Raw genomic sequence first — 70,819 nt, 5'->3', positions numbered from 1 at the left:
GAAGTACCCCAAGATCCATGTCAGCACTGGAGAGGAATCCTCAGGTCCGGCCCCGACTTCACACAAGGTCTTAGGCCCCGGCATCGACGGGAGAGGAATCCCGAGAGGCCCCCGAGGAACTCGCATGGGGACTGGCCTTTCCTGAGGCCACCAGATCGGGTCCTTGAGGTCCCCGTCGTAAGTCGAGAGCACCTGCCGCAACTCGAGAAAATCCAGGAGGTTTTGCCCTCCAGGCGAGATGAGTCCCATTTCCAGTGAGGCTTCTCGAGGCTAATCACGTCTAACAACTGGAACTTCCAAAGGGTCTTTCACACCCTTGCTGCAACTCAAGAAGTTCCCCAACATACCCGTCTCCACTCGAGAGGAAGCACGAGGGTCCCGCACACATCCAGAGGAGCCCCGTTTCCGCCTCCTAGCTCGAGATGAGGGATCCTTTCCCTGTATCGTAGGCAAAGAATTCCCGGCGTTCCCATCGCATCTCAAGAAGAGGCGCTCTCCACAGGAAAGGGGAGAGGAACTCCAGGGTCGTGCCAGCATTCCAAGAGACCCCCAGTTGTGTCAGTCCATTACAGAGGAACCTTTTTTCCCTGCACTGCCTTGACGCTCAAGCCGAGGATCGACTCCCACCACGTGTGCACGTGGGACAGCCCTGTGGGAAAGCCTCGTGGGAAAGCCTCGTGGGAAAGCCTCGTGGGAAAGACTCGAGGGAAATCCATATATCCTTTGATCCACGCGGCGGACTGCGTGACACTGCTGCTACCACTCTGGAGGAAAGCGCAAGTGCATGCCCGCATTCGAGACGAGGACTGACTCCCCTGGGGAGACTCCAGAAGTACCCCAAGATCCATGTCAGCACTGGAGAGGAATCCTCAGGTTCCGGCCCCGACTCCACACAAGGTCTTAGGCCCCGGCATCCACGGGAGAGGAATCCCGAGAGGCCCCCGAGGAACTCGCATGGGGACTGGCCTTTCCTGAGGCCACCAGAGCGGGTCCCTGAGGTCCCCGTCGTAAGTCGAGAGCACCTGCCGCAACTCGAGAAAATCCAGGAGGTTTTGCCCTCCAGGCGAGATGAGGCCCATTTCCGCTGAGGCTTCTCGAGGCTAATCACATTTAACCACTGGAACTTCCATAGGGTCCTTCACACTCTTGCTGCAACTCAAGATTTTCCCCAACATACCCGTCTCCACTCGAGAGGAAGCACGAGGGTCCAGCACACATCCAGGGGAGCCCCGTTTCTGCCTCCTAGCTCGAGATGAGGGATCCTTTCCCTTTTTCGTAGGGAAAGAATTCCCGGCGTTCCCGTCGCATCTCAAGAGGAGGCGCTCTCCACAGGAAAGGCGAGAGGAACTCCAGGGTCGTGGCACCATTCCAAGAGTCCCCCAGATGGGTCAGTCCATTCGAGAGGAAACTGTTTTCCCTGCACTGCCTTGACGTTCAAGTCGAGGATCGACTCCCACCACGTGTGCACGTGGGATAGCCCTGTGGGAAAGCCTCGTGGGAAAGCCTCGTGGGAAAGACTCGAGGGAAAACCATAGATCCTTTGATCCACGCGGCGGACTGCGTAACTCTGCTGCTACCGCTCTAGAGCAAAGCACAAGTGCATGCCCGCATTCGAGACGAAGACTGACTCCCCTGGGGAGACTCCAGAAGTACCCCAAGATCCATGTCAGCACTGGAGAGGAATCCTCAGGTTCCGGCCCCGACTCCACACAAGGTCTTAAGCCACGGCATCGAAGGAAGAGGAATCCCGAGAGGCCCCCGAGGAACTCGCATGGGGACTGGCCTTTCCTGAGGCCACTAGAGCGGGTCCCTGAGGTCCCCGCCGTAAGTCGAGAGCACCTGCCGCAACTCGAGAAAATCCAGGAGGTTTTGCCCTCGAGGCGAGATGAGACCCATTTCCGCTGAGGCTTCTCGAGGCTAATCACATCTAACCACTGGAACTTCCAAAGGGTCCTTCACACCCTTGCTGCAAGTCCAGAAGTTCCCCGACATATCCGTCTCCACTCGAGAGGAATCACGAGGGTCCCGCACACATCCAGGGGAGCCCCGTTTCCGCCTCCTAGCTCGAGATGAGGGATCCTTTCCCTGTTTCCTAGGGAAAGAATTCCCGGCGTTCCCGTCGCATCTCAAGAGGAGGCGCTCTCCACAGGAAAGGCGAGAGGAACTCGAGGGTCGTGCCACCATTCCAAGAGTCCCCCAGATGTGTCAGTCCATTCCAGAGGAACCTGTTTTCCCTGCACTGCCTTGACGTTCAACCCGAGGATCGACTCACACCACGTGTGCACTTGGGACAGCCCTGTGGGAAAGCCTCGTGGGAAAGCCTCGTGGGAAAGACTCGAGGGAAAACCATAGATCCTTTGATCCACGCGGCGGACTTCGTGACACTGCTGCTACCGCTCTGGAGGAAAGCGCAAGTGCATGCCCGCATTCGAGACGAGGACTGACTCCCCTAGGGAGACTCCAGAAGTACCCCCAGATCCATTTCAACACTGGAGAGGAATCCTCATGTTCCGGCGCCGACTCCACACAAGGTCTTAGGCCCCGGCATCGGCGGGAGAGGAATCCCAAGAGGCCCCCGAGGAACTCGCATGGGGACTGGCCTTTCCTGAGGCCACCAGAGCGGTTCCCTGTGGTCCCCTTCGTAACTCGAGAGCACCTGCCGCAACTCGAGAAAATCCATGAAGTTTTGCCCTCCAGGAGAGATGAGGCCCATTTCCGCTGAGGCTTCTCGAGGCTAATCACATCTAACCACTGGAACTTCCAAAGGGTCCTTCACACCCTTGCTGCAACTCAAGCAGTTCCGCGACATACCCGTCTCCACTCGAGAGGAAGCACGTGGGGTCCCTCACACATCCAGGGGAGCCCCGTTTCCTCCTCCTAGTTCGAGATGAGGGATCCTATCCCTGTTTCGTAGGGAAAGATTTCCCGGCGTTCCCGTCGCATCTTAAGAGGAGGCGCTCTCCACAGGAAAGGCGAGAGGAACTCCAGGGTCGTGCCACCATTCCAAGAGACCCCAGATGTGTCAGTCCATTCCAGAGGAAACTGTTTTCCCTGTACTGCCTTGACGTTCAAGCCGAGGATCGACTCTCACCACGTGTGCACGTGGGAAAGCCCTGTGGGAAAGCCTCGTGGGAAAGCCTCGTGGGAAAGACTCGAGGGAAAACCATAGATCCTTTGATCCACGCGGCGGACTGCGTGACACTGCTGCTACCGCTCTGGAGGAAAGCGCAAGTGCATGCCCGCATTCGAGACGAGGACTGACTCCCCTGGGGAGACTCCAGATGTACCCCAAGATCCATGTCAGCACTGGAGAGGAATCCTCAGGTTCCGGCCCCGACTCCACACAAGGTCTTAGGCCCCGGCATCGACGGGAGAGGAATCCCGAGAGGCCCCCGAGGAACTCGCATGGGGACTGGCCTTTCCTGAGGCCACCAGAGCGGGTCCCTGAGGTCCCCGTCGTAAGTCGAGAGCACCTGCCGCAACTCGAGAAAATCCAGGAGGTTTTGCCCTCCAGGCGAGATGAGGCCCATTTCCGCTGAGGCTTCTCGAGGCTAATCACATCTAACCTCTGGAACTTCCAAAGGGTCAATCACACCCTTCCTGCAACTCAAGAAGTTCCCCGACATACCCGTCTCCACTCGAGAGGAAGCACGTGGGGTCCCGCACACATCCAGGGGAGCCCCGTTTCCGCCTCCTAGCTCGAGATGAGGGATCCTTTCCCTGTTTCGTAGGGAAAGAATTCCCGGCGTTCCCGTCTCATCTCAAGAGGAGGCGCTCTCCACAGGAAAGGCGAGAGGAACTCCAGGGTCGTGCTACCATTCCAAGAGTCCCCCAGATGTGTCAGTCCATTCCAGAGGAACCTGTTTTCCCTGCACTGCCTTGACGTTCAAGCCGAGGATCGACTCCCACCACGTGTGCACGAGTGACAGCCCTGTGGGAAAGCCTCGTGGGAAAGACTCGAGGGAAAACCATAGATCCTTTGATCCACGCGGCGGATTGCGTGACACTGCTGCTACCGCTCTGGAGGAAAGCGCAAGTGCATGCCCGCATTCGATACGAGGACTGACTCCCCTGGGGAGACTCCAGAAGTACCCCAAGATCCATGTCAGCACTGGAGAGGAATCCTCAGGTTCCGGCCCCGACTCCACACAAGGACTTAGGCCCCGGCATCGACGGGAGAGGAATCCCGAGAGGCCCCCGAGGAACTCGCATGGGGACTGGCCTTTCCTGAGGCCACCAGAGCGGGTCCCTGAGGTCCCTGTCGTAAGTCGAGAGCACCTGCCGCAACTCGAGAAAATCCAGGAGGTTTTGCCCTCCAGACGAGATGAGGCACATTTCCGCTGAGGCTTCTCGAGGCTAATCACATCTAACCACTGGAACATCCAAAGGGTCCTTCTCACCCATGCTGCAACTCAAGAAGTTCCCCGACATACCCGTCTCCACTCGAGAGGAAGCACGAGGGTCCCGCACACATCCAGGGGAGCCCCGTTTCCGCCTCCTAGCTCGAGATGAGGGATCCTTTCCCTGTTTCGTAGGGAAAGAATTCCCGGCGTTCCCGTCGCAACTCAAGAGGAGGCGCTCTCCACAGGAAAGGCGAGAGGAACTCCAGGGTCGTGCCAAAATTCCAAGAGTCCCCCAGATGTGTCAGTCCATTCCAGATGAACCTGTTTTCCCTGCACTGCCTTGACGTTCAAGCTGAGGATCGACTCCCACCACGTGTGCACGTGGGACAGCCCTGTGGGAAAGCCTCGTGGGAAAGCCTCGTGGGAAAGACTCGAGGGAAAAACATAGATCCTTTGATCCACGCGGCGGATTGCGTGACACTGCTGCTACCGCTCTGGAGGAAAGCGCAAGTGCATGCCCGCATTCGAGAGGAGGACTGACTCCCCTGGGGAGACTCCAGAAGTACCCCAAGATCCATGTCAGCACTGGAGAGGAATCCTCAGGTTCCGGCCCCGACTCCACACAAGGTCTTAGGCCCCGGCATCGACGGGAGAGGAAACCCGAGAGGCCCCCGAGGAACTCGCATGGGGACTGGCCTTTCCTGAGGCCACCAGAGCGGGTCCCTGAGGTCCCCGTGGTAAGTCGAGAGCACCTGCCGCAACTCGAGAAAATCCAGGAGGTTTTGCCCTCCAGGCGAGATGAGGCCCATTTCCGCTGAGGCTTCTCGAGGCTAATCACATCTAACCACTGGAACATCCAAAGGATCCTTCACACCCTTGCTGCAACTCAAGAAGTTCCCCGACATACCCGTCTCCACTCGAGAGGAAGCACGTGGGGTCCCGCACACATCCAGGGGAGCCCCGTTTCCGCCTCCTAGCTCGAGATGAGGGATCGTTTCCCTGTTTCGTAGGGAAAGAATTCCCGGCGTTCCCGTCGCATCTCAAGAGGAGGCGCTCTCCACAGGAAAGTTGAGAGGAACTCCAGGGTCGTGCCACCATTCCAAGAGTCCCCCAGATGTGTCAGTCCATTCCAGAGGAACTTGTTTTCCCTGCACTGCCTTGACGTTCAAGCCGAGGATCGACTCCCACCACGTGTGCACGTGGGACAGCCCTGGGGGAACCCTCGTGGGAAAGACTCGAGGGAAAACCATAGATCCTTTGATCCACGCGGCGGACTGCGTGACACTGCTCCTACCGCCCTGGAGGAAAGCGCAAGTGCATGCCCGCATTCGAGAGGAGGACTGACTCCCCTGGGGAGACTCCAGAAGTACCCCAAGATCCATGTCAGCACTGGAGAGGAATCCTCAGGTTCCGGCCCCGACTCCACACAAGGTCTTAGGCCCCGGCATCCACGGGAGAGGAATCCCGAGAGGCCCCCGAGGAACTCGCATGGGGACTGGCCTTTCCTGAGGCCACCAGAGCGGGTCCCTGAGGTCCCCGTCGTAAGTCGAGAGCACCTGCCGCAACTCGAGAAAATCCAGGAGGTTTTGCCCTCCAGGCGAGATGAGGCCCATTTCCGCTGAGGCTTCTCGAGGCTAATCACGTCTAACCACTGGAACTTCCAAAGGGTCCTTCACACCCTTGCTGCAACTCAAGAAGTTCCCCGACATACCCGTCTCCACTCGAGAGGAAGCACGTGGGGTCCCGCACACATCCAGGGGAGCCCCGTTTCCGCCTCCTAGCTCGAGATGAGGGATCCTTTCACTGTTTCGTAGGGAAAGAATTCCCGGAGTTCCCGTCGCATCTCAAGAGGAGGCGCTCTCCACAGGAAAGGCGAGAGGAACTCCAGGGTCGAGACACCATTCCAAGAATCCCCCAGATGTGTCAGTCCATTCCAGAGGAACCTGTTTTCCCTGCACTGCCTTGACGTTCAAGCCGAGGATCGACTCCCACCACGTGTGCACGTGGGACAGCCCTGTGGGAAAGCCTCGTGGGAAAGCCTCGTGGGAAAGACTCGAGGGAAAACCATAGATCCTTTGATCCACGCGGCGGACTGCGTGACACTGCTGCTACCGCTCTGGAGGAAAGCGCAAGTGCATGCCCGCATTCGAGACGAGGACTGACTCCCCTGGGGAGACTCCAGAAGTACCCCAAGATCCATGTCAGCACTGGAGAGGAATCCTCAGGTTCCGGCCCCGACTCCACACAAGGTCTTAGGCCCCGGCATCGACGGGAGAGGAATCCCGAGAGGCCCCCGAGGAACTCGCATGGGGACTGGCCTTTCCTGAGGCCACCAGAGCGGGTCCCTGAGGTCCCCGTCGTAAGTCGAGAGCACCTGCCGCAACTCGAGAAAATCCAGGAGGTTTTGCCCTCCAGGCGAGATGAGGCCCATTTCCGCTGAGGCTTCTCGAGGCTAATCACGTCTAACCACTGGAACTTCCAAAGGGTCCTTCACACCCTTGCTGCAACTCAAGAAGTTCCCCGACATACCCGTCTGCACTCGAGAGGAAGCACGTGGGGTCCCGCACACATCCAGGGGAGCCCCGTTTCCGCCTCCTAGCTCGAGATGAGGGATCCTTTCCCTGTTTCGTAGGGAAAGAATTCCCGGCGTTCCCGTCGCATCTCAAGAGGAGGCGCTCTCCACAGGAAAGGCGAGAGGAAGTCAAGGGTCGTGCCACCATTCCAAGAGACCCCCAGATGTGTCAGTCCATTACAGAGGAAGCTGTTTTCCCTGCACTGCCTTGACGTTCAAGCCGAGGATCGACTCCCACCACGTGTGCACGTGGGACAGCCCTGTGGGAAAGCCTCGTGGGAAAGCCTCGTGGGACAGACTCGAGGGAAAACCATAGATCCTTTGATCCACGCGGCGGACTGCGTGACACTGCTGCTACCGCTCTGGAGGAAAGCGCAAGTGCATGCCCGCATTCGAGACGAGGACTGACTCCCCTGGGGAGAGTCCAGAAATACCCCAAGATCCATGTCAGCACTGGAGAGGAATCCTCAGATTCCAGCCCCGACTCCACACAAGGTCTTAGGCCCCGGCATCCACGGGAGAGGAATCCCGAGAGGCCCCCGAGGAACTTGCATGGGGACTGGCCTTTCCTGAGGCCACCAGAGCGGGTCCCTGAGGTCCCTGTCGTAAGTCGAGAGCACCTGCCGCAACTCGAGAAAATCCAGGAGGTTTTGCCCTCCAGGCGAGATGAGGCCCATTTCCGCTGAGGCTTCTCGAGGCTAAACACATCTAACCACTGGAACATCCAAAGGGTCCTTCTCACCCATGCTGCAACTCAAGAAGTTCCCCGACATACCCGTCTCCACTCGAGAGGAAGCACGAGGGTCCCGCACACATCCAGGGGAGCCCCGTTTCCGCCTCCTAGCTCGAGATGAGGGATCCTTTCCCTGTTTCGTAGGAAAGAATTCCCGGCGTTCCCGTCGCAACTCAAGAGGAGGCGCTCTCCACAGGAAAGGCGAGAGGAACTCCAGGGTCGTGCCAAAATTCCAAGAGTCCCCCAGATGTGTCAGTCCATTCCAGATGAACCTGTTTTCCCTGCACTGCCTTGACGTTCAAGCTGAGGATCGACTCCCACCACGTGTGCACGTGGGACAGCCCTGTGGGAAAGCCTCGTGGGAAAGCCTCGTGGGAAAGACTCGAGGGAAAAAGATAGATCCTTTGATCCACGCGGCGGATTGCGTGACACTGCTGCTACCGCTCTGGAGGAAAGCGCAAGTGCATGCCCGCATTCGAGAGGAGGACTGACTCCCCTGGGGAGACTCCAGAAGTACCCCAAGATCCATGTCGGCACTGGAGAGGAATCCTCAGGTTCCGGCCCCGACTCCACACAAGGTCTTAGGCCCCGGCATCGACGGGAGAGGAAACCCGAGAGGCCCCCGAGGAACTCGCATGGGGACTGGCCTTTCCTGAGGCCACCAGAGCGGGTCCCTGAGGTCCCCGTGGTAAGTCGAGAGCACCTGCCGCAACTCGAGAAAATCCAGGAGGTTTTGCCCTCCAGGCGAGATGAGGCCCATTTCCGCTGAGGCTTCTCGAGGCTAATCACATCTAACCACTGGAACATCCAAAGGATCCTTCACACCCTTGCTGCAACTCAAGAAGTTCCCCGACATACCCGTCTCCACTCGAGAGGAAGCACGTGGGGTCCTGCACACATCCAGGGGAGCCCCGTTTCCGCCTCCTAGCTCGAGATGAGGGATCGTTTCCCTGTTTCGTAGGGAAAGAATTCCCGGCGTTCCCGTCGCATCTCAAGAGGAGGCGCTCTCCACAGGAAAGTCGAGAGGAACTCCAGGGTCGTGCCACCATTCCAAGAGTCCCCCAGATGTGTCAGTCCATTCCAGAGGAACTTGTTTTCCCTGCACTGCCTTGACGTTCAAGCCGAGGATCGACTCCCACCACGTGTGCACGTGGGACAGCCCTGGGGGAACCCTCGTGGGAAAGACTCGAGGGAAAACCATAGATCCTTTGATCCACGCGGCGGACTGCGTGACACTGCTCCTACCGCCCTGGAGGAAAGCGCAAGTGCATGCCCGCATTCGAGACGAGGACTGACTCCCCTGGGGAGACTCCAGAAGTACCCCAAGATCCATGTCAGCACTGGAGAGGAATCCTTAGGTTCCGGCCCCGACTCCACACAAGGTCTTAGGCCCCGGCATCGACGGGAGAGGAATCCCGAGAGGCCCCCGAGGAACTCGCATGGGGACTGGCCTTTCCTGAGGCCACCAGAGCGGGTCCCTGAGGTCCCCGTCGTAAGTCGAGAGCACCTGCCGCAACTCGAGAAAATCCAGGAGGTTTTGCCCTCCAGGCGAGATGAGGCCCATTTCCGCTGAGGCTTCTCGAGGCTAATCACATCTAACCACTGGAACTTCCAAAGGGTCCTTCACACCCTTGCTGCAACTCAAGAAGTTCCCCGACATACCCGTCTGCACTCGAGAGGAAGCACGTGGGGTCCCGCACACATCCAGGGGAGCCCCGTTTCCGCCTCCTAGCTCGAGATGAGGGATCCTTTCCCTGTTTCGTAGGGAAAGAATTCCCGGCGTTCCCGTCGCATCTCAAGAGGAGGCGCTCTCCACAGGAAAGGCGAGAGGAAGTCAAGGGTCGTGCCACCATTCCAAGAGACCCCCAGATGTGTCAGTCCATTACAGAGGAAGCTGTTTTCCCTGCACTGCCTTGACGTTCAAGCCGAGGATCGACTCCCACCACGTGTGCACGTGGGACAGCCCTGTGGGAAAGCCTCGTGGGAAAGCCTCGTGGGACAGACTCGAGGGAAAACCATAGATCCTTTGATCCACGCGGCGGACTGCGTGACACTGCTGCTACCGCTCTGGAGGAAAGCGCAAGTGCATGCCCGCATTCGAGACGAGGACTGACTCCCCTGGGGAGAGTCCAGAAATACCCCAAGATCCATGTCAGCACTGGAGAGGAATCCTCAGATTCCGGCCCCGACTCCACACAAGGTCTTAGGCCCCGGCATCCACGGGAGAGGAATCCCGAGAGGCCCCCGAGGAACTTGCATGGGGACTGGCCTTTCCTGAGGCCACCAGAGCGGGTCCCTGAGGTCCCTGTCGTAAGTCGAGAGCACCTGCCGCAACTCGAGAAAATCCAGGAGGTTTTGCCCTCCAGGCGAGATGAGGCCCATTTCCGCTGAGGCTTCTCGAGGCTAAACACATCTAACCACTGGAACATCCAAAGGGTCCTTCTCACCCTTGCTGCAACTCAAGAAGTTCCCCGACATACCCGTCTCCACTCGAGAGGAAGCACGAGGGTCCCGCACACATCCAGGGGAGCCCCGTTTCCGCCTCCTAGATCGAGATGAGGGATCCTTTCCCTGTTTCGTAGGGAAAGAATTCCCGGCGTTCCCGTCGCATCTGAAGAGGAGGCGCTCTCCACAGGAAAGACGAGAGGAACTCCAGGGTCGTGCCACCATTCCAAGAGTCCCCCAGATGTGTCAGTCCATTCCAGAGGAACCTGTTTTCCCTGCACTGCCTTGACGTTCAAGCCGAGGATCGACTCCCACCACGTGTGCACGTGGGACAGCCCTGTGGGAAAGCCTCGTGGGAAAGCCTCGTGGGAAAGAATCGAGGGAAAACCATAGATCCTTTGATCCTCCCGGCGGACTGCGTGACACTGCTGCTACCGCCCTGGAGGAAAGCGCAAGTGCATGCCCGCATTCGAGACGAGGACTGACTCCCCTGGGGAGACTCCAGAAGTACCCCAAGATCCATGTCAGCACTGGAGAGGAATCCTCAGGTTCCGGCCCCGACTCCACACAAGGTCTTAGGTCCCGGCATCCACGGGAGAGGAATCCCAAGAGGCCCCCGAGGAACTCGCATGGGGACTGGCCTTTCCTGAGGCCACCAGAGCGGGTCCCTGAGGTCCCCGTCGTAAGTCGAGAGCACCTGCCGCAACTCGAGAAAATCCAGGAGGTTTTGCCCTCCAGGCGAGATGAGGCCCATTTCCGCTGAGGCTTCTCGAGGATATTCACATCTAACCACTGGAACTTCCAAAGGGTCCTTCACACCCTTGCTGCAACTCAAGCAGTTCCGCGACATACCCGTCTCCACTCGAGAGGAAGCACGAGGGTCCCGCACACATCCAGGGGAGCCCCGTTTCCGCCTCCTAGCTCGAGATGAGGGATCCTTTCCCTGTTTCGTAGGGAAAGAATTCCCGGCGTTCCCGTCGCATCTCAAGAGGAGGCGCTCTCCACAGGAAAGGCGAGAGGAACTCCAGGGTCGTGCCACCATTCCAAGAGTCCCCCAGATGTGTCAGTCCATTCCAGAGGAACCTGTTTTCCCTGCACTGACTTGAGTTCAAGCCGAGGATCGACTCCCACCACGTGTGCACGTGGGACAGCCCTGTGGGAAAGCCTCGTGGGAAAGCCTCGTGGGAAAGACTCGAGGGAAAACCATAGATCCTTTGATCCACGCGGCGGACTGCGTGACACTGCTGCTACCGCTCTGGAGGAAAGCGCAAGTGCATGCCCGCATTCGAGACGAGGACTGACTCCCCTGGGGAGACTCCAGAAGTACCCCAAGATCCATGTCAGCACTGGAGAGGAATCCTCAGGTTCCGGCCCCGACTCCACACAAGGTCTTAGGCCCCGGCATCGACGGGAGAGGAATCCCGAGAGGCCCCCGAGGAACTCGCATGGGGACTGGCCTTTCCTGAGGCCACCAGAGCGGGTCCCTGAGGTCCCCGTCGTAAGTCGAGAGCACCTGCCGCAACTCGAGAAATTCCACGAGGTTTTGCCCTCCAGGCGAGCTGAGGCCCATTTCCGCTGAGGCTTCTCGCGGCTAATCACGTCTAACCACTGGAACTTCCAAAGGGTCCTTCACACCCTTGCTGCAACTCAAGAAGTTCCCCGACATACCCGTCTCCACTCGAGAGGAAGCACGTGGGGTCCCGCACACATCCAGGGGAGCCCCGTTTCTGCCTCCTAGCTCGAGATGAGGGATCCATTCCCTGTTTCATAGGGAAAGAATTCCCGGCGTTCCCGTCGCATCTCAAGAGGAGGCGCTCTCCACAGGAAAGGCGAGAGGAACTCCAGGGTCGTGCCACCATTCCAAGAGTCCCCCAGATGTGTCAGTCCATTCCAGAGGAACCTGTTTTCCCTGCACTGCCTTGACGTTCAAGCCGAGGATCGACTCCCACCACGTGTGCACGTGGGACAGCCCTGTGGGAAAGCCTCGTGGGAAAGCCTCTTGGGAAAGACTCGAGGGAAAACCATAGATCCTTTGATCCACGCGGCGGACTGCGTGACACTGCTGCTACCGCTCTGGAGGAAAGCGCAAGTGCATGCCCGCATTCGAGACGAGGACTGACTCCCCTGGGGAGACTCCAGAAGTACCCCAAGATCCATGTCAGCACTGGAGAGGAATCCTCAGGTTCCGGCCCCGACTCCACACAAGGTCTTAGGCCCCGGCATCGACGAGAGAGGAATCCCGAGAGGCCCCCGAGGAACTCGCATGAGGACTGGCCTTTCCTGAGGCCACCAGAGCGGGTCCATGAGGTCCCCGTCGTAAGTCGAGAGCACCTGCCGCAACTCGAGAAAATCCAGGAGGTTTTGCCCTCCAGTCGAGATGAGGCCCATTTCCGCTGAGGCTTCTCGACGCTATTCACGTCTAACCACTGGAACTTCCAAAGTGTCCTTCACACCCTTGCTGCAACTCAAGAAGTTCCCCGACATACCCGTCTCCACTCGAGAGGAAGCACGTGGGGTCCTGCACACATTAAGGGGAGCCCCGTTTCCACCTCCTAGCTCGAGATGAGGGATCCTTTCCCTGTTTCGTAGGGAAAGAATTCCCGGCGTTCCCGTCGCATCTCAAGAGGAGGCGCTCTCCACAGGAAAGGCGAGAGGAACTCCAGGGTCGTGGCACCATTCCAAGAGACCCCCAGATGTGTCAGTCCATTCCAGAGGAACCTGTATTCCCTGCACTGCCTTGACGTTCAAGCCGAGGATCGACTCCCACCACGTGTGCACGTGGGACAGCCCTGTGGGAAAGCCTCGTGGGAAAGCCTCGTGGGAAAGACTCGAGGGAAAACCATAGATCCTTTGATCCTCGCGGCGGACTGCGTGACACTGCTGCTACCGCCCTGGAGGAAAGCGCAAGTGCATGCCCGCATTCGAGACGAGGACTGACTCCCATGGGGAACTCCAGAAGTACCCCAAGATCCATGTCAGCACTGGAGAGGAATCCTCAGGTTCCGGCCCCGACTCCACACAAGGTCTTAGGCCCCGGCATCCACGGGAGAGGAATCCCGAGAGGCCCCCGAGGAACTCGCATGGGGACTGGCCTTTCCTGAGGCCACCAGAGCGGGTCCCTGAGGTCCCCGTCGTAAGTCGAGAGCACCTGCCGCACCTCGAGAAAATCCAGGAGGTTTTGCCCTCCAGGCGAGATGAGGCCCATTTCCGCTGAGGCTTCTCGAGGCTAATCACATCTAACCACTGGAACATCCAAAGGGTCCTTCTCACCCTTGCTGCAACTCAAGAAGTTCCCCGACATACCCGTCTCCACTCGAGAGGAAGCACGAGGGTCCCGCACACATCCAGGGGAGCCCCGTTTCCGCCTCCTAGCTCGAGATGAGGGATCCTTTCCTGTTTCCTAGGGAAAGAATTCCCGGCGTTCCCGTCGCATCTCAAGAGGAGGCGCTCTCCACAGGAAAGGCGAGAGGAACTCCACGGTCGTTCCACAATTCCAAGAGTCCCCCAGATGAGTCAGTCCATTCCAGAGGAACCTGTTTTCCCTGCACTGCCTTGACGTTCAAGCTGAGGATCGACTCCCACCACGTGTGCACGTGGGACAGCCCTGTGGGAAAGCCTCGTGGGAAAGCCTCGTGGGAAAGACTCGAGGGAAAACCATAGATCCATTGATCCACGCGGCGGACTGCGTGCCACTGCTGCTACCGCTCTGGAGGAAAGCGCAAGTGCATGCCCGCATTCGAGACGAGGACTGACTCCCCTGGGGAGACTCCAGAAGTACCCCAAGATCCATGTCAGCACTGGAGAGGAATCCTCAGGTTCCGGCCCCGACTCCACACAAGGTCTTAGGCCCCGGCATCCACGGGAGAGGAATCCCGAGAGGCCCCCGAGGAACTCGCATGGGGACTGGCCTTTCCTGAGGCCACCAGAGCGGGTCCCTGAGGTCCCCGTCGTAAGTCGAGAGCACCTGCCGCAACTCGAGAAAATCCAGGAGGTTTTGCCCTCCAGGCGAGATGAGGCCCATTTCCGCTGAGGCTTCTCGAGGCTAATCACGTCTAACCACTGGAACTTCCAAAGGGTCCTTCACACCCTTGCTGCAACTCAAGAAGTTCCCCGACATACCCGTCTCCACTCGAGAGGAAGCACGTGGGGTCCCGCACACATCCAGGGGAGCCCCGTTTCCGCCTCCTAGCTCGAGATGAGGGATCCTTTCACTGTTTCGTAGGGAAAGAATTCCCGGAGTTCCCGTCGCATCTCAAGAGGAGGCGCTCTCCACAGGAAAGGCGAGAGGAACTCCAGGGTCGAGACACCATTCCAAGAATCCCCCAGATGTGTCAGTCCATTCCAGAGGAACCTGTTTTCCCTGCACTGCCTTGACGTTCAAGCCGAGGATCGACTCCCACCACGTGTGCACGTGGGACAGCCCTGTGGGAAAGCCTCGTGGGAAAGCCTCGTGGGAAAGACTCGAGGGAAAACCATAGATCCTTTGATCCACGCGGCGGACTGCGTGACACTGCTGCTACATCTCTGGAGGAAAGCGCAAGTGCATGCCCGCATTCGAGACGGGGACTGACTCCCCTGGGGAGACTCCAGAAGTACCCCAAGATCCATGTCAACACTGGAGAGGAATCCTCAGGATCCGGCCCCAACTCCACACAAGGTCTTAGGCCCCGGCATCGACGAGAGAGGAATCCCGAGAGGCCCCCGAGGAACTCGCATGAGGACTGGCCTTTCCTGAGGCCACCAGAGCGGGTCCATGAGGTCCCCGTCGTAAGTCGAGAGCACCTGCCGCAACTCGAGAAAATCCAGGAGGTTTTGCCCTCCAGGCGAGATGAGGCCCATTTCCGCTGAGGCTTCTCGACGCTATTCACGTCTAACCACTGGAACTTCCAAAGTGTCCTTCACACCCTTGCTGCAACTCAAGAAGTTCCCCGACATACCCGTCTCCACTCGAGAGGAAGCACGAGGGTCCCGCACACATCCAGGTGAGCCCCGTTTCCGCCTCCTAGCTCGAGATGAGGGATCCTTTCCTGTTTCCTAGGGAAAGAATTCCCGGCGTTCCCGTCGCATCTCAAGAGGAGGCGCTCTCCACAGGAAAGGCGAGAGGAACTCCACGGTCGTTCCACAATTCCAAGAGTCCCCCAGATGAGTCAGTCCATTCCAGAGGAACCTGTTTTCCCTGCACTGCCTTGACGTTCAAGCTGAGGATCGACTCCCACCACGTGTGCACGTGGGACAGCCCTGTGGGAAAGCCTCGTGGGAAAGCCTCGTGGGAAAGACTCGAGGGAAAACCATAGATCCATTGATCCACGCGGCGGACTGCGTGCCACTGCTGCTACCGCTCTGGAGGAAAGCGCAAGTGCATGCCCGCATTCGAGACGAGGACTGACTCCCCTGGGGAGACTCCAGAAGTACCCCAAGATCCATGTCAGCACTGGAGAGGAATCCTCAGGTTCCGGCCCCGACTCCACACAAGGTCTTAGGCCCCGGCATCCACGGGAGAGGAATCCCGAGAAGCCCCCGAGGAACTCGCATGGGGACTGGCCTTTCCTGAGGCCACCAGAGCGGGTCCCTGAGGTCCCCGTCGTAAGTCGAGAGCACCTGCCGCAACTCGAGAAAATCCAGGAGGTTTTGCCCTCCAGGCGAGATGAGGCCCATTTCCGCTGAGGCTTCTCGAGGCTAATCACGTCTAACAACTGGAACTTCCAAAGGGTCCTTCACACCCTTGCTGCAACTCAAGAAGTTCCCCGACATACCCGTCTCCACTCGAGAGGAAGCACGTGGGGTCCCGCACACATCCAGGGGAGCCCCGTTTCCGCCTCCTAGCTCGAGATGAGGGATCCTTTCCCTGTTTCGTAGGGAAAGAATTTCCGGCGTTCCCGTCGCATCTCAAGAGGAGGCGCTCTCCACAGGAAAGGCGAGAGGAACTCCAGGGTCGTGCCACCATTCCAAGAGTCCCCCAGATGTGTCAGTCCATTCCAGAGGAACCTGTTTTCCCTGCACTGCCTTGACTTTCAAGCTGAGGATCGACTCCCACCACGTGTGCACGTGGGACAGCCCTGTGGGAAAGCCTCGTGGGAAAGCCTCGTGGGAAAGACTCGAGGGAAAACCATAGATCCTTTGATCCACGCGGCGGACTGCGTGACACTGCTGCTACCACTCTGGAGGAAAGCGCAAGTGCATGCCCGCATTCGAGACGAGGACTGACTCCCCTGGGGAGACTCCAGAACTACCCCAAGATCCATGTCAGCACTGGAGAGGAATCCTCAGGTTCCGGCCCCGACTCCACACAAGGTCTTAGGCCCCGGCATCGACGGGAGAGGAATCCCGAGAGGCCCCCGAGGAACTCGCATGGGGACTGGCCTTTCCTGAGGCCACCAGAGCGGATCCCTGAGGTCCCCGTCGTAAGTCGAGAGCACCTGCCGCAACTCGAGAAAATCCAGGAGGTTTTGCCCTCCAGGCGAGATGAGGCCCATTTCAGCTGAGGCTTCTCGAGGCTAATCACATCTAACCACTGGAACATCTAAAGGGTCCTTCTCACCCTTGCTGCAACTCAAGAAGTTCCCCGACATACCCGTCTCCACTCGAGAGGAAGCACGAGGGTCCCGCACACATCCAGGGGAGCCCCGTTTCCGCCTCCTAGCTCGAGATGAGGGATCCTTTCCCTGTTTCGTAGGGAAAGAATTCCCGGCATTCCCGTCGCATCTCAAGAGGAGGCGCTCTCCACAGGAAAGGCGAGAGGAACTCCAGGGTCGTGCCACCATTCCAAGACTCCCCCGGATGTGTCAGTCCATTCCAGAGGAACCTGTTTTCCCTGCACTGCCTTGACGTTCAAGCCGAGGATCGACTCCCACCACGTGTGCACGTGGGACAGCCCTGTGGGAAAGCCTCGTGGGAAAGCCTCGTGGGAAAGACTCGAGGGAAAACCATAGATCCTTTGATCCACGCGGCGGACTGCGTGACACTGCTGCTACCGCTCTGGAGGAAACGCAAGTGCATGCCCGCATTCGAGACGAGGACTGACTCCCCTGGGGAGACTCCAGAAGTACCCCAAGATCCATGTCAGCACTGGAGAGGAATCCTCAGGTTCCGGCCCCGACTCCACACAAGGTCTTAGGCCCCGGCATCGACGGGAGAGGAATCCCGAGAGGCCTCCGAGGAACTCGCATGGGGACTGGCCTTTCCTGAGGCCACCAGAGCGGGTCCCTGAGGTCCCGGTCGTAAGTCGAGAGCACCTGCCGCAACTCGAGAAAATCCAGGAGGTTTTGACCTCCAGGCGAGATGAGGCCCATTTCCGCTGAGGCTTCTCGAGGCTAATCACATCTAACCACTGGAACATCCAAAGGGTCCTTCTCACCCTTGCTGCAACTCAAGAAGTTCCCCGACATACCCGTCTCCACTCGAGAGGAAGCACGAGGGTCCCGCACACATCCAGGGGAGCCCCGTTTCCGCCTCCTAGCTCGAGATGAGGGATCCTTTCCCTGTTTCGTAGGGAAAGAATTCCCGGCGTTCCCGTCGCATCTCAAGAGGAGGCGCTCTCCACAGGAAAGGCGAGAGGAACTCCAGGGTCATGCCACCATTCCAAGAGTCCCCCAGATGTGTCAGTCCATTCCAGAGGAAACTCTTTTCCCTGCACTGCCTTGACGTTCAAGCCGAGGATCGACTCCCACCACGTGTGCACGTGGGACAGCCCTGTGGGAAAGCCTAGTGGGAAAGCATCGTGGGAAAGACTCGAGGGAAAACCATAGATCCTTTGATCCACGCGGCGGACTGTGTGACACTGCTGCTACCGCTCTGGAGGAAAGCGCAAGTGCATGCCCGCATTCGAGACGAGGACTGACTCCCCTGGGGAGACTCCAGAAGTACCCCAAGATCCATGTCAGCACTGGAGAGGAATCCTCAGGTTCCGGCCCCGACTCCACACAAGGTTTTAGGCCCTGGCATCGACGGGAGAGGAATCCCGAGAGGCCCCCGAGGAACTCGCATGTGGACTGGCCTTTCCTGAGGCCACCAGAGCGGGTCCCTGAGGTCCCCGTCGTAAGTCGAGAGCACCTGCCGCAACTCGAGAAAATCCAGGAGGTTTTGCCCTCCAGGCGAGATGAGGCCCATTTCCGCTGAGGCTTCTCGAGGCTAATCACGTCTAACAACTGGAACTTCCAAAGGGTCCTTCACACCCTTGCTGCAACTCAAGAAGTTCCCCGACATACCCGTCTCCACTCGAGAGGAAGCACGTGGGTCCCGAACACATCCAGGGGAGCCCCGTTTCCGCCTCCTAGCTCGAGATGAGGGATCCTTTCCCTGTTTCGTAGGGAAAGAATTCCCGGCGTTCCCGTCGCATCTCAAGAGGAGGCGCTGTCCACAGGAAAGGCGAGAGGAACTCCAGGGTCGTGCCACCATTCCAAGAGTCCCCCAGATGTGTCAGTCCATTCCAGAGGAAACTGTTTTCCCTGCACTGCCTTGACGTTCAAGCCGAGGATCGACTCCCACCACGTGTGCACGTGGGACAGCCCTGTGGGAAAGCCTCGTGGGAAAGCCTCGTGGGAAAGACTCGAGGGAAAACCATAGATCCTTTGATCCACGCGGCGGACTGCGTGACACTGCTGCTACCGCTCTGGAGGAAAGCGCAAGTGCATGCCCGCATTCGAGACAAGGACTGACTCCCCTGGGGAGACTCCAGAAGTACCCCAAGATCCATGTCAGCACTGGAGAGGAATCCTCAGGTTCCGGTCCCGACTCCACACAAGGTCTTAGGCCCCGGCATCGACGGGAGAGGAATCCCAAGACGCCCCCGAGGAACTCGCATGGGGACTGGCCTTTCCTGAGGCCACCACAGCGGTTCCCTGAGGTCCCCGTCGTAAGTCGAGAGCACCTGCCGCAACTCGAGAAAATCCAGGAGATTTTGCCCTCCAGGCGCGATGAGGCCCATTTCCGCTGAGGCTTCTCGAGGCCAATCACATCTAACCACTGGAACTTCCAAAGATCCTTCACACCCTTGCTGCAACTCAAGAAGTTCCCCGACATACTCGTCTGCACTCGAGAGGAAGCACGTGGGGTCCCGCACACATCCAGGGGAGCCCCGTTTCCGCCTCCTAGCTCGAGATGAGGGATCCTTTCCCTGTTTCGTAGGGAATGAATTCCCGGCGTTCCCGTCGCATCTCAAGAGGAGGCGCTCTCCACAGGAAAGGCGAGAGGAACTCCAGGGTCGTGCCACCATTCCAAGAGTCCCCCATATGTGTCACTCCATTCCAGAGGAACCTGTTTTCCCTGCACTGCCTTGACGTTCAAGCCGAGGATCGACTCCCACCACGTGTGCACGTGGGACAGCCCTGTGGAAAGCCTCGTGGGAAAGCCTCGTGGGAAAGACTCGAGGGAAAACCATAGATCGTTTGATCCATGCGGCGGACTGCGTGACACTGCTGCTACCGCTCTGGAGGAAAGCGCAAGTGCATGCCCGCATTCGAGACGAGGACTGACTCCCCTGGGGAGACTCCAGAAGTACCCCAAATCCATGTCAGCACTGGAGAGGAATCCTCAGGTTCCGGCCCCGACTCCACACAAGGTCTTAGGCCCCGGCATCGACAGGAGAGGAATCCCGAGGGGCCCCCGAGGAACTTGCATGGGGACTGGCCTTTCCTGAGGCCACCAGAGCGGTTCCCTGAGGTCCCCGTCGTAAGTCGAGAGCACCTGCCGCAACTCGAGAAAATCCAGGAGGTTTTGCCCTCCAGGCGAGATGAGGCCCATTTCCACTGAGGCTTCTCGAGGCCAATCACATCTAACCACTGGAACCTCCATAGGGTCCTTCAAACCGTTGCTGCAACTCAAGAAGTTCCCCGACATACCCGTCTCCACTCGAGGGGAAGCACGTGGGGTCCCGCACACATCCAGGGGAGCCCCATTTCCGCCTCTTAGCTCGAGATGAGGGATCCTTTCCCTGTTTCGTAGGGAAAGAATTCCCGGCGTTCCCGTCACATCTCAAGAGGAGGCGCTCTCCACAGGAAAGGCGAGAGGAACTCCAGGGTCATGCCACCATTCCAAGAGTCCCCCAGGTGTGTCAGTCCATTCCAGAGGAACCTGTTTTCCCTGCACTGCCTTGACGTTCAAGCCGAGGATCGACTCCCACCACGTGTGCACGTGGGACAGCCCTGTGGGAAAGCCTCGTGGGAAAGCCTCGTGGGAAAGACTCGAGGGAAAAACATAGATCCTTTGATCCACGCGGCGGACTGCGTGACACTGCTGCTACCGCCCTGGAGGAAAGCGCAAGTACATGCCCGCAGTCGAGACGAGGACTGACTCCCCTGGGGAGACTCCAGAAGTACCCCAAGATCCATGTCAGTACTGGAGAGCAATCCTCAGGTTCCGGCCCCGACTCCACACAAGGTCTTAGGCCCCGGCATCGACGGGAGAGGAATCCCGAGAGGCCCCCGAGGAACTCGCATGAGGACTGGCCTTTCCTGAGGCCACCAGAGCGGGTCCCTGAGGTCCCCGTCGTAAGTCGAGAGCACCTGCAGCAACTCTAAAAAATCCAGGAGGTTTTGCCCTCCAGGCGAGATGAGGCCCATTTCCGCTGAGGCTTCTCGAGGCTAATCACATCTAACCACTGGAACATACAAAGGGTCCTTCTCACCCTTGCTGCAACTCAAGAAGTTCCCCGACATACCTGTCTCCACTCGAGAGGAAGCACGAGGGTCCCGCACACATCCAGGGGAGCCCCGTTTCCGCCTCCTAGCTCGAGATGAGGGATCCTTTCCCTGTTTCGTAGTGAAAGAATTCCCGGCGTTCCCATCGCATCTCAAGAGGAGGCGCTCTCCACAGGAAAGGCGAGAGGAACTCCAGGGTCGTGCCACCATTCCAAGAGTCCCCCAGATGTGTCAGTCCATTCCAGAGGAACCTGTTTTCCCTGCACTGCCTTGACGTTCAAGCCGAGGATCGACTCCCACCACGTGTGCACGTGGGACAGCCCTGTGGGAAAGCCTCGTGGGAAAGCCTCGTGTGAAAGACTCGAGGGAAAACCATAGATCCTTTGATCCACGCGGCGGACTGCGTGACACTGCTGCTACCGCCCTGGAGGAAAGCGCAAGTGCATGCCCGCATTCGAGACGAGGACTGACTCCCCTGGGGAGACTCCAGAAGTACCCCAAGATCCATGTCAGCACTGGAGAGGAATCCTCAGGTTCCGGCCCCGACTCCACACAAGGTCTTAGGCCCCGGCATCGACGGGAGAGGAATCCCGAGAGGCCCCCGAGGAACTCGCATGGGGACTGGCCTTTCCTGAGGCCACCAGAGCGGGTCCTTGAGGTCCCCGTCGTAAGTCGAGAGCACCTGCCGCAACTCGAGAAAATCCAGGAGGTTTTGCCCTCCAGGCGAGATGAGGCCCATTTCCGCTGAGGCTTCTCGAGGCTAATCACATCTAACCACTGGAACATCCAAAGGGTCCTTCTCACCCTTGCTGCAACTCAAGAAGTTCCCCGACATATCCGTCTCCACTCGAGAGGAAGCACGAGGGTCCCGCACACATCCAGGGGAGCCCCGTTTCCGCCTCCTAGCTCGAGATGAGGGATCCTTTCCCTGTTTCGTAGGGAAAGAATTCCCGGCGTTCCCGCCGCATCTCAAGAGGAGGCGCTCTCCACAGGAAAGGCGAGAGGAACTCCAGGGTCGTGCCACCATTTCAAGAGACCACCAGATGTGTCAGTCCATTCCAGAGGAACCTGTTTTCCCTGCACTGCCTTGACGTTCAAGCCGAGGATCGACTCCCACCACGTATGCACCTGGGACAGCCCTGTGGGAAAGCCTCGTGGGAAAGCCTCGTGGGAAAGACTCGAGGGAAAACCATAGATCCTTTGATCCACGCGGCGGTCTGCCTGACACTGCTGCTACCGCTCTGGAGGAAAGCGCAAGTGCATGCCCGCATTCGAGACGAGGACTGACTCCCCTGGGGAGAGTCCAGAAATACCCCAAGATCCATGTCAGCACTGGAGAGGAATCCTCAGATTCCGGCCCCGACTCCACACAAGGTCTTAGGCCCCGGCATCGACGTGAGAGGAATCCCGAGAGGCCCCCAGGAACTCGCATGGGGACTGGCCTTTCCTGAGGCCACCAGAGCGGGTCCCTGAGGTCCCCGTCGTAAGTCGAGAGCACCTGCCGCAACTCGAGAAAATCCAGGAGGTTTTGCCCTCCAGGCGAGATGAGGCCCATTTCCGCTGAGGCTTCTCGAGGCTAATCACGTCTAACCACTGGAACTTCCAAAGGGTCCTTCACACCATTGCTGCAACTCAAGAAGTTCCCCGACATACCCGTCTCCACTCGAGAGGAAGCACGTGGGGTCCCGCACACATCCAGGGGAGCCCCGTTTCCGCCTGCTAGCTCGAGATGAGGGATCCTTTCCCTGTTTCGTAGGGAAAGAATTCCCGGCGTTCCCGTCGCATCTCAAGAACAGGCGCTCTCCACAGGAAAGGCGAGAGGAACTCCAGGGTCGTGCCACCATTCCAAGAGTCCCCCAGATGTGTCAGTCCATTCCAGAGGAAACTGTTTTCCCTGCACTGCCTTGACGTTCAAGCCGAGGATCGACTCCCACCACGTGTGCACGTGGGACAGCCCTGCGGGAAAGCCTCGTGGGAAAGACTCGAGGGAAAACCATAGATCCTTTGATCCACGCGGCGGACTGCGTGACACTGCTGCTACCGCTCTGGAGGAAAGCGCAAGTGCATGCCCGCATTCGAGACGAGGACTGACTCCCCTGGGGAGACTCCAGAAGTACCCCAAGATCCATGTCAGCACTGGAGAGGAATCCTCAGGTTCCGGCCCCGACTCCACACAAGGTCTTAGGCCGCGGCATCGACGGGAGAGGAATCCCGAGAGGCCCCCGAGGAACTCGCATGGGGACTGGCCTTTCCTGAGGCCACCAGAGCGGGTCCCTGAGGTGTCCGTCGTAAGTCGAGAGCACCTGCCGCAACTCGAGAAAATCCAGGAGGTTTTGCCATACAGGCGAGATGAGGCCCATTTCCGCTGAGGCTTCTGGAGGCTAATCACATTTAACCACTGGAACTTCCAAAGGGTCCTTCACACCCTTGCTGCAACTCAAGAAGTTCCCCGACATACCCGTCTCCACTCGAGAGGAAGCACGTGGGGTCCCGCACACATCCAGGGGAGCCCCGTTTCCGCCTGCTAGCTCGAGATGAGGGATCCTTTCCCTGTTTCGTAGGGAAAGAATTCCCGGCGTTCCCGTCGCATCTCAAGAAGAGGCGCTCTCCACAGGAAAGGCGAGAGGAACTCCAGGGTCGTGCCACCATTCCAAGAGTCCCCCAGATGTGTCAGTCCATTCCAGAGGAACCTGTTTTCCCTGCACTGCCTTGACGTTCAAGCTGAGGATCGACTCCCACCACGTGTGCACGTGGGACAGCCCTGTGGGAAAGCCTCGTGGGAAAGCCTCGTGGGAAAGACTCGAGGGAAAACCATAGATCCTTTGATCCACGCGGCGGATTGCGTGACACTGCTGCTACCGCTCTGGAGGAAAGCGCAAGTGGATGCCCGCATTCGAGACGAGGACTGACTCCCCTGGGGAGACTCCAGAAGTACCCCAAGATCCATGTCAGCACTGGAGAGGAATCCTCAGGTTCCGGCCCCGACTCCACACAAGGTCTTAGGCCCCGGCATCGACGGGAGAGGAATCCCGAGAGGCCCCCGAGGAACTCGCATGGGGACTGGCCTTTCCTGAGGCCAACAGAGCGGGTCCCTGAGGTCCCCGTCGTAAGTCGAGAGCACCTGCCGCAACTCGAGAAAATCCACGAGGTTTTGCCCTCCAGGCGAGATGAGGCCCATTTCCGCTGAGGCTTCTCGAGGCTAATCACGTCTAACCACTGGAACTTCCAAAGGGTCCTTCACACCCTTGCTGCAACTCAAGAAGTTCCTCGACAAAGAAGTCTCCACTCGAGAGGAAGCACGAGGGTCCCGCACACATCCAGGGGAGCCCCGTTTCCGCCTCCTAGCTCGAGATGAGGGATCCTTTCCCTGTTTCCTAGGGAAAGAATTCCGGGCGTTCCCGTCGCATCTCAAGAGGAGGCGCTCTCCACAGGAAAGGCGAGAGGAACTCCAGGGTCGTGCCACCATTCCAAGACTCCCCCGGATGTGTCAGTCCATTCCAGAGGAACCTGTTTTCCCTGCACTTCCTTGACGTTCAAGCCGAGGATCGACTCCCACCACGTGTGCACGTGGGACAGCCCTGTGGGAAAGCCTCGTGGGAAAGCCTCGTGGGAAAGACTCGAGGGAAAACCATAGATCCTTTGATCCACGCGGCGGACTGCGTGACACTGCTGCTACCGCTCTGGAGGAAACGCAAGTGCATGCCCGCATTCGAGATGAGGACTGACTCCCCTGGGGAGACTCCAGAAGTACCCCAAGATCCATGTCAGCACTGGAGAGGAATCCTCAGGTTCCGGCCCCGACTCCACACAAGGTCTTAGGCCCCGGCATCGACGGGAGAGGAATCCCGAGAGGCCCCCGGGGAACTCGCATGGGGACTGGCCTTTCCTGAGGCCACCAGAGCGGGTCCCTGAGGTCCCGGTCGTAAGTCGAGAGCACCTGCCGCAACTCGAGAAAATCCAGGAGGTTTTGACCTCCAGGCGAGATGAGGCCCATTTCCGCTGAGGCTTCTCGAGGCTAATCACATCTAACCACTGGAACATCCAAAGGGTCCTTCTCACCCTTGCTGCAACTCAAGAAGTTCCCCGACATACCCGTCTCCACTCGAGAGGAAGCACGAGGGTCCCGCACACATCCAGGGGAGCCCCGTTTCCGCCTCCTAGCTCGAGATGAGGGATCCTTTCCCTGTTTCGTAGGGAAAGAATTCCCGGCGTTCCCGCCGCATCTCAAGAGGAGGCGCTCTCCACAGGAAAGGCGAGAGGAACTCCAGGGTCGTGCCACCATTCCAAGAGTCCCCCAGATGTGTCAGTCCATTCCAGAGGAACCTGTTTTCCCTGCACTGCCTTGACGTTCAAGCTGAGGATCGACTCCCACCACGTGTGCACGTGGGACAGCCCTGTGGGAAAGCCTCGTGGGAAAGCCTCGTGGGAAAGACTCGAGGGAAAACCATAGATCCTTTGATCCACGCGGCGGATTGCGTGACACTGCTGCTACCGCTCTGGAGGAAAGCGCAAGTGCATGCCCGCATTCGAGACGAGGACTGACTCCCCTGGGGAGACTCCAGAAGTACCCCAAGATCCATGTCAGTACTGGAGAGGAATCCTCAGGTTCCGGCCCCAACTCCACACAAGATCTTAGGCCCCGGCATCGACGGGAGAGGAATTCCGAGAGGCCCCCGAGGAACTCGCATGGGGACTGGCCTTTCCTGAGGCCACCAGAGCGGGTCCCTGAAGTTCCCGTCGTAAGTCGAGAGCACCTGCCGCAACTCGAGAAAATCCAGGAGGTTTTGCCCTCCAGGCGAGATGAGGCCCATTTCCGCTGAGGCTTCTCGAGGCTAATCACATCTAACCACTGGAACATCCAAAGGGTCCTTCTCACCCTTGCTGCAACTCAAGAAGTTCCCCGACATACCCGTCTCCACTCGAGAGGAAGCACGAGGGTCCCGCACACATCCAGGGGAGCCCCGTTTCCGCCTCCTAGCTCGAGATGACGGATCCTTTCCCTGTTTCGTAGGGAAAGAATTCCCGGCGTTCCTGTCGCATCTCAAGAGGAGGCGCTCTCCACAGGAAAGGCGAGAGGAACTCCAGGGTCGTGCCACCATTCCAAGAGTCCCCCAGATGTGTCAGTCCATTCCAGAGGAACCTGTTTTCCCTGCACTGCCTTGACGTTCAAGCCGAGGATCGACTCCCACCACGTGTGCACGTGGGACAGCCCTGTGGGAAAGCCTCGTGGGAAAGCCTCGTGGGAAAGACTCGAGGGAAAACCATAGATCCTTTGATCCACGCGGTGGACTGCGTGACACTGCTGCTACCGCTCTGGAGGTAAGCGCAAGTGCATGCCCGCATTCGAGACGAGGACTGACTCCCCTGGGGAGACTCCAGAAGTACCCCAAAATCCATGTCAGCACTGGAGAGGAATCCTCAGGTTCCGGCCCCGACTCCACACAAGGTCTTAGGCCCCGGCATCGACGGGAGAGGAATCCCGAGAGGCCCCCGAGGAACTCGCATGGGGACTGGCCTTTCCTGAGGCCACCAGAGCGGGTCCCTGAGGTCCCCGTCGTAAGTCGAGAGCACCTGCCGCAACTCGAGAAAATCCACGAGGTTTTGCCCTCCAGGCGAGATGAGGCCCATTTCCGCTGAGCCTTCTCGAGGCTAATCACTTCTAACCACTGGAACTTCCAAAGGGTCCTTCACACCCTTGCTGCAACTCAAGAAGTTCCCCGACATAAACGTCTCCACTCGAGAGGAAGCACGTGGGGTCCCGCACACATCCAGGGGAGCCCCGTTTCCGCCTCCTAGCTCGAGATGAGGGATCCTTTCCCTGTTTCGTAGGGAAAGAATTCCCGGCGTTCCCGTCGCATCTCAAGAGGAGGCGCTCTCCACAGGAAAGGCGAGAGGAACTCCAGGGAATTGCCACCATTCCAAGAGTCCCCCAGATGTGTCAGTCCATTCCAGAGGAACCTGTTTTCCCTGCACTGCCTTGACTTTCAAGCCGAGGATCGACTCCCACCACGTGTGCACGTGGGACAGCCCTGTGGGAAAGCCTCGTGGGAAAGACTCGTGGGAAAGACTCGAGGGAAAACCATAGATCCTTTGATCCACGCGGCGGACTGCGTGACACTGCTGCTACCGCCCTGGAGGAAAGCGCAAGTACATGCCCGCAGTCGAGACGAGGACTGACTCCCCTGGGGAGACTCCAGAAGTACCCCAAGATCCATGTCAGCACTGGAGAGGAATCCTCAGGTTCCGGCCCCGACTCCACACAAGGTCTTAGGCCCCGGCATCGACGGGAGAGGAATCCCGAGAGGCCCCCGAGGAACTCGCATGAGGACTGGCCTTTCCTGAGGCCACCAGAGCGGGTCCCTGAGGTCCCCGTCGTAAGTCGAGCGCACCTGCAGCAACTCTAAAAAATCCAGGAGGTTTTGCCCTCCAGGCGAGATGAGGCCCATTTCCGCTGAGGCTTCTCGAGGCTAATCACATCTAACCACTGGAACATACAAAGGGTCCTTCTCACCCTTGCTGCAACTCAAGAAGTTCCCCGACATACCTGTCTCCACTCGAGAGGAAGCACGAGGGTCCCGCACACATCCAGGGGAGCCCCGTTTCCGCCTCCTAGCTCGAGATGAGGGATCCTTTCCCTGTTTCGTAGTGAAAGAATTCCCGGCGTTCCCGTCGCATCTCAAGAGGAGGCGCTCTCCACAGGAAAGGCGAGAGGAACTCCAGGGTCGTGCCACCATTCCAAGAGTCCCCCAGATGTGTCAGTCCATTCCAGAGGAACCTGTTTTCCCTGCACTGCCTTGACGTTCAAGCCGAGGATCGACTCCCACCACGTGTGCACGTGGGACAGCCCTGTGGGAAAGCCTCGTGGGAAAGCCTCGTGGGAAAGACTCGAGGGAAAACCATAGATCCTTTGATCCACGCGGCGGACTGCGTGACACTGCTGCTACCGCCCTGGAGGAAAGCGCAAGTGCATGCCCGCATTCGAGACGAGGACTGAGTCCCCTGGGGAGACTCCAGAAGTACCCCAAGATACATGTCAGCACTGGAGAGGAATCCTCAGGTTCCGGCCCCGACTCCACACAAGGTCTTAGGCCCCGGCATCGACGGGAGAGGAATCCCGAGAGGACCCCGAGGAACTCGCATGGGGACTGGCCTTTCCTGAGGCCACCAGAGCGGGTCGTTGAGGTCCCCGTCGTAAGTCGAGAGCACCTGCCGCAACTCGAGAAAATCCAGGAGGTTTTGCCCTCCAGGCGAGATGAGGCCCATTTCCGCTGAGGCTTCTCGAGGCTAATCACATCTAACCACTGGAACATCCAAAGGGTCCTTCTCACCCTTGCTGCAACTCAAGAAGTTCCCCGACATATCCGTCTCCACTCGAGAGGAAGCACGAGGGTCCCGCACACATCCAGGGGAGCCCCGTTTCCGCCTCCTAGCTCGAGATGAGGGATCCTTTCCCTGTTTCGTAGGGAAAGAATTCCCGGCGTTCCCGCCGCATCTCAAGAGGAGGCGCTCTCCACAGGAAAGGCGAGAGGAACTCCAGGGTCGTGCCACCATTTCAAAGGACCACCAGATGTGTCAGTCCATTCCAGAGGAACCTGTTTTCCCTGCACTGCCTTGACGTTCAAGCCGAGGATCGACTCCCACCACGTATGCACGTGGGACAGCCCTGTGGGAAAGCCTCGTGGGAAAGCCTCGTGGGAAAGACTCGAGGGAAAACCATAGATCCTTTGATCCACGCGGCGGTCTGCCTGACACTGCTGCTACCGCTCTGGAGGAAAGCGCAAGTGCATGCCCGCATTCGAGACGAGGTATGACTCCCCTGGGGAGACTCCAGAAGTACCCCAAGATCCATGTCAGCACTGGAGAGGAATCCTCAGGTTCCGGCCCCGACTCCACACAAGGTCTTAGGCCCCGGCATCGACGGGAGAGGAATCCCGAGAGGCCCCCAGGAACTCGCATGGGGACTGGCCTTTCCTGAGGCCACCAGAGCGGGTCCCTGAGGTCCCCGTCGTAAGTCGAGAGCACCTGCCGCAACTCGAGAAAATCCAGGAGGTTTTGCCCTCCAGGCGAGATGAGGCCCATTTCCGCTGAGGCTTCTCGAGGCTAATCACGTCTAACCACTGGAACTTCCAAAGGGTCCTTCACACCCTTGCTGCAACTCAAGAAGTTCCCCGACATACCCGTCTCCACTCGAGAGGAAGCACGTGGGGTCCCGCACACATCCAGGGGAGCCCCTTTTTCGCCTGCTAGCTCGAGATGAGGGATCATTTCCCTGTTTCGTAGGGAAAGAATTCCCGGCGTTCCCGTCGCATCTCAAGAGGAGGCGCTCTCCACAGGAATGGCGAGAGGAACTCAAGGGTCGTGCCACCATTCCAAGAGTCCCCCAGATGTGTCAGTCCATTCCAGAGGAACCTGTTTTCCCTGCACTGCCTTGACGTTCAAGCCGAGGATCGACTCCTACCACTTGTGCACGTGGGACAGCCCTGTGGGAAAGCCTCGTGGGAAAGCCTCGTGGGAAAGACTCGAGGGAAAACTATAGATCCTTTGATCCACGCGGTGGACTGCGTGACACGGCTGCTACCACTCTGGAGGTAAGCGCAAGTGCATGCCCGCATTCGAGATGAGGACTGACTCCCCTGGGGAGACTCCAGAAGTACCCCAAGATCCATGTCAGCACTGGAGAGGAATCCTCAGGTTCCGGCCCCGACTCCACACAAGGTCTTAGGCCCCGGCATCGACGGGAGAGGAATCCCGAGAGGCCCCCGAGGAACTCGCATGAGGACTGGCCTTTCCTGAGGCCACCAGAGCGGGTCCCTGAGGTCCCCGTCGTAAGTCGAGAGCACCTGCCGCAACTCGAGAAAATCCAGGAGGTTTTGCCCTCCAGGCGAGATGAGGCCCATTTCCGCTGAGGCTTCTCGAGGCTAATCACATCTAACCACTGGAACATCCAAAGGGTCCTTCTCACCCTTGCTGCAACTCAAGAAGTTCCCCGACATACCCGTCTCCACTCGAGAGGAAGCACGAGGGACCCGCACACATCCAGGGGAGCCCCGTTTCCGCCTCCTAGCTCGAGATGAGGGATCCTTTCCCTGTTTCGTAGGGAAAGAATTCCCGGCGTTCCCGTCGCATCTCAAGAGGAGGCGCTCTCCACAGGAAAGGCGAGAGGAACTCCAGGGTCGTGCCACCATTCCAAGAGTCCCCCAGATGTGTCAGTCCATTCCAGAGGAACCTGTTTTCCCTGCACTGCCTTGACGTTCAAGCTGAGGATCGACTCCCACCACGTGTGCACGTGGGACAGCCCTGTGGGAAAGCCTCGTGGGAAAGCCTCGTGGGAAAGACTCGAGGGAAAACCATAGATCCTTTGATCCACGCGGCGGATTGCGTGACACTGCTGCTACCGCTCTGGAGGAAAGCGCAAGTGCATGCCCGCATTCGAGACGAGGACTGACTCCCCTGGGGAGACTCCAGAAGTACCCCAAGATCCATGTCAGCACTGGAGAGGAATCCTCAGGTTCCGGCCCCGACTCCACACAAGGTCTTAGGCCTCGGCATCGACGTGAGAGGAATCCCGAGAGGCCACCAGGAACTCGCATGGGGACTGGCCTTTCCTGAGGCCACCAGAGCGGGTCCCTGAGGTCCCCGTCGTAAGTCGAGAGCACCTGCCGCAACTCGAGAAAATCCAGGAGGTTTTGCCCTCCAGGCGAGATGAGGCCCATTTCCGATGAGGCTTCTCGAGGCTAATCACATCTAACCACTGGAACTTCCAAAGGGTCCTTCACACCCTTGCTGCAACTCAAGAAGTTCCCCGACATACCCGTCTCCACTCGAGAGTAAGCACGTGGGGTCCCGCACACATCCAGGGGAGCCCCGTTTCCGCCTGCTAGCTCGAGATGAGGGATCCTTTCCCTGTTTCGTAGGGAAAGAATTCCCGGCGTTCCCGTCGCATCTCAAGAAGAGGCGCTCTCCACAGGAAAGGCGAGAGGAACTCCAGGGTCGTGCCACCATTCCAAGAGTCCCCCAGATGTGTCAGTCCATTCCAGAGGAACCTGTTTTCCCTGCACTGCCTTGACGTTCAAGCCGAGGATCGACTCCCACCACGTGTGCACGTGGGACAGCCCTGCGGGAAAGCCTCGTGGGAAAGACTCGAGGGAAAACCATAGATCCTTTGATCCACGCGGCGGACTGCGTGACACTGCTGCTACCGCTCTGGAGGAAAGCGCAAGTGCATGCCCGCATTCGAGACGAGGACTGACTCCCCTGGGGAGACTCCAGAAGTACCCCAAGATCCATGTCAGCACTGGAGAGGAATCCTCAGGTTCCGGCCCCGACTCCACACAAGGTCTTAGGCCCCGGCATCGACGGGAGAGGAATCCCGAGAGGCCCCCGAGGAACTCGCATGGGGACTGGCCTTTCCTGAGGCCACCAGAGCGGGTCCCTGAGGTGTCCGTCGTAAGTCGAGAGCACCTGCCGCAACTCGAGAAAATCCAGGAGGTTTTGCCATACAGGCGAGATGAGGCCCATTTCCGCTGAGGCTTCTGGAGGCTAATCACATTTAACCACTGGAACTTCCAAAGGGTCCTTCACACCCTTGCTGCAACTCAAGAAGTTCCTCGACAAAGAAGTCTCCACTCGAGAGGAAGCACGAGGGTCCCGCACACATCCAGGGGAGCCCCGTTTCCGCCTCCTAGCTCGAGATGAGGGATCCTTTCCCTGTTTCCTAGGGAAAGAATTCCGGGCGTTCCCGTCGCATCTCAAGAGGAGGCGCTCTCCACAGGAAAGACGAGAGGAACTCCAGGGTCGTGCCACCATTCCAAGAGTCCCCCAGATGTGTCAGTCCATTCCAGAGGAACCTGTTTTCCCTGCACTTCCTTGACGTTCAAGCCGAGGATCGACTCCCACCACGTGTGCACGTGGGACAGCCCTGTGGGAAAGCCTCGTGGGAAAGCCTCGTGGGAAAGACTCGAGGGAAAACCATAGATCCTTTGATCCACGCGGCGGACTGCGTGACACTGCTGCTACCGCTCTGGAGGAAAGCGCAAGTGCATGCCCGCATTCGAGACGAGGACTGACTCCCCTGGGGAGACTCCAGAAGTACCCCAAGATCCATGTCAGCACTGGAGAGGAATCCTCAGGTTCCGGCCCCGACTCCACACAAGGTCTTAGGCCCCGGCATCGACGGGAGAGGAATCCCGAGAGGCCCCCGAGGAACTCGCATGGGGACTGGCCTTTCCTGACGCCCCAAGAGCGGGTCCCTGAGGTCCCCGTCGTAAGTCGAGAGCACCTGCCGCAACTCGAGAAAATCCACGAGGTTTTGCCCTCCAGGCGAGTTGAGGCACATTTCCGCTGAGGCTTCTCGAGGCTAATCACGTCTAACCACTGGAACTTCCAAAGGGTCCTTCACACCCTTGCTGCAACTCAAGAAGTTCCGCGACATACCCGTCTCCACTCGAGAGGAAGCACGTGGGGTCCCGCACACATCCAGGGGAGCCCCGTTTCCGCCTCATAGCTCGACATGAGGGATCCTTTCCCTGTTTCGTAGGGAAAGAATTCCCGGCGTTCCCGTCGCATCTCAAGAGTCGGCGCTCTCCACAGGAAAGGCGAGAGGAACTCCACGGTCGTGCCACCATTCCAAGACTCCCCCGGATGTGTCAGTCCATTCCAGAGGAACCTGTTTTCCCTGCACTGCCTTGACGTTCAAGCCGAGGATCGACTCCCACCACGTGTGCACGTGGGACAGCCCTATGGGAAAGCCTCGTGGGAAAGCCTCGTGGGAAAGACTCGAGGGAAAACCATAGATCCTTTGATCCACGCGGCGGTCTGCGTGACACTGCTGCTACCGCTCTGGAGGAAAGCGCAAGTGCATGCCCGCATTCGAGACGAGGACTGACTCCCCTGGGGAGACTCCAGAATTACCCCAAGATCCATGTCAGCACTGGAGAGCAATACTCAGGTTCCAGCCCCGACTGCACACAAGGTCTTAGGCCCCGGCATCGACGGGAGAGGAATCCCGAGAGGCCCCCGAGGAACTCGCATGGGGACTGGCCTTTCCTGAGGCCACCAGAGCGGGTCCCTGAGGTCCCCGTCGTAAGTCGAGAGCACCTGCCGCAACTCGAGAAAATCCAGGAGGTTTTGCCCTCCAGGCGAGATGAGGCCCATTCCCGCTGAGGCTTCTCGAGGCTAATCACATCTAACCACTGGAACATCCAAAGGGCCCTTCTCACCCTTGCTGCAACTCAAGAAGTTCCCCGACATACCCGTCTCCACTCGAGAGGAAGCACGAGGGTCCCGCACACATCCAGGGGAGCCCCGTTTCCGCCTCCTAGCTCGAGATGAGGGATCCTTTCCCTGTTTCGTAGGGAAAGAATTCCCGGCGTTCCCGTCGCATCTCAAGAGGAGGCGCTCTCCACAGGAAAGGCGAGAGGAACTCCAGGGTCGTGCCACCATTCCCAGAGTCCCCCAGATGTGTCAGTCCATTCCAGAGGAACCTGTTTTCCCTGCACTGCCTTGACGTTCAAGCCGAGGATCGACTCCCACCACGTGTGCACGTGGGACAGCCCTGTGGGAAAGCCTCGTGGGAAAGCCTCGTGGGAAAGACTCGAGGGAAAACCATAGATCCTTTGATCCACGTGGCGGACTGCGTGACACTGCTGCTACCGCTCTGGAGGAAAGCGCAAGTGCATGCCCGCATTCGAGACGAGGACTGACTCCCCAGGGGAGACTCCAGAAGTACCCAAAGATCCATGTCAGCACTGGAGAGGAATCCTCAGGTTCCGGCCCCGACTCCACACAAGGTCTTAGGCGCCGGCATCGACGGGAGAGGAATCCCGAGAGGCCCCCGAGGAACTCGCATGGGGACTGGCCTTTCCTGAGGCCACCAGAGCGGGTCCCTGAGGTCCCCGTCGTAAGTCGAGAGCACCTGCCGCAACTCGAGAAAATCCAGGAGGTTTTGCCCTCCAGGAGAGATGAGGCCCATTTCCGCTGAGGCTTCTCGAGGCTAATCACGTCTAACCACTGGAACTTCCAAAGGGTCCTTCACACCCTTGCTGGAACTCAAGTTGTTCCCCGACATACCCGTCTCCACTCGAGAGGAAGCACGTGGGGTCCCGCACACATCCAGGGGAGCCCCGTTTCCGCCTCCTAGCTCGAGATGAGGGATCCTTTCCCTGTTTCCTAGGGAAAGAATTCCCGGCGTTCCCGTCGCATCTCAAGAGGTGGCGCACTCCACAGGAAAGGCGAAAGGAACTCCAGGGTCGTGCCACCATTCCAAGAGTCCCCCAGATGTGTCAGTCCATTCCAGAGGAACCTGTTTTCCCTGCACTGCCTTGACGTTCAAGCCGAGGATCGACTCCCACCACGTGTGCACGTGGGACAGCCCTGTGGGAAAGCCTCGTTGGAAAGCCTCGTGGGAAAGACTTGAGGGAAAACCATAGATCCTTTGATCCACGCGGCGGACTGCGTGACACTGCTGCTACCGCTCTGGAGGAAAGCGCAAGTGCATGCCCGCATTCGAGACGAGGACTGACTCCCCTGGGGAGACTCCAGAAGTACCCCAAGATCCATGTCAGCACTGGAGAGGAATCCTCAGGTTCCGGCCCCGACTCCACACAAGGTCTTAGGCCCCGGCATCGACGGGAGAGGAATCCCGAGAGGCCCCCGAGGAACTCGCATGGGGACTGGCCTTTCCTGACGCCACCAGAGCGGGTCCCTGAGGTCCCCGTCGTAAGTCGAGAGCACCTGCCGCAACTCGAGAAAATCCAGGAGGTTTTGCCCTCCAGGCGAGATGAGGCCCATTTCCGCTGAGGCTTCTCGAGGCTAATCACGTCTAACCACTGGAACTTCCAAAGGGTCCTTCACACCCTTGCTGCAACTCAAGCAGTTCCGCGACATACCCGTCTCCACTCGAGAGGAAGCACGAGGGTCCCGCACACATCCAGGGGAGCCCCGTTTCCGCCTCCTAGCTCGAGATGAGGGATCCTTTCCCTGTTTCGTAGGGAAAGAATTCCCGGCGTTCCCGTCGCATCTCAAGAGGAGGCGCTCTCCACAGGAAAGGCGAGAGGAACTCCAGGGTCGTGCCACCATTCCAAGAGTCCCCCAGATGTGTCAGTCCATTCCAGAGGAACCTTTTTTCCCTGCACTGCCTTGAGTTCAAGCCGAGGATCGACTCCCACCACGTGTGCACGTGGGACAGCCCTGTGGGAAAGCCTCGTGGGAAAGCCTCGTGGGAAAGACTCGAGGGAAAACCATAGATCCTTTGATCCACGCGGCGGACTGCGTGACACTGCTGCTACCGCACTGGAGGAAAGCGCAAGTGCATGCCCGCATTCGAGACGAGGACTGACTCCCCTGGGGAGACTCCAGAAGTACCCCAAGATCCATGTCAGCACTGGAGAGGAATCCTCAGGTTCCGGCCCCGACTCCACACAAGGTCTTAGGCCCCGGCATCGACGGGAGAGGAATCCCGAGAGGCCCCCGAGGAACTCGCATGGGGACTGGCCTTTCCTGAGGCCACCAGAGCGGGTCCCTGAGGTCCCCGTTGTAAGTCGAGAGCACCTGCCGCAACTCGAGAAATTCCACGAGGTTTTGCCCTCCAGGCGAGTTGAGGCACATTTCCGCTGAGGCTTCTCGAGGCTAATCACGTCTAACCACTGGTACTTCCAAAGGGTCCTTCACACCCTTGCTGCAACTCAAGAAGTTCCCCGACATACCCGTCTCCACTCGAGAGCAAGCACGTGGGGTCCCGCACACATCCAGGGGAGCCCCGTTTCCGCCTCCTAGCTCGAGATGAGGGATCCTTTCCCTGTTTCGTAGGGAAAGAATTCCCGGCGATCCCGTCGCATCTCAAGAGGAGGCGCTCTCCACAGGAAAGGCGAGAGGAACTCCACGGTCGTGCCACCATTCCAAGACTCCCCCGGATGTGTCAGTCCATTCCAGAGGAACCTGTTTTCCCTGCACTGCCTTGACGTTCAAGCCGAGGATCGACTCCCACCACGTGTGCACGTGGGACAGCCCTGTGGGAAAGCCTCGTGGGAAAGCCTCGTGGGAAAGACTCGAGGGAAAACCATAGATCCTTTGATCCACGCGGCGGACTGCGTGACACTGCTGCTACCGCTCTGGAGGAAAGCGCAAGTGCATGCCCGCATTCGAGACGAGGACTGACTCCCCTGGGGAGACTCCAGAAGTACCCCAAGATCCATGTCAGCACTGGAGAGGAATCCTCAGGTTCCGGCCCCGACTCCACACAAGGTCTTAGGCCCCGGCATCGACGGGAGAGGAATCCCGAGAGGCCCCCGAGGAACTCGCATGGGGACTGGCCTTTCCTGACGCCCCAAGAGCGGGTCCCTGAGGTCCCCGTCGTAAGTCGAGAGCACCTGCCGCAACTCGAGAAAATCCACGAGGTTTTGCCCTCCAGGCGAGATGAGGCCCATTTCCGCTAAGGCTTCTCGAGGCTAATCACATCTAACCACTGGAACTTCCAAAGGGTCCTTCACACCCTTGCTGCAACTCAAGCAGTTCCGCGACATACCCGTCTCCACTCGAGAGGAAGCACGAGGGTCCCGCACACATCCAGGGGAGCCCCGTTTACGCCTCCTAGGTCGAGATGAGGGATCCTTTCCCTGTTTCGTAGGGAAAGAATTCCCGGCGTTCCCGTCGCATCTCAAGAGGAGGCGCTCTCCACAGGAAAGGCTAGAGGAACTCCAGGGTCGTGCCACCATTCCAAGAGTCCCCCAGATGTGTCAGTCCATTCCAGAGGAACCTGTTTTCCCTGCACTGCCTTGAGTTCAAGCCGAGGATCGACTCCCACCACGTGTGCACGTGGGACAGCCCTGTGGGAAAGCCTCGTGGGAAAGCCTCGTGGGAAAGACTCGAGGGAAAACCATAGATCCTTTGATCCACGCGGCGGACTGCGTGACACTGCTGCTACCGCTCTGGAGGAAAGCGCAAGTGCATGCCCGCATTCGAGACGAGGACTGACTCCCCTGGGGAGACTCCAGAAGTACCCCAAGATCCATGTCAGCACTGGAGAGGAATCCTCAGGTTCCGGCCCCGACTCCACACAAGGTCTTAGGCCCCGGCATCGACGGGAGAGGAATCCCGAGAGGCCCCCGAGGAACTCGCATGGGGACTGGCCTTTCCTGAGGCCACCAGAGCGGGTCCCTGAGGTCCCCGTTGTAAGTCGAGAGCACCTGCCGCAACTCGAGAAATTCCACGAGGTTTTGCCCTCCAGGCGAGTTGAGGCACATTTCCGCTGAGGCTTCTCGAGGCTAATCACGTCTAACCACTGGAACTTCCAAAGGGTCCTTCACACCCTTGCTGCAACTCAAGAAGTTCCCCAACATACCCGTCTCCACTCGAGAGGAAGCACGTGGGGTCCCGCACACATCCAGGGGAGCTCCGTTTCCGCCTCCTAGCTCGACATGAGGGATCCTTTCCCTGTTTCGTAGGGAAAGAATTCCCGGCGTTCCCGTCGCATCTCAAGAGGAGGCGCTCTCCACAGGAAAGGCGAGGGGAACTCCACGGTCGTGCCACCATTCCAAGACTCCCCCGGATGTGTCAGTCCATTCCAGAGGAACCTGTTTTCCCTGCACTGCCTTGACGTTCAAGCCGAGGATCGACTCCCACCACGTGTGCACGTGGGACAGCCCTGTGGGAAAGCCTCGTGGGAAAGCCTCGTGGGAAAGACTCGAGGGAAAACCATAGATCCTTTGATCCACGCGGCGGACTGCGTGACACTGCTGCTACCGCTCTGGAGGAAAGCGCAAGTGCATGCCCGCATTCGAGACGAGGACTGACTCCCAGGGGAGACTCCAGAAGTACCCCAAGATCCATGTCAGCACTGGAGAGGAATCCTCAGGTTCCGGCCCCGACACCACACAAGGTCTTAGGCCCCGGCATCGATGGGAGAGGAATCCCGAGAGGCCCGCGAGGAACTCGCATGGGGACTGGCCTTTCCTGAGGCCACCAGAGCGGGTCCCTGAGGTCCCCGTCGTAAGTCGAGAGCACCTGCCGCAACTCGAGAAAATCCAGGAGGTTTTGTCCTCCAGGCGAGATGAGGCACATTTTCGCTGAGGCTTCTCGAGGCTAATCACGTCTAACAACTGGAACTTCCAAAGGGTCCTTCACACCCTTGCTGCAACTCAAGCAGTTCCACGAAATACCCGTCTCCACTCGAGAGGAAGCACGTGGGGTCCCGCACACATCCAGTGGAGCCCTGTTTCCGCCTGCTAGTTCGAGATGAGGGATCCTTTCCCTGTTTCGTAGGGAAAGAATTCCCGGCGTTCCCGTCGCATCTCAAGAGGAGGCGCTCTCCACAGGAAAGGCGAGAGGAACTCCAGGGTCGTGCCACCATTCCAAGAGTCCCCCAGATGTGTCAGTCCATTCCAGAGGAACCTGTTTTCCCTGCACTGCCTTGACGTTCAAGCCGAGGATCGACTCCCACCACGTGTGCACGTGGGACAGCCATGTGGGAAAGCCTCGTGGGAAAGCCTCGTGGGAAAGACTCGAGAGAAAACCATAGATCCTTTGATCCACGCGGTGGACTGCATGACACTGCTGCTACCGCTCTGGAGGAAAGCGCAAGTGCATGCCCGCATTCGAGACGAGGACTGACTCCCCTGGGGAGACTCCAGAAGTACCCCAAGATCCATGTCAGCACTGGAGAGGAATCCTCAGGTTCCGGCCCCGACTTCACACAAGGTCTTAGGCCCCGGCATCGACGGGAGAGGAATCCCAATAGGCCCCCGAGGAACTCACATGGGGACTGGCCTTTCCTGACGCCCCAAGAGCGGGTCCCTGAGGTCCCCGTCGTAAGTCGAGAGCACCTGCCGCAACTCGAGAAAATCCACGAGGTTTTGCCCTCCAGGCGAGATGAGGCCCATTTCCGCTAAGGCTTCTCGAGGCCAATCACATCTAACCACTGGAACTTCCAAAGGGTCCTTCACACCCTTGCTGCAACTCAAGCAGTTCCGCGACATACCCGTCTCCACTCGAGAGGAAGCACGAGGGTCCCGCACACATCCAGGGGAGCCCCGTTTCCGCCTCCTAGGTCGAGATGAGGGATCCTTTCCCTGTTTCGTAGGGAAAGAATTCCCGGCGTTCCCGTCGCATCTCAAGAGGAGGCGCTCTCCACAGGAAAGGCTAGAGGAACTCCAGGGTCGTGCCACCATTCCAAGAGTCCCCCAGATGTGTCAGTCCATTCCAGAGGAACCTGTTTTCCCTGCACTGCCTTGAGTTCAAGCCGAGGATCGACTCCCACCATGTGTGCACGTGGGACAGCCCTGTGGGAAAGCCTCGTGGGAAAGCCTCGTGGGAAAGACTCGAGGGAAAACCATAGATCCTTTGATCCACGCGGTGGACTGCATGACACTGCTGCTACCGCTCTGGAGGAAAGCGCAAGTGCATGCCCGCATTCGAGACGAGGACTGACTCCCCTGGGGAGACTCCAGAAGTACCCCAAGATCCATGTCAGCACTGGAGAGGAATCCTCAGGTTCCGGCCCCGACTCCACACAAGGTCTTAGGCCCCGGCATCGACAGGAGAGGTATCCAAAGAGGCCCTCGAGGAACTCGCATGGGGACTGGCCTTTCCTGAGGCCACCAGAGCGGGTCCCTGAGGTCCCCGTCGTGTCGAGAGCACCTGCCGCAACTCGAGAAAATCCAGGAGGTTTTGCCCTCCAGGCGAGATGAGGCCCATTTCCGCTGAGGCTTCTCGAGGCTAATCACTTCTAACCACTGGAACTTCCAAAGGGTCCTTCACACCCTTGCTGCAACTCAAGAAGTTCCCCGACATACCCGTCTCCACTCGAGAGGAAGCACGTGGGGTCCCGCACACATCCAGGGGAGCCCCGTTTCCGCCTCCTAGCTCGAGATGAGGGATCCTTTCCCTGTTTCGTAGGGAAAGAATTCCCGGCGTTCCCGTCGCATCTCAAGAGGAGGCGCTCTCCACAGGAAAGGCGAGAGGAACTCCAGGGTCGTGCCACCATTCCCAGAGTCCCCCAGATGTGTCAGTCCATTCCAGAGGAACCTGTTTTCCCTGCACTGCCTTGACGTTCAAGCTGAGGATCGACTCCCACCACGTGTGCACGTGGGACAGCCCTGTGGGAAAGCCTCGTGGGAAAGCCTCGTGGGAAAGACTCGAGGGAAAACCATAGATCCTTTGATCCACGCGGCGGATTGCGTGACACTGCTGCTACCGCTCTGGAGGAAAGCGCAAGTGCATGCCCGCATTCGAGACGAGGACTGACTCCCCTGGGGAGACTCCAGAAGTACCCCAAGATCCATGTCAGCACTGGAGAGGAATCCTCAGGTTCCGGCCCCGACTCCACACAAGGTCTTAGGCCCCGGCATCGACGGGAGAGGAATCCCGAGAGGACCCCGAGGAACTCGCATGGGGACTGGCCTTTCCTGAGGCCACCAGAGCGGGTCCCTGAGGTCCCCGTCGTAAGTCGAGAGCACCTGCCGCAACTCGAGAAAATCCAGGAGGTTTTGCCCTCCAGGCGAGATGAGGCACATTTCCGCTGAGGCTTCTCGAGGCTAATCACGTCTAACCACTGGAACTTCCAAAGGGTCCTTCACACCCTTGCTGCAACTCAAGATGTTCCCCGACATACCCGTCTCCACTCGAGAGGAAGCACGTGGGGTCCCGCACACATCCAGTGGAGCCCCGTTTCCGCCTCCTAGTTCGAGATGAGGGATCCTTTCCCTGTTTCGTAGGGAAAGAATTCCCTGCGTTCCCGTCGCATCTCAAGAGGAGGCGCTCTCCACAGGAAAGGCGAGAGGAACTCCAGGCTCGTGCCACCATTCCAAGAGTCCCCCAGATGTGTCAGTCCATTCCAGAGGAACCTGTTTTCCCTGCACTGCCTTGACGTTCAAGCCGAGGATCGACTCCCACCATGTGTGCACGTGGGACAGCCCTGTGGGAAAGCCTCGTGGGAAAGCCTCGTGGGAAAGACTCGAGGGAAAACCATAGATCCTTTGATCCACGCGGTGGACTGCATGACACTGCTGCTACCGCTCTGGAGGAAAGCGCAAGTGCATGCCCGCATTCGAGACGAGGACTGACTCCCCTGGGGAGACTCCAGAAGTACCCCAAGATCCATGTCAGCACTGGAGAGGAATCCTCAGGTTCCGGCCCCGACTCCACACAAGGTCTTAGGCCCCAGCATCGACGGGAGAGGAATCCCGAGAGGCCCCCGAGGAACTCGCATGGGGACTGGCCTTTCCTGAGGCCACCAGAGCGGGTCCCTGAGTTCCCCGTCGTGTCGAGAGCACCTGCCGCAACTCGAGAAAATCCAGGAGGTTTTGCCCTCCAGGCGAGATGAGGCCCATTTCCGCTGAGGCTTCTCGAGGCTAATCACGTCTAACCACTGGAACTTCCAAAGGGTCCTTCACGTCCTTGCTGCAACTCAAGAAGTTCCCCGACATACCCGTCTCCACTCGAGAGGAAGCACGTGGGGTCCCGCACACATGCAGGGGAGCCCCGTTTCCGCCTCCTAGCTCGAGATGAGGGATCCTTTCCCTGTTTCGTAGGGAAAGAATTCCCGGCGTTCCCGTCGCATCTCAAGAGGAGGCGCTCTCCACAGGAAAGGCGAGAGGAACTCCAGGGTCGTGCCACCATTCCAAGAGTCCCCCAGATGTGTCAGTCTATTCCAGAGGAACCTGTTTTCCCTGCACTGCCTTGACGTTCAAGCCGAGGATCGACTCCCACCACGTGTGCACGTGGGACAGCCCTGTGGGAAAGCCTCGTGGGAAAGCCTCGTGGGAAAGACTCGAGGGAAAACCATAGATCCTTTGATCCACGCGGCGGACTGCGTGACACTGCTGCTACCGCTCTGGAGGAAAGCGCAAGTGCATGCCCGCATTCGAGACGAGGACTGACTCCCCAGGGGAGACTCCAGAAGTACCCCAAGATCCATGTCAGCACTGGAGAGGAATCCTCAGGTTCCGGCCCCGACTCCACACAAGGTCTTAGGCCCCGGCATCGACAGGAGAGGTATCCAAAGAGGCCCTCGAGGAACTCGCATGGGGACTGGCCTTTCCTGAGGCCACCAGAGCGGGTCCCTGAGGTCCCCGTCGTGTCGAGAGCACCTGCCGCAACTCGAGAAAATCCAGGAGGTTTTGCCCTCCAGGCGAGATGAGGCCCATTTCCGCTGAGGCTTCTCGAGGCTAATCACTTCTAACCACTGGAACTTCCAAAGGGTCCTTCACACCCTTGCTGCAACTCAAGAAGTTCCCCGACATACCCGTCTCCACTCGAGAGGAAGCACGTGGGGTCCCGCACACATCCAGGGGAGCCCCGTTTCCGCCTCCTAGCTCGAGATGAGGGATCCTTTCCCTGTTTCGTAGGGAAAGAATTCCCGGCGTTCCCGTCGCATCTCAAGAGGAGGCGCTCTCCACAGGAAAGGCGAGAGGAACTCCAGGGTCGTGTCAACATTCCCAGAGTCCCCCAGATGTGTCAGTCCATTCCAGAGGAACCTGTTTTCCCTGCACTGCCTTGACGTTCAAGCTGAGGATCGACTCCCACCACGTGTGCACGTGGGACAGCCCTGTGGGAAAGCCTCGTGGGAAAGCCTCGTGGGAAAGACTCGAGGGAAAACCATAGATCCTTTGATCCACGCGGCGGATTGCGTGACACTGCTGCTACCGCTCTGGAGGAAAGCGCAAGTGCATGCCCGCATTCGAGACGAGGACTGACTCCCCTGGGGAGACTCCAGAAGTACCCCAAGATCCATGTCAGCACTGGAGAGGAATCCTCAGGTTCCGGCCCCGACTCCACACAAGGTCTTAGGCCCCGGCATCGACGGGAGAGGAATCCCGAGAGGACCCCGAGGAACTCGCATGGGGACTGGCCTTTCCTGAGGCCACCAGAGCGGGTCCCTGAGGTCCCCGTCGTAAGTCGAGAGCACCTGCCGCAACTCGAGAAAATCCAGGAGGTTTTGCCCTCCAGGCGAGATGAGGCACATTTCCGCTGAGGCTTCTCGAGGCTAATCACGTCTAACCACTGGAACTTCCAAAGGGTCCTTCACACCCTTGCTGCAACTCAAGATGTTCCCCGACATACCCGTCTCCACTCGAGAGGAAGCACGTGGGGTCCCGCACACATCCAGTGGAGCCCCGTTTCCGCCTCCTAGTTCGAGATGAGGGATCCTTTCCCTGTTTCGTAGGGAAAGAATTCCCTGCGTTCCCGTCGCATCTCAAGAGGAGGCGCTCTCCACAGGAAAGGCGAGAGGAACTCCAGGCTCGTGCCACCATTCCAAGAGTCCCCCAGATGTGTCAGTCCATTCGAGAGGAACCTGTTTTCCCTGCACTGCCTTGACGTTCAAGCCGAGGATCGACTCCCACCATGTGTGCACGTGGGACAGCCCTGTGGGAAAGCCTCGTGGGAAAGCCTCGTGGGAAAGACTCGAGGGAAAACCATAGATCCTTTGATCAACGCGGTGGACTGCATGACACTGCTGCTACCGCTCTGGAGGAAAGCGCAAGTGCATGCCCGCATTCGAGACGAGGACTGACTCCCCTGGGGAGACTCCAGAAGTACCCCAAGATCCATGTCAGCACTGGAGAGGAATCCTCAGGTTCCGGCCCCGACTCCACACAAGGTCTTAGGCCCCGGCATCGACAGGAGAGGTATCCAAAGAGGCCCTCGAGGAACTCGCATGGGGACTGGCCTTTCCTGAGGCCACCAGAGCGGGTCCCTGAGGTCCCCGTCGTGTCGAGAGCACCTGCCGCAACTCGAGAAAATCCAGGAGGTTTTGCCCTCCAGGCGAGATGAGGCCCATTTCCGCTGAGGCTTCTCGAGGCTAATCACTTCTAACCACTGGAACTTCCAAAGGGTCCTTCACACCCTTGCTGCAACTCAAGAAGTTCCCCGACATACCCGTCTCCACTCGAGAGGAAGCACGTGGGGTCCCGCACACATCCAGGGGAGCCCCGTTTCCGCCTCCTAGCTCGAGATGAGGGATCCTTTCCCTGTTTCGTAGGGAAAGAATTCCCGGCGTTCCCGTCGCATCTCAAGAGGAGGCGCTCTCCACAGGAAAGGCGAGAGGAACTCCAGGGTCGTGCCACCATTCCCAGAGTCCCCCAGATGTGTCAGTCCATTCCAGAGGAACCTGTTTTCCCTGCACTGCCTTGACGTTCAAGCTGAGGATCGACTCCCACCACGTGTGCACGTGGGACAGCCCTGTGGGAAAGCCTCGTGGGAAAGCCTCGTGGGAAAGACTCGAGGGAAAACCATAGATCCTTTGATCCACGCGGCGGATTGCGTGACACTGCTGCTACCGCTCTGGAGGAAAGCGCAAGTGCATGCCCGCATTCGAGACGAGGACTGACTCCCCTGGGGAGACTCCAGAAGTACCCCAAGATCCATGTCAGCACTGGAGAGGAATCCTCAGGTTCCGGCCCCGACTCCACACAAGGTCTTAGGCCCCGGCATCGACGGGAGAGGAATCCCGAGAGGACCCCGAGGAACTCGCATGGGGACTGGCCTTTCCTGAGGCCACCAGAGCGGGTCCCTGAGGTCCCCGTCGTAAGTCGAGAGCACCTGCCGCAACTCGAGAAAATCCAGGAGGTTTTGCCCTCCAGGCGAGATGAGGCACATTTCCGCTGAGGCTTCTCGAGGCTAATCACGTCTAACCACTGGAACTTCCAAAGGGTCCTTCACACCCTTGCTGCAACTCAAGATGTTCCCCGACATACCCGTCTCCACTCGAGAGGAAGCACGTGGGGTCCCGCACACATCCAGTGGAGCCCCGTTTCCGCCTCCTAGTTCGAGATGAGGGATCCTTTCCCTGTTTCGTAGGGAAAGAATTCCCTGCGTTCCCGTCGCATCTCAAGAGGAGGCGCTCTCCACAGGAAAGGCGAGAGGAACTCCAGGCTCGTGCCACCATTCCAAGAGTCCCCCAGATGTGTCAGTCCATTCCAGAGGAACCTGTTTTCCCTGCACTGCCTTGACGTTCAAGCCGAGGATCGACTCCCACCATGTGTGCACGTGGGACAGCCCTGTGGGAAAGCCTCGTGGGAAAGCCTCGTGGGAAAGACTCGAGGGAAAACCATAGATCCTTTGATCCACGCGGTGGACTGCATGACACTGCTGCTACCGCTCTGGAGGAAAGCGCAAGTGCATGCCCGCATTCGAGACGAGGACTGACTCCCCTGGGGAGACTCCAGAAGTACCCCAAGATCCATGTCAGCACTGGAGAGGAATCCTCAGGTTCCGGCCCCGACTCCACACAAGGTCTTAGGCCCCAGCATCGACGGGAGAGGAATCCCGAGAGGCCCCCGAGGAACTCGCATGGGGACTGGCCTTTCCTGAGGCCACCAGAGCGGGTCCCTGAGTTCCCCGTCGTGTCGAGAGCACCTGCCGCAACTCGAGAAAATCCAGGAGGTTTTGCCCTCCAGGCGAGATGAGGCCCATTTCCGCTGAGGCTTCTCGAGGCTAATCACGTCTAACCACTGGAACTTCCAAAGGGTCCTTCACGTCCTTGCTGCAACTCAAGAAGTTCCCCGACATACCCGTCTCCACTCGAGAGGAAGCACGTGGGGTCCCGCACACATGCAGGGGAGCCCCGTTTCCGCCTCCTAGCTCGAGATGAGGGATCCTTTCCCTGTTTCGTAGGGAAAGAATTCCCGGCGTTCCCGTCGCATCTCAAGAGGAGGCGCTCTCCACAGGAAAGGCGAGAGGAACTCCAGGGTCGTGCCACCATTCCAAGAGTCCCCCAGATGTGTCAGTCTATTCCAGAGGAACCTGTTTTCCCTGCACTGCCTTGACGTTCAAGCCGAGGATCGACTCCCACCACGTGTGCACGTGGGACAGCCCTGTGGGAAAGCCTCGTGGGAAAGCCTCGTGGGAAAGACTCGAGGGAAAACCATAGATCCTTTGATCCACGCGGCGGACTGCGTGACACTGCTGCTACCGCTCTGGAGGAAAGCGCAAGTGCATGCCCGCATTCGAGACGAGGACTGACTCCCCAGGGGAGACTCCAGAAGTACCCCAAGATCCATGTTAGCACTGGAGAGGAATCCTCAGGTTCCGGCCCCGACTCCACACAAGGTCTTAGGCCCCGGCATCGACGGGAGAGGAATCCCGAGAGGCCCCCGAGGAACTCGCATGGGGACTGGCCTTTCCTGAGGCCACCAGAGCGGGTCCCTGAGGTCCCCGTCGTAAGTCGAGAGCACCTGCCGCAACTCGAGAAAATCCAGGAGGTTTTGCCCTCCAGGCGAGATGAGGCCCATTCCCGCTGAGGCTTCTCGAGGCTAATCACATCTAACCACTGGAACATCCAAAGGGTCCTTCTCACCCTTGCTGCAACTCAAGAAGTTCCCCGACATACCCGTGTGCACTCGAGAGGAAGCACGTGGGTCCCGCACACATCCAGGGGAGCCCCGTTTCCGCCTCCTAGCTCGAGATGAGGGATCCTTTCCCTGTTTCGTAGGGAAAGAATTCCCGGCGTTCCCGTCGCATCTCAAGAGGAGGCGCTCTCCACAGGAAAGGCGAGAGGAACTCCAGGGTCGTGCCACCATTCCCAGAGTCCCCCAGATGTGTCAGTCCATTCCAGAGGAACCTGTTTTCCCTGCACTGCCTTGACGTTCAAGCTGAGGATCGACTCCCACCACGTGTGCACGTGGGACAGCCCTGTGGGAAAGCCTCGTGGGAAAGCCTCGTGGGAAAGACTCGAGGGAAAACCATAGATCCTTTGATCCACGCGGCGGATTGCGTGACACTGCTGCTACCGCTCTGGAGGAAAGCGCAAGTGCATGTCCGCATTCGAGACGAGGACTGACTCCCCTGGGGAGACTCCAGAAGTACCCCAAGATCCATGTCAGCACTGGAGAGGAATCCTCAGGTTCCGGCCCCGACTCCACACAAGGTCTTAGGCCCCGGCATCGACAGGAGAGGTATCCAAAGAGGCCCTCGAGGAACTCGCATGGGGACTGGCCTTTCCTGAGGCCACCAGAGCGGGTCCCTGAGGTCCCCGTCGTGTCGAGAGCACCTGCCGCAACTCGAGAAAATCCAGGAGGTTTTGCCCTCCAGGCGAGATGAGGCCCATTTCCGCTGAGGCTTCTCGAGGCTAATCACTTCTAACCACTGGAACTTCCAAAGGGTCCTTCACACCCTTGCTGCAACTCAAGAAGTTCCCCGACATACCCGTCTCCACTCGAGAGGAAGCACGTGGGGTCCCGCACACATCCAGGGGAGCCCCGTTTCCGCCTCCTAGCTCGAGATGAGGGATCCTTTCCCTGTTTCGTAGGGAAAGAATTCCCGGCGTTCCCGTCGCATCTCAAGAGGAGGCGCTCTCCACAGGAAAGGCGAGAGGAACTCCAGGGTCGTGCCACCATTCCCAGAGTCCCCCAGATGTGTCAGTCCATTCCAGAGGAACCTGTTTTCCCTGCACTGCCTTGACGTTCAAGCTGAGGATCGACTCCCACCACGTGTGCACGTGGGACAGCCCTGTGGGAAAGCCTCGTGGGAAAGCCTCGTGGGAAAGACTCGAGGGAAAACCATAGATCCTTTGATCCACGCGGCGGATTGCGTGACACTGCTGCTACCGCTCTGGAGGAAAGCGCAAGTGCATGCCCGCATTCGAGACGAGGACTGACTCCCCTGGGGAGACTCCAGAAGTACCCCAAGATCCATGTCAGCACTGGAGAGGAATCCTCAGGTTCCGGCCCCGACTCCACACAAGGTCTTAGGCCCCGGCATCGACAGGAGAGGTATCCAAAGAGGCCCTCGAGGAACTCGCATGGGGACTGGCCTTTCCTGAGGCCACCAGAGCGGGTCCCTGAGGTCCCCGTCGTGTCGAGAGCACCTGCCGCAACTCGAGAAAATCCAGGAGGTTTTGCCCTCCAGGCGAGATGAGGCCCATTTCCGCTGAGGCTTCTCGAGGCTAATCACTTCTAACCACTGGAACTTCCAAAGGGTCCTTCACACCCTTGCTGCAACTCAAGAAGTTCCCCGACATACCCGTCTCCACTCGAGAGGAAGCACGTGGGGTCCCGCACACATCCAGGGGAGCCCCGTTTCCGCCTCCTAGCTCGAGATGAGGGATCCTTTCCCTGTTTCGTAGGGAAAGAATTCCCGGCGTTCCCGTCGCATCTCAAGAGGAGGCGCTCTCCACAGGAAAGGCGAGAGGAACTCCAGGGTCGTGTCACCATTCCCAGAGTCCCCCAGATGTGTCAGTCCATTCCAGAGGAACCTGTTTTCCCTGCACTGCCTTGACGTTCAAGCTGAGGATCGACTCCCACCACGTGTGCACGTGGGACAGCCCTGTGGGAAAGCCTCGTGGGAAAGCCTCGTGGGAAAGACTCGAGGGAAAACCATAGATCCTTTGATCCACGCGGCGGATTGCGTGACACTGCTGCTACCGCTCTGGAGGAAAGCGCAAGTGCATGCCCGCATTCGAGACGAGGACTGACTCCCCTGGGGAGACTCCAGAAGTACCCCAAGATCCATGTCAGCACTGGAGAGGAATCCTCAGGTTCCGGCCCCGACTCCACACAAGGTCTTAGGCCCCGGCATCGACGGGAGAGGAATCCCGAGAGGACCCCGAGGAACTCGCATGGGGACTGGCCTTTCCTGAGGCCACCAGAGCGGGTCCCTGAGGTCCCCGTCGTAAGTCGAGAGCACCTGCCGCAACTCGAGAAAATCCAGGAGGTTTTGCCCTCCAGGCGAGATGAGGCACATTTCCGCTGAGGCTTCTCGAGGCTAATCACGTCTAACCACTGGAACTTCCAAAGGGTCCTTCACACCCTTGCTGCAACTCAAGATGTTCCCCGACATACCCGTCTCCACTCGAGAGGAAGCACGTGGGGTCCCGCACACATCCAGTGGAGCCCCGTTTCCGCCTCCTAGTTCGAGATGAGGGATCCTTTCCCTGTTTCGTAGGGAAAGAATTCCCTGCGTTCCCGTCGCATCTCAAGAGGAGGCGCTCTCCACAGGAAAGGCGAGAGGAACTCCAGGCTCGTGCCACCATTCCAAGAGTCCCCCAGATGTGTCAGTCCATTCCAGAGGAACCTGTTTTCCCTGCACTGCCTTGACGTTCAATCCGAGGATCGACTCCCACCATGTGTGCACGTGGGACAGCCCTGTGGGAAAGCCTCGTGGGAAAGCCTCGTGGGAAAGACTCGAGGGAAAAACATAGATCCTTTGATCCACGCGGTGGACTGCATGACACTGCTGCTACCGCTCTGGAGGAAAGCGCAAGTGCATGCCCGCATTCGAGACGAGGACTGACTCCCCTGGGGAGACTCCAGAAGTACCCCAAGATCCATGTCAGCACTGGAGAGGAATCCTCAGGTTCCGGCCCCGACTCCACACAAGGTCTTAGGCCCCAGCATCGACGGGAGAGGAATCCCGAGAGGCCCCCGAGGAACTCGCATGGGGACTGGCCTTTCCTGAGGCCACCAGAGCGGGTCCCTGAGTTCCCCGTCGTGTCGAGAGCACCTGCCGCAACTCGAGAAAATCCAGGAGGTTTTGCCCTCCAGGCGAGATGAGGCCCATTTCCGCTGAGGCTTCTCGAGGCTAATCACGTCTAACCACTGGGACTTCCAAAGGGTCCTTCACGTCCTTGCTGCAACTCAAGAAGTTCCCCGACATACCCGTCTCCACTCGAGAGGAAGCACGTGGGGTCCCGCACACATGCAGGGGAGCCCCGTTTCCGCCTCCTAGCTCGAGATGAGGGATCCTTTCCCTGTTTCGTAGGGAAAGAATTCCCGGCGTTCCCGTCGCATCTCAAGAGGAGGCGCTCTCCACAGGAAAGGCGAGAGGAACTCCAGGGTCGTGCCACCATTCCAAGAGTCCCCCAGATGTGTCAGTCTATTCCAGAGGAACCTGTTTTCCCTGCACTGCCTTGACGTTCAAGCCGAGGATCGACTCCCACCACGTGTGCACGTGGGACAGCCCTGTGGGAAAGCCTCGTGGGAAAGCCTCGTGGGAAAGACTCGAGGGAAAACCATAGATCCTTTGATCCACGCGGCGGACTGCGTGACACTGCTGCTACCGCTCTGGAGGAAAGCGCAAGTGCATGCCCGCATTCGAGACGAGGACTGACTCCCCAGGGGAGACTCCAGAAGTACCCCAAGATCCATGTTAGCACTGGAGAGGAATCCTCAGGTTCCGGCCCCGACTCCACACAAGGTCTTAGGCCCCGGCATCGACGGGAGAGGAATCCCGAGAGGCCCCCGAGGAACTCGCATGGGGACTGGCCTTTCCTGAGGCCACCAGAGCGGGTCCCTGAGGTCCCCGTCGTAAGTCGAGAGCACCTGCCGCAACTCGAGAAAATCCAGGAGGTTTTGCCCTCCAGGCGAGATGAGGCCCATTCCCGCTGAGGCTTCTCGAGGCTAATCACATCTAACCACTGGAACATCCAAAGGGTCCTTCTCACCCTTGCTGCAACTCAAGAAGTTCCCCGACATACCCGTGTGCACTCGAGAGGAAGCACGTGGGTCCCGCACACATCCAGGGGAGCCCCGTTTCCGCCTCCTAGCTCGAGATGAGGGATACTTTCCCTGTTTCGTAGGGAAAGAATTCCCGGCGTTCCCGTCGCATCTCAAGAGGAGGCGCTCTCCACAGGAAAGGCGAGAGGAACTCCAGGGTCGTGCCACCATTCCCAGAGTCCCCCAGATGTGTCAGTCCATTCCAGAGGAACCTGTTTTCCCTGCACTGCCTTGACGTTCAAGCTGAGGATCGACTCCCACCACGTGTGCACGTGGGACAGCCCTGTGGGAAAGCCTCGTGGGAAAGCCTCGTGGGAAAGACTCGAGGGAAAACCATAGATCCTTTGATCCACGCGGCGGATTGCGTGACACTGCTGCTACCGCTCTGGAGGAAAGCGCAAGTGCATGCCCGCATTCGAGACGAGGACTGACTCCCCTGGGGAGACTCCAGAAGTAGCCCAAGATCCATGTCAGCACTGGAGAGGAATCCTCAGGTTCCGGCCCCGACTCCACACAAGGTCTTAGGCCCCGGCATCGACGAGAGAGGAATCCCGAGAGGCAGCCGAGGAACTCGCATGGGGACTGGCCTTTCCTGAGGCCACCAGAGCGGGTCCCTGAGGTCCCCGTTGTAAGTCGAGAGCACCTGCCGCAACTCGAGAAAATCCAGGAGGTTTTGCCCTCCAGGCGAGATGAGGCACATTTCCGCTGAGGCTTCTCGAGGCTAATCACGTCTAACCACTGGAACTTCCAAAGGGTCCTTCACACCCTTGCTGCAACTCAAGATGTTCCCCGACATACCCGTCTCCACTCGAGAGGAAGCACGTGGGGTCCCGCACACATCCAGTGGAGCCCCGTTTCCGCCTCCTAGTTCGAGATGAGGGATCCTTTCCCTGTTTCGTAGGGAAAGAATTCCCGGCGTTCCCGTCGCATCTCAAGAGGAGGCGCTCTCCACAGGAAAGGCGAGAGGAACTCCAGGCTCGTGCCACCATTCCAAGAGTCCCCCAGATGTGTCAGTCCATTCGAGAGGAACCTGTTTTCCCTGCACTGCCTTGACGTTCAAGCCGAGGATCGACTCCCACCATGTGTGCACGTGGGACAGCCCTGTGGGAAAGCCTCGTGGGAAAGCCTCGTGGGAAAGACTCGAGGGAAAACCATAGATCCTTTGATCCACGCGGTGGACTGCATGACACTGCTGCTACCGCTCTGGAGGAAAGCGCAAGTGCATGCCCGCATTCGAGACGAGGACTGACTCCCCTGGGGAGACTCCAGAAGTACCCCAAGATCCATGTCAGCACTGGAGAGGAATCCTCAGGTTCCGGCCCCGACTCCACACAAGGTATTAGGCCCCGGCATCGACAGGAGAGGTATCCAAAGAGGCCCTCGAGGAACTCGCATGGGGACTGGCCTTTCCTGAGGCCACCAGAGCGGGTCCCTGAGGTCCCCGTCGTGTCGAGAGCACCTGCCGCAACTCGAGAAAATCCAGGAGGTTTTGCCCTCCAGGCGAGATGAGGCCCATTTCCGCTGAGGCTTCTCGAGGCTAATCACTTCTAACCACTGGAACTTCCAAAGTGTCCTTCACACCCTTGCTGCAACTCAAGAAGTTCCCCGACATACCCGTCTCCACTCGAGAGGAAGCACGTGGGGTCCCGCACACATCCAGGGGAGCCCCGTTTCCGCCTCCTAGCTCGAGATGAGGGATCCTTTCCCTGTTTCGTAGGGAAAGAATTCCCGGCGTTCCCGTCGCATCTCAAGAGGAGGCGCTCTCCACAGGAAAGGCGAGAGGAACTCCAGGGTCGTGCCACCATTCCCAGAGTCCCCCAGATGTGTCAGTCCATTCCAGAGGAACCTGTTTTCCCTGCACTGCCTTGACGTTCAAGCTGAGGATCGACTCCCACCACGTGTGCACGTGGGACAGCCCTGTGGGAAAGCCTCGTGGGAAAGCCTCGTGGGAAAGACTCGAGGGAAAACCATAGATCCTTTGATCCACGCGGCGGATTCCGTGACACTGCTGCTACCGCTCTGGAGGAAAGCGCAAGTGCATGCCCGCATTCGAGACGAGGACTGACTCCCCTGGGGAGACTCCAGAAGTACCCCAAGATCCATGTCAGCACTGGAGAGGAATCCTCAGGTTCCGGCCCCGACTCCACACAAGGTCTTAGGCCCCGGCATCGACGGGAGAGGAATCCCGAGAGGACCCCGAGGAACTCGCATGGGGACTGGCCTTTCCTGAGGCCACCAGAGCGGGTCCCTGAGGTCCCCGTCGTAAGTCGAGAGCACCTGCCGCAACTCGAGAAAATCCAGGAGGTTTTGCCCTCCAGGCGAGATGAGGCACATTTCCGCTGAGGCTTCTCGAGGCTAATCACGTCTAACCACTGGAACTTCCAAAGGGTCCTTCACACCCTTGCTGCAACTCAAGATGTTCCCCGACATACCCGTCTCCACTCGAGAGGAAGCACGTGGGGTCCCGCACACATCCAGTGGAGCCCCGTTTCCGCCTCCTAGTTCGAGATGAGGGATCCTTTCCCTGTTTCGTAGGGAAAGAATTCCCTGCGTTCCCGTCGCATCTCAAGAGGAGGCGCTCTCCACAGGAAAGGCGAGAGGAACTCCAGGCTCGTGCCACCATTCCAAGAGTCCCCCAGATGTGTCAGTCCATTCCAGAGGAACCTGTTTTCCCTGCACTGCCTTGACGTTCAAGCCGAGGATCGACTCCCACCATGTGTGCACGTGGGACAGCCCTGTGGGAAAGCCTCGTGGGAAAGCCTCGTGGGAAAGACTCGAGGGAAAACCATAGATCCTTTGATCCACGCGGTGGACTGCATGACACTGCTGCTACCGCTCTGGAGGAAAGCGCAAGTGCATGCCCGCATTCGAGACGAGGACTGACTCCCCTGGGGAGACTCCAGAAGTACCCCAAGATCCATGTCAGCACTGGAGAGGAATCCTCAGGTTCCGGCCCCGACTCCACACAAGGTCTTAGGCCCCAGCATCGACGGGAGAGGAATCCCGAGAGGCCCCCGAGGAACTCGCATGGGGACTGGCCTTTCCTGAGGCCACCAGAGCGGGTCCCTGAGTTCCCCGTCGTGTCGAGAGCACCTGCCGCAACTCGAGAAAATCCAGGAGGTTTTGCCCTCCAGGCGAGATGAGGCCCATTTCCGCTGAGGCTTCTCGAGGCTAATCACGTCTAACCACTGGAACTTCCAAAGGGTCCTTCACGTCCTTGCTGCAACTCAAGAAGTTCCCCGACATACCCGTCTCCACTCGAGAGGAAGCACGTGGGGTCCCGCACACATGCAGGGGAGCCCCGTTTCCGCCTCCTAGCTCGAGATGAGGGATCCTTTCCCTGTTTCGTAGGGAAAGAATTCCCGGCGTTCCCGTCGCATCTCAAGAGGAGGCGCTCTCCACAGGAAAGGCGAGAGGAACTCCAGGGTCGTGCCACCATTCCAAGAGTCCCCCAGATGTGTCAGTCTATTCCAGAGGAACCTGTTTTCCCTGCACTGCCTTGACGTTCAAGCCGAGGATCGACTCCCACCACGTGTGCACGTGGGACAGCCCTGTGGGAAAGCCTCGTGGGAAAGCCTCGTGGGAAAGACTCGAGGGAAAACCATAGATCCTTTGATCCACGCGGCGGACTGCGTGACACTGCTGCTACCGCTCTGGAGGAAAGCGCAAGTGCATGCCCGCAATCGAGACGAGGACTGACTCCCCAGGGGAGACTCCAGAAGTACCCCAAGATCCATGTTAGCACTGGAGAGGAATCCTCAGGTTCCGGCCCCGACTCCACACAAGGTCTTAGGCCCCGGCATCGACGGGAGAGGAATCCCGAGAGGCCCCCGAGGAACTCGCATGGGGACTGGCCTTTCCTGAGGCCACCAGAGCGAGTCCCTGAGGTCCCCGTCGTAAGTCGAGAGCACCTGCCGCAACTCGAGAAAATCCAGGAGGTTTTGCCCTCCAGGCGAGATGAGGCCCATTTCCGCTGAGGCTTCTCGAGGCTAATCACGTCTAACCACTGGAACTTCCAAAGGGTCCTTCACACCCTTGCTGGAACTCAAGTTGTTCCCCGACATACCCGTCTCCACTCGAGAGGAAGCACGTGGGGTCCCGCACACATCCAGGGGAGCCCCGTTTCCGCCTCCTAGCTCGAGATGAGGGATCCTTTCCCTGTTTCCTAGGGAAAGAATTCCCGGCGTTCCCGTCGCATCTCAAGAGGAGGCGCTCTCCACAGGAAAGGCGAGGGGAACTCCACGGTCGTGCCACCATTCCAAGACTCCCCCGGATGTGTCAGTCCATTCCAGAGGAACCTGTTTTCCCTGCACTGCCTTGACGTTCAAGCCGAGGATCGACTCCCACCACGTGTGCACGTGGGACAGCCCTGTGGGAAAGCCTCGTGGGAAAGCCTCGTGGGAAAGACTCGAGGGAAAACCATAGATCCTTTGATCCACGCGGCGGACTGCGTGACACTGCTGCTACCGCTCTGGAGGAAAGCGCAAGTGCATGCCCGCATTCGAGACGAGGACTGACTCCCAGGGGAGACTCCAGAAGTACCCCAAGATCCATGTCAGCACTGGAGAGGAATCCTCAGGTTCCGGCCCCGACACCACACAAGGTCTTAGGCCCCGGCATCGATGGGAGAGGAATCCCGAGAGGCCCCCGAGGAACTCGCATGGGGACTGGCCTTTCCTGAGGCCACCAGAGCGGGTCCCTGAGGTCCCCGTCGTAAGTCGAGAGCACCTGCCGCAACTCGAGAAAATCCAGGAGGTTTTGTCCTCCAGGCGAGATGAGGCACATTTCCGCTGAGGCTTCTCGAGGCTAATCACGTCTAACCACTGGAACTTCCAAAGGGTCCTTCACACCCTTGCTGCAACTCAAGCAGTTCCACGAAATACCCGTCTCCACTCGAGAGGAAGCACGTGGGGTCCCGCACACATCCAGTGGAGCCCTGTTTCCGCCTCCTAGTTCGAGATGAGGGATCCTTTCCCTGTTTCGTAGGGAAAGAATTCCCGGCGTTCCCGTCGCATCTCAAGAGGAGGCGCTCTCCACAGGAAAGGCGAGAGGAACTCCAGGGTCGTGCCACCATTCCAAGAGTCCCCCAGATGTGTCAGTCCATTTCAGAGGAACCTGTTTTCCCTGCACTGCCTTGACGTTCAAGCCGAGGATCGACTCCCACCACGTGTGCACGTGGGACAGCCCTGTGGGAAAGCCTCGTGGGAAAGCCTCGTGGGAAAGACTCGAGAGAAAACCATAGATCCTTTGATCCACGCGGTGGACTGCATGACACTGCTGCTACCGCTCTGGAGGAAAGCGCAAGTGCATGCCGGCATTCGAGACGAGGACTGACTCCCCTGGGGAGACTCCAGAAGTACCCCAAGATCCATGTCAGCACTGGAGAGGAATCCTCAGGTTCCGGCCCCGACTTCACACAAGGTCTTAGGCCCCGGCATCGACGGGAGAGGAATCCCGAGAGGCCCCCGAGGAACTCACATGGGGACTGGCCTTTCCTGACGCCCCAAGAGCGGGTCCCTGAGGTCCCCGTCGTAAGTCGAGAGCACCTGCCGCAACTCGAGAAAATCCACGAGGTTTTGCCCTCCAGGCGAGATGAGGCCCATTTCCGCTAAGGCTTCTCGAGGCTAATCACATCTAACCACTGGAACTTCCAAAGGGTCCTTCACACCCTTGCTGCAACTCAAGCAGTTCCGCGACATACCCGTCTCCACTCGAGAGGAAGCACGAGGGTCCCGCACACATCCAGGGGAGCCCCGTTTACGCCTCCTAGGTCGAGATGAGGGATCCTTTCCCTGTTTCGTAGGGAAAGAATTCCCGGCGTTCCCGTCGCATCTCAAGAGGAGGCGCTCTCCACAGGAAAGGCTAGAGGAACTCCAGGGTCGTGCCACCATTCCAAGAGTCCCCCAGATGTGTCAGTCCATTCCAGAGGAACCTGTTTTCCCTGCACTGCCTTGAGTTCAAGCCGAGGATCGACTCCCACCACGTGTGCACGTGGGACAGCCCTGTGGGAAAGCCTCGTGGGAAAGCCTAGTGGGAAAGACTCGAGGGAAAACCATAGATCCTTTGATCCACGCGGCGGACTGCGTGACACTGCTGCTACCGCTCTGGAGGAAAGCGCAAGTGCATGCCCGCATTCGAGACGAGGACTGACTCCCCTGGGGAGACTCCAGAAGTACCCCAAGATCCATGTCAGCACTGGAGAGGAATCCTCAGGTTCCGGCCCCGACTCCACACAAGGTCTTAGGCCCCGGCATCGACGGGAGAGGAATCCCGAGAGGCCCCCGAGGAACTCGCATGGGGACTGGCCTTTCCTGAGGCCACCAGAGCGGGTCCCTGAGGTCCCCGTCGTAAGTCGAGAGCACCTGCCGCAACTCGAGAAAATCCAGGAGGTTTTGCCCTCCAGGCGAGATGAGGCCCATTCCCGCTGAGGCTTCTCGAGGCTAATCACATCTAACCACTGGAACATCCAAAGGGTCCTTCTCACCCTTGCTGCAACTCAAGAAGTTCCCCGACATACCCGTGTGCACTCGAGAGGAAGCACGTGGGTCCCGCACACATCCAGGGGAGCCCCGTTTCCGCCTCCTAGCTCGAGATGAGGGATCCTTTCCCTGTTTCGTAGGGAAAGAATTCCCGGCGTTCCCGTCGCATCTCAAGAGGAGGCGCTCTCCACAGGAAAGGCGAGAGGAACTCCAGGGTCGTGCCACCATTCCCAGAGTCCCCCAGATGTGTCAGTCCATTCCAGAGGAACCTGTTTTCCCTGCACTGCCTTGACGTTCAAGCTGAGGATCGACTCCCACCACGTGTGCACGTGGGACAGCCCTGTGGGAAAGCCTCGTGGGAAAGCCTCGTGGGAAAGACTCGAGGGAAAACCATAGATCCTTTGATCCACGCGGCGGATTGCGTGACACTGCTGCTACCTCTCTGGAGGAAAGCGCAAGTGCATGCCCGCATTCGAGACGAGGACTGACTCCCCTGGGGAGACTCCAGAAGTACCCCAAGATCCATGTCAGCACTGGAGAGGAATCCTCAGGTTCCGGCCCCGACTCCACACAAGGTCTTAGGCCCCGGCATCGACGGGAGAGGAATCCCGAGAGGCCCCCGAGGAACTCGCATGAGGACTGGCCTTTCCTGAGGCCACCAGAGCGGGTCCCTGAGGTCCCCGTCGTAAGTCGAGAGCACCTGCCTCAACTCGAGAAAATCAAGGAGGTTTTGCCCTCCAGGCGAGATGAGGCACATTTCCGCTGAGGCTTCTCGAGGCTAATCACGTCTAACCACTGGAACTTCCAAAGGGTCCTTCACACCCTTGCTGCAACTCAAGATGTTCCCCGACATACCCGTCTCCACTCGAGAGGAAGCACGTGGGGTCCCGCACACATCCAGTGGAGCCCCGTTTCCGCCTCCTAGTTCGAGATGAGGGATCCTTTCCCTGTTTCGTAGGGAAAGAATTCCCGGCGTTCCCGTCGCATCTCAAGAGGAGGCGCTCTCCACAGGAAAGGTGAGAGGAACTCCAGGCTCGTGCCACCATTCCAAGAGTCCCCCAGATGTGTCAGTCCATTCGAGAGGAACCTGTTTTCCCTGCACTGCCTTGACGTTCAAGCCGAGGATCGACTCCCACCATGTGTGCACGTGGGACAGCCCTGTGGGAAAGCCTCGTGGGAAAGCCTCGTGGGAAAGACTCGAGGGAAAACCATAGATCCTTTGATCCACGCGGCGGACTGCGTGACACTGCTGCAACCGCTCTGGAGGAAAGCGAAAGTGCATGCCCGCATTCGAGACGAGGACTGTCTCCCCTGGGGAGACTCCAGAAGTACCCCAAGATCCATGTCAGCACTGGAGAGGAATCCTCAGGTTCCGGCCCCGAGTCCACACAAGGTCTTAGGCCCCGGCATCGACGGGAGAGGAATCCCGAGAGGCCCCCGAGGAACTCGCATGGGGACTGGCCTTTCCTGACGCCACCAGAGCGGGTCCCTGAGGTCCCCGTCGTAAGTCGAGAGCACCTGCCGCAACTCGAGAAAATCCAGGAGGTTTTGCCCTCCAGGCGAGATGAGGCCCATTTCCGCTGAGGCTTCTCGAGGCTAATCACGTCTAACCACTGGAACTTCCAAAGGGTCCTTCACACCCTTGCTGCAACTCAAGCAGTTCCGCGACATACCCGTCTCCACTCGAGAGGAAGCACGAGGGTCCCGCAAACATCCAGGGGAGCCCCGTTTCCGCCTCCTAGCTCGAGATGAGGGATCCTTTCCCTGTTTGGTAGGGAAAGAATTCCTGGCGTTCCCGTCGCATCTCAAGAGGAGGCGCTCTCCACACGAAAGGCGAGAGGAACTCCAGGGTCGTGCCACCATTCCAAGAGACCCCAGATGTGTCAGTCCATTCCAGAGGAACCTGTTTTCCATGTACTGCCTTGACGTTCAAGCCGAGGATCGACTCCCACCACGTGTGCACGTGGGACAGCCCTGTGGGAAAGCCTCGTGGGAAAGCCTCGTGGGAAAGACTCGAGGGAAAACCATAGATCCTTTGATCCACGCGGCGGACTGCGTGACAGTGCTGCTACCGCTCTGGACGAAAGCGCAATTGCAGGCCCGCATTCGAGACGAGGACTGACTCACCTGGGGAGACTCCAGAAGTACCCCAAGATCCATGTCAGCACTGGAGAGGAATATTCAGGTTCCGGCCCCGACACCACACTATGTCCTAGGCCCCGGCATCGACGGGAGAGGAATCCCGAGAGGCCCCCGAGGAACTCGCATGGGGACTGGCCTTTCCTGAGGCCACCAGAGCGGGTCCCTGAGGTCCCCGTCGTAAGTCGAGAGCACCTGCCGCAACTCGAGAAAATCCAGGAGGTTTTGTCCTCCAGGCGAGATGAGGCACATTTCCGCTGAGGCTTCTCGAGGCTAATCACGTCTAACCACTGGAACTTCCAAAGGGTCCTTCACACCCTTGCTGCAACTCAAGCAGTTCCACGAAATACCCGTCTCCACTCGAGAGGAAGCACGTGGGGTCCCGCACACATCCAGTGGAGCCCTGTTTCCGCCTCCTAGTTCGAGATGAGGGATCCTTTCCCTGTTTCGTAGGGAAAGAATTCCCGGCGTTCCCGTCGCATCTCAAGAGGAGGCGCTCTCCACAGGAAAGGCGAGAGGAACTCCAGGGTCGTGCCACCATTCCAAGAGTCCCCCAGATGTGTCAGTCCATTTCAGAGGAACCTGTTTTCCCTGCACTGCCTTGACGTTCAAGCCGAGGATCGACTCCCACCACGTGTGCACGTGGGACAGCCCTGTGGGAAAGCCTCGTGGGAAAGCCTCGTGGGAAAGACTCGAGAGAAAACCATAGATCCTTTGATCCACGCGGTGGACTGCATGACACTGCTGCTACCGCTCTGGAGGAAAGCGCAAGTGCATGCCGGCATTCGAGACGAGGACTGACTCCCCTGGGGAGACTCCAGAAGTACCCCAAGATCCATGTCAGCACTGGAGAGGAATCCTCAGGTTCCGGCCCCGACTTCACACAAGGTCTTAGGCCCCGGCATCGACGGGAGAGGAATCCCGAGAGGCCCCCGAGGAACTCACATGGGGACTGGCCTTTCCTGACGCCCCAAGAGCGGGTCCCTGAGGTCCCCGTCGTAAGTCGAGAGCACCTGCCGCAACTCGAGAAAATCCACGAGGTTTTGCCCTCCAGGCGAGATGAGGCCCATTTCCGCTAAGGCTTCTCGAGGCTAATCACATCTAACCACTGGAACTTCCAAAGGGTCCTTCACACCCTTGCTGCAACTCAAGCAGTTCCGCGACATACCCGTCTCCACTCGAGAGGAAGCACGAGGGTCCCGCACACATCCAGGGGAGCCCCGTTTACGCCTCCTAGGTCGAGATGAGGGATCCTTTCCCTGTTTCGTAGGGAAAGAATTCCCGGCGTTCCCGTCGCATCTCAAGAGGAGGCGCTCTCCACAGGAAAGGCTAGAGGAACTCCAGGGTCGTGCCACCATTCCAAGAGTCCCCCAGATGTGTCAGTCCATTCCAGAGGAACCTGTTTTCCCTGCACTGCCTTGAGTTCAAGCCGAGGATCGACTCCCACCACGTGTGCACGTGGGACAGCCCTGTGGGAAAGCCTCGTGGGAAAGCCTAGTGGGAAAGACTCGAGGGAAAACCATAGATCCTTTGATCCACGCGGCGGACTGCGTGACACTGCTGCTACCGCTCTGGAGGAAAGCGCAAGTGCATGCCCGCATTCGAGACGAGGACTGACTCCCCTGGGGAGACTCCAGAAGTACCCCAAGATCCATGTCAGCACTGGAGAGGAATCCTCAGGTTCCGGCCCCGACTCCACACAAGGTCTTAGGCCCCGGCATCGACGGGAGAGGAATCCCGAGAGGCCCCTGAGGAACTCGCATGGGGACTGGCCTTTCCTGAGGCCACCAGAGCGGGTCCCTGAGGTCCCCGTCGTAAGTCGAGAGCACCTGCCGCAACTCGAGAAAATCCAGGAGGTTTTGCCCTCCAGGCGAGATGAGGCCCATTCCCGCTGAGGCTTCTCGAGGCTAATCACATCTAACCACTGGAACATCCAAAGGGTCCTTCTCACCCTTGCTGCAACTCAAGAAGTTCCCCGACATACCCGTGTGCACTCGAGAGGAAGCACGTGGGTCCCGCACACATCCAGGGGAGCCCCGTTTCCGCCTCCTAGCTCGAGATGAGGGATCCTTTCCCTGTTTCGTAGGGAAAGAATTCCCGGCGTTCCCGTCGCATCTCAAGAGGAGGCGCTCTCCACAGGAAAGGCGAGAGGAACTCCAGGGTCGTGCCACCATTCCCAGAGTCCCCCAGATGTGTCAGTCCATTCCAGAGGAACCTGTTTTCCCTGCACTGCCTTGACGTTCAAGCTGAGGATCGACTCCCACCACGTGTGCACGTGGGACAGCCCTGTGGGAAAGCCTCGTGGGAAAGCCTCGTGGGAAAGACTCGAGGGAAAACCATAGATCCTTTGATCCACGCGGCGGATTGCGTGACACTGCTGCTACCTCTCTGGAGGAAAGCGCAAGTGCATGCCCGCATTCGAGACGAGGACTGACTCCCCTGGGGAGACTCCAGAAGTACCCCAAGATTCATGTCAGCACTGGAGAGGAATCCTCAGGTTCCGGCCCCGACTCCACACAAGGTCTTAGGCCCCGGCATCGACGGGAGAGGAATCCCGAGAGGCCCCCGAGGAACTCGCATGAGGACTGGCCTTTCCTGAGGCCACCAGAGCGGGTCCCTGAGGTCCCCGTCGTAAGTCGAGAGCACCTGCCTCAACTCGAGAAAATCAAGGAGGTTTTGCCCTCCAGGCGAGATGAGGCACATTTCCGCTGAGGCTTCTCGAGGCTAATCACGTCTAACCACTGGAACTTCCAAAGGGTCCTTCACACCCTTGCTGCAACTCAAGATGTTCCCGGACATACCCGTCTCCACTCGAGAGGAAGCACGTGGGGTCCCGCACACATCCAGTGGAGCCCCGTTTCCGCCTCCTAGTTCGAGATGAGGGATCCTTTCCCTGTTTCGTAGGGAAAGAATTCCCGGCGTTCCCGTCGCATCTCAAGAGGAGGCGCTCTCCACAGGAAAGGTGAGAGGAACTCCAGGCTCGTGCCACCATTCCAAGAGTCCCCCAGATGTGTCAGTCCATTCGAGAGGAACCTGTTTTCCCTGCACTGCCTTGACGTTCAAGCCGAGGATCGACTCCCACCATGTGTGCACGTGGGACAGCCCTGTGGGAAAGCCTCGTGGGAAAGCCTCGTGGGAAAGACTCGAGGGAAAACCATAGATCCTTTGATCCACGCGGCGGACTGCGTGACACTGCTGCAACCGCTCTGGAGGAAAGCGAAAGTGCATGCCCGCATTCGAGACGAGGACTGTCTCCCCTGGGGAGACTCCAGAAGTACCCCAAGATCCATGTCAGCACTGGAGAGGAATCCTCAGGTTCCGGCCCCGAGTCCACACAAGGTCTTAGGCCCCGGCATCGACGGGAGAGGAATCCCGAGAGGCCCCCGAGGAACTCGCATGGGGACTGGCCTTTCCTGACGCCACCAGAGCGGGTCCCTGAGGTCCCCGTCGTAAGTCGAGAGCACCTGCCGCAACTCGAGAAAATCCAGGAGGTTTTGCCCTCCAGGCGAGATGAGGCCCATTTCCGCTGAGGCTTCTCGAGGCTAATCACGTCTAACCACTGGAACTTCCAAAGGGTCCTTCACACCCTTGCTGCAACTCAAGCAGTTCCGCGACATACCCGTCTCCACTCGAGAGGAAGCACGAGGGTCCCGCACACATCCAGGGGAGCCCCGTTTCCGCCTCCTAGCTCGAGATGAGGGATCCTTTCCCTGTTTGGTAGGGAAAGAATTCCTGGCGTTCCCGTCGCATCTCAAGAGGAGGCGCTCTCCACACGAAAGGCGAGAGGAACTCCAGGGTCGTGCCACCATTCCAAGAGACCCCAGATGTGTCAGTCCATTCCAGAGGAACCTGTTTTCCATGTACTGCCTTGACGTTCAAGCCGAGGATCGACTCCCACCACGTGTGCACGTGGGACAGCCATGTGGGAAAGCCTCGTGGGAAAGCCTCGTGGGAAAGACTCGAGGGAAAACCATAGATCCTTTGATCCACGCGGCGGACTGCGTGACAGTGCTGCTACCGCTCTGGACGAAAGCGCAATTGCAGGCCCGCATTCGAGACGAGGACTGACTCACCTGGGGAGACTCCAGAAGTACCCCAAGATCCATGTCAGCACTGGAGAGGAATATTCAGGTTCCGGCCCCGACACCACACTATGTCCTAGGCCCCGGCATCGACGGGAGAGGAATCCCGAGAGGCCCCCGAGGAACTCGCATGGGGACTGGCCTTTCCTGAGGCCACCAGAGCGGGTCCCTGAGATCCCCGTCGTAAGTCGAGAGCACCTGCCGCAACTCGAGAAAATCCAGGAGGTTTTGCCCTCCAGGCGAGATGAGGCCCATTTCCGCTGAGGCTTCTCGAGGCTAATCACATCTAACCACTGGAACTTCCCAAGGGTCCTTCACACCCTTACTGCAACTCAAGAAGTTCCCCGACATACCCGTCTCCACTCGAGAGGAAGCACGAGGGTCAAGCACACATCCAGGGGTGCCCCGTTTCCGCCTCCTAGCTCGAGATGAGGGATCCTTTCCCTGTTTCGTAGGGAAAGAATTCCCGGCGTTCCCGTCGCATCTCAAGAGGAGGGGCTCTCCACAGGAAAGGCGAGAGGAACTCCAGGGTCGTGCCACCATTTCAAGTGTCCCCCAGATGTGTCAGTCCATTCCAGAGGAACCTGTTTTCCCTGCACTGCCTTGACGTTCAAGCCGAGGATCGACTCCCACCACGTGTGCACGTGGGACAGCCCTGTGGGAAAGCCTCGTGGGAAAGCCTCGTGGGAAAGACTCGAGGGAAAACCATAGATCCTTTGATCCACGCGGCGGACAGCGTGACACTGCTGCTACCGCTCTGGAGGAAAGCGCAAGTGCATGCCCGCATTCGAGACGAGGACTGTCTCCCCTGGGGAGACTCCAGAAGTACCCCAAGATCCATGTCAGCACTGGAGAGGAATCCTCAGGTTCCGGCCCCGACTCCACACAAGGTCTTAGGCCCCGGCATCGATGGGAGAGGAATCCCGAGAGGCCCCCGAGGAACTCAAATGCGGACTGGCCTTTCCTGAGGCCTCCAGAGCGGGTCCCTGAGGTCCCCGTCGTAAGTCGAGAGCACCTGCCGCAACTCGAGAAAATCCAGGAGGTTTTGCCCTCCAGGCGAGATGAGGCCCATTACCGCTGAGGCTTCTCGAGGCTAATCACATCTAACCACTGGAACTTCCAAAGGGTCCTTCACACCCTTGCTGCAACTCAAGCAGTTCCGCGACATACCCGTCTCCACTCGAGAGGAAGCACGTGGGGTCCCGCACACATCCAGGGGAGCCCCGTTTCCGCCTCCTAGCTCGAGATGAGGGATCCTTTCCCTGTTTCGTAGGGAAAGAATTCCCGGCGTTCCCGTCGCATCTCAAGAGGAGGCGCTCTCCACAGGAAAGGCGAGAGGAACTCCAGGGTCGTGCCACCATTCCAAGAGTCCCCCAGATGTGTCAGTCCATTCCAGAGGAACCTGTTTTCCCTGCACTGCCTTGACATTCAAGCCGAGGATCGACTCCCACCACGTGTGCACGTGGGACAGCCCTGTGGGAAAGCCTCGTGGGAAAGCCTCGTGGGAAAGACTCGAGGGAAAACCATAGATCCTTTGATCCACTCGGCGGACTGCGTGACACGGCTGCTCCCGCTCTGGAGGAAAGCGCAAGTGCATGCCCGCATTCGAGACGAGGACTGACTCCCCTGGGGAGACTCCAGAAGTAGCCCAAGATACTTGTCAGCACTGGAGAGGAATCCTCAGGTTCCGTCCCCGACTCCACACAAAGTCTTGGCCCCGGCATCGACGGGAGAGGAATCCCGAGAGGCCCCCGAGGAACTCGCATGGGGACTGGCCTTTCCTGAGGCCACCAGAGCGGGTCCCTGTGGTCCCCGTCGTAAGTCGAGAGCACCTGCCGCAACTCGAGAAAATCCAGGAGGTTTTGCCCTCCAGGCGAGATGAGGTCCATTTCCGCTGAGGCTTCTTGAGGCTAATCACATCTAACCTCTGGAACTTCCAAAGGGTCCTTCACACCCTTACTGCAACTCAAGAAGTTCCCCGACATATCCGTCTCACTCGAGAGGAAGCACGTGGGGTCCCGCACACATCCAGGGGAGCCCCGAATTCTCCTCGTAGCTCGAGATGAGGGATCCTTTCCCTGTTTCGTAGGGAAAGAATTCCCGGCGTTCCAGTCGCATCTCAAGAGGAGGCGCTCTCAACAGGAAAGGGGAGAGGATCTCCAGAGTCGTGCCACCATTCCAAGAGACCCCCAGATGTGTCAGTCCATTACAGAGGAACCTCTTTTCCCTGCACTGCCTTGACGTTCAAGCCGAGGATCGACTCCCACCACGTGTGCATGTGGGACAGCCCTGTGGGAAAGCCTGGTGGGAAAGCCTCTTGGGAAAGACTCGAGGGAAAACCATAGATCCTTTGATCCACGCGGCGGACTGCGTGACACTGCTGCTACCGCTCTGGAGGAAAGCGCAAGTGCATGCCCGCGTTCGAGACGAGGACTGACTCCCTAGGGAGACTCCAGAAGTACCGCAAGGTCCATGTAAGAACTGGAGAGGAATCCTCAGGTTCCGGCCCCGACACCACACAAGGTCTTAGGCCCCGGCATCGACGGGAGAGGAATCCCGAGAGGCCCCCGAGGAACTCGCATGTGGATTGGCCTTTCCTGAGGCCACCAGAGCGGGTCCCTGAGGTCCCCGTCGTAAGTCGAGAGCACCTGCCACAACTCGAGAAAATCCAGGAGGTTTTGCCCTCAAGGCGAGATGAGGCCCATTTCCGCTGAGGCTTCTCGAGGCCAATCACATGTAACCACTCGAAATTCCAAAGGGTCCTTCACACCCTTGCTGTAACTCAACCAGTTCCGCGACATACCCATCTCCACTCTAGAGGAAGCACGTGGGGTCCCGCACACATCCAGGGGAGCCCCGTTTCCGCCTCCTAGCTCGAGATGAGGGATCCTTTCCCTGTTTCGTAGGGAAAGAATTCCCGGCGGTCCCGTCGCATCTCAAGAGGAGGCGCTCTCCACAGGAAAGGCGAGAGGAACTCCAGGGTCGTGGCACCATTCCAAGAGACCCCCAGATGTGTCAGTCCATTCCAGAGGAACCTGTTTTCCCTGCACTGCCTTGACGTTCAAGCCGAGGATCGACTCCCACCACGTGTGCACGTGGGACAGCCCTGTGGAAAGCCTCGTGGGAAAGCCTCGTGGGAAAGACTCAAGGGAAAACCATAGATCCTTTGATCCACGCGGCGGACTGCGTGACACTGCTGCTACCGCTCTGGAGGAAAGCGCAAGTGCATGCCCGCATTCGAGACGAGGACTGACTCCCCTGGGCAGACTCCAGAAGTACCCCAAGATCCATGTCAGCCCTGGAGAGGAATCCTCAGGTTTCGGCCACGACTCCACACATGGTCTTAGTCCCCGGCATCGACGGGAGAGGAATCCCGAGAGGCCCCCGAGGAACTCGCATGCGGACTGGCCTTTTCTGCGGCCACCAGACCGGGTCCCTGAGGTCCCCGTCGTAAGTTGAGAGCACATGCCGCAAGTCGAGAATATCAGGAGGTTTTGCCCTCCAGGCGAGATGAGGCCCATTTCCGCTGAGGCTTCTCGAGGCTAATCACATCTAACCACTGGAACTTCCAAAGGGTCCTTCACACCCTTGCTGCAACTCAAGCAGTTCCGCGACATTCCCGTCTCCACTAGAGAGGAAGCACGTGGGGTCCCGCACACATCCAGGGGAGCCACGTTTCCGCCTCCTAGTTCGAGATGAGGGACCTTTCCCTGTTTCGTAGGGAAAGAATTCCCGGCGTTCCCGTCGCATCTCAAGAGGAGGCGCTCTCCACAGTAAAGGCGAGAGGAACTTCAGGGTCGTGCCACCATTCCAAGAGTCCCCCAGATATGTCAGTCCATTCCAGAGGAACCTGTTTTCCCTGCACTGCCTTGACGTTCAAGCCGAGGATCGACTCCCACCACGTGTGCACGTGGGACAGCCTTGTGGGAAAGCCTCGTGGGAAAGCCTCGTGGGAAAGACTCGAGGGAAAACCATAGATCCTTTGATCCACGCGGCAGACTGAGTGACACGGCTGCTACCGCTCTGGAGGAAAGCGCAAGTGCATGCCCGCATTCGAGGCGAGGACTGACTCCCCTGGGGAGACTCCAGAAGTACCCCAAGGTCCATGTCAGCACTGGAGAGGAATCCTCAGATTCCGGCCCCGACTCCACATAAGGTCTTAGGCCCCGGCATCGACGGGAGATGAATCCCGAGAGGCCCCCGAGGAACTCGCATGGGGACTGGCCTTTCCTGAGGCCACCAGAGCGGGTCCCTGAGGTCCCCGTCATAAGTCGAGAGCACCTGCTGCAACTCGAGAAAATCCAGGAGGTTTTGCCCTCGAGGCGAGATGAGGCCCATTTCCGCTGAGGCTTCTCGAGGCTAATCACATCTAACCACTGGAACATCCAAAGGGTCCTTCACACCCTTGCTGCAACTCAAGAAGTTCCCCGACATACCCGTCTCCACTCGAGAGGAAGCACGAGGGTCCCGCACACATCCAGGTGAGCCCCGTTTCCGCCTCCTAGCTCGAGATGAGGGTTCCTTTCCCTGTTTCGTAGGGAAAGAATTCCCGACGTCCCGTCGCATCTCAAGAGGAGGCGCTCTCCACAGGAAAAGCGAGAGGAACTCCAGGGTCGTGCCACCTTTGCAAGAGTCCCCCAGATGTGTCAGTCCATTCCAGAGGAACCTGTTTTCCCTACACTGCCTTGACGTTCAAGCCGAGGATCGACTCCCACCACGTGTGCACGTGGGACAGCCCTGTGGGAATGACTCGTGGGTAAGCCTCGTGGGAAAGTCTCGAGGGAAAACCATAGATCCTTTGATCCACGCGGCGGACTGCGTGACACTGCTGCTACCGCTCTGGGGGAAAGCGCAAGTGCATGCCCGCATTCGAGACGAGGACTGACACCCCTGGGGAGACTCCAGAAGTAGCCCAAGATCCATGTCAGCACTGGAGAGGAATCCTCAGGTTCCGGCCCCGACTCCACACAAGGTCTTAGGCCCCGGCATTGACAGGAGAGGAATCCCAAGAGGCCCCCGAGGAACTCGCATGGGGACTGGCCTTTCCTGAGGCCACCAGAGCGGGTCCCAGAGGTCCCCGTCGTAAGTCGAGAGCACCTGCCGCAACTCGAGAAAATCCAGGAGGTTTTGCCCTCAAGGCGAGATGAGGCCCATTTCCGCTGAGGCTTCTCGAGGCCAATCACATCTAACCACTCGAAATTCCAAAGGGTCCTTCACACCCTTGCTGTAACTCAAGCAGTTCCGCGACATACCCATCTCCACTCTAGAGGAAGCACGTGGGGTCCCGCACACATCCAGGGGAGCCCCGTTTCCGCCTCCTAGCTCGAGATGAGGGATCCTTTCCCTGTTTCGTAGGGAAAGAATTCCCGGCGGTCCCGTCGCATCTCAAGAGGAGGCGCTCTCCACAGGAAAGGCGAGAGGAACTCCAGGGTCGTGGCACCATTCCAAGAGACCCCCAGATGTGTCAGTCCATTCCAGAGGAACCTGTTTTCCCTGCACTGCCTTGACGTTCAAGCCGAGGATCGACTCCCACCACGTGTGCACGTGGGACAGCCTTGTGGGAAAGCCTCGTGGGAAAGCCTCGTGGGAAAGACTCGAGGGAAAACCATAGATCCTTTGATCCACGCGGCAGACTGAGTGACACGGCTGCTACCGCTCTGGAGGAAAGCGCAAGTGCATGCCCGCATTCGAGACGAGGACTGACTCCCCTGGGGAGACTCCAGAAGTACCCCAAGGTCCATGTCAGCACTGGAGAGGAATCCTCAGGTTCCGGCCCCGACTCCACACAAGGTCTTAGGCCCCGGCATTGACAGGAGAGGAATCCCAAGAGGCCCCCGAGGAACTCGCATGGGGACTGGCCTTTCCTGAGGCCACCAGAGCGGGTCCCTGAGGTCCCCGTCGTAAGTCGAGAGCACCTGCCGCAACTCGAGAAAATCCAGGAGGTTTTGCCCTCCAGGCGAGATGAGGCCCATTTCCGCTGAGGCTTCTCGAGGCTAATCACGTCTAACCACTGGAACTTCCTAAGGGTCTTTCACACCATTGCTGCAACTCAAGAAGTTCCCCGACATACCGGTCTACACTCGAGAGGAAGCACGTGGGGTCCCGCACACATCCAGGGGAGCCCCGTTTCCGCCTCCTAGCTCGAGATGAGGGATCCTTTCCCTGTTTCGTAGGGAAAGAATTCCCGGCGTTCCCGTCGCATCTCAAGAGGAGGCGCTCTCCACAGGAAAGGCGAGAGGAACTCCAGGATCGTGCCACCATTCCAAGAGTCCCCTAGATGTGTCAGTCCATTCCAGAGGAACCTGTTTTCCCTGCACTGCCTTGACGTTCAAGCCGAGGATCGACTCCCACCACGTGTGCACGTGGGACAGCCCTGTGGGATAGCCTCGTGGGAAAGACTCGAGGGAAAACCATAGATCCTTTGATCCACGCGGCGGACTGCGTGACACAGCTGCTACCGCTCTGGAGGAAAGCGCAAGTGCATGCCCGCATTCGAGACGAGGACTGACTCCCCTGGGGAGACTCCAGAAGTAGCCCAAGATCCTTGTCAGCACTGGAGAGGAATCCTCAGGTTCCGGCCCCGACTCCACACAAAGTCTTGGCCCCGGCATCGACGGGAGAGGAATCCCGAGAGGCCCCCGAGGAATTCGCATGGGGACTGGCCTTTCCTGAGGCCACCAGAGCGGGTCCCTGAGGTCCCCGTCGTAAGTCGAGAGCACCTGCCGCAACTCGAGAAAATCCAGGAGGTTTTGCCCTCCAGGCGAGATGAGGCCCATTTCCGCTGAGGCTTCTCGAGGCTAATCACATCTAACCTCTGGAACTTCCAAAGGGTCCTTCACACCCTTACTGCAACTCAAGAAGTTCCCCGACATATCCGTCTCACTCGAGAGGAAGCACGTGTGGTCCCGCACACATCCAGGGGAGCCCCGATTTCTCCTCGTAGCTCGAGATGAGGGATCCTTTCCCTGTTTCGTAGGGAAAGAATTCCCGGCGTTCCCGTCGCATCTCAAGAGGAGGCGCTCTCAACAGGAAAGGGGAGAGGATCTCCAGAGTCGTGCCACCATTCCAAGAGACCCCCAGATGTGTCAGTCCATTACAGAGGAACCTCTTTTCCCTGCACTGCCTTGACGTTCAAGCCGAGGATCGACTCCCACCACGTGTGCATGTGGGACAGCCCTGTGGGAAAGCCTGGTGGGAAAGCCTCTTGGGAAAGACTCGAGGGAAAACCATCGATCCTTTGATCCACGCGGCGGACTGCGTGACACTGCTGCTACCGCTCTGGAGGAAAGCGAAAGTGCATGCCCGCATTCGAGACGAGGACTGTCTCCCCTGGGGAGACTCCAGAAGTACCCCAAGATCCATGTCAGCACTGGAGAGGAATCCTCAGGTTCCGGCCCCGACTCCACACAAGGTCTTAGGCCCCGGCATCGACGGGAGAGGAATCCCGAGAGGCCCCCGAGGAACTCGCATGGGGACTGGCCTTTCCTGAGGCCACCAGAGCGGGTCCCTGAGGTCCCCGTCATAAGTCGAGAGCACCTGCTGCAACTCGAGAAAATCCAGGAGGTTTTGCCCTCCAGGCGAGATGAGGCCCATTTCCGCTGAGGCTTCTCGAGGCTAATCACATCTAACCACTGGAACATCCAAAGGGTCCTTCTCACCCTTGCTGCAACTCAAGAAGTTCCCCGACATACCCGTCTCCACTCGAGAGGAAGCACGAGGGTCCCGCACACATCCAGGTGAGCCCCGTTTCCGCCTCCTAGCTCGAGATGAGGGTTCCTTTCCCTGTTTCGTAGGGAAAGAATTCCCGACGTCCCGTCGCATCTCAAGAGGAGGCGCTCTCCACAGGAAAAGCGAGAGGAACTCCAGGGTCGTGCCACCTTTGCAAGAGTCCCCCAGATGTGTCAGTCCATTCCAGAGGAACCTGTTTTCCCTGCACTGCCTTGACGTTCAAGCCGAGGATCGACTCCCA

Source organism: Ovis canadensis, chromosome 26, assembly GCF_042477335.2.
Source record: "Ovis canadensis isolate MfBH-ARS-UI-01 breed Bighorn chromosome 26, ARS-UI_OviCan_v2, whole genome shotgun sequence".
Lineage (NCBI taxonomy): Eukaryota > Metazoa > Chordata > Mammalia > Artiodactyla > Bovidae > Ovis > Ovis canadensis.
Note: the sequence above shows the minus strand (reverse complement) of the source record.